The 58,345-nt window shown below is 44.3% G+C and overlaps 4 protein-coding genes across 7 annotated transcripts; 2 read left to right on the plus strand and 2 right to left on the minus strand.

Annotated features, from left to right (window-relative positions):
• Window positions 1–7,846: 7,846 nt before the first annotated feature.
• Window positions 7,847–25,823, minus strand: c4h1orf21 (chromosome 4 C1orf21 homolog). The gene is made up of 6 exons (XM_004067680.4): window positions 25,563–25,823; window positions 16,448–16,577; window positions 11,468–11,553; window positions 10,767–10,834; window positions 10,044–10,104; window positions 7,847–8,998 (listed from the first exon to the last, which is right to left on the minus strand). The coding sequence occupies exons 2-6, from the start codon at window positions 16,536–16,538 to the stop codon at window positions 8,957–8,959; spliced, it is 348 nt and encodes a 115-aa protein (XP_004067728.1). The 5' UTR covers window positions 16,539–16,577; window positions 25,563–25,823; the 3' UTR covers window positions 7,847–8,956.
• Window positions 25,824–26,575: 752 nt separating this feature from the next.
• LOC101162032 (ER degradation-enhancing alpha-mannosidase-like protein 3) lies at window positions 26,576–46,369 on the minus strand. Of its 3 annotated transcripts, none has more exons than XM_020702232.2 (21): window positions 45,455–46,369; window positions 45,332–45,377; window positions 45,154–45,254; window positions 44,271–44,310; window positions 43,925–44,037; window positions 43,700–43,853; window positions 43,420–43,554; window positions 39,433–39,538; window positions 39,243–39,340; window positions 35,805–35,930; window positions 35,652–35,735; window positions 35,416–35,499; window positions 34,962–35,086; window positions 33,130–33,301; window positions 32,903–33,048; window positions 32,677–32,821; window positions 32,344–32,535; window positions 32,088–32,253; window positions 30,658–30,843; window positions 28,367–28,381; window positions 26,576–27,686 (listed from the first exon to the last, which is right to left on the minus strand). In XM_020702232.2, exons 1-21 carry the CDS (start codon window positions 45,544–45,546, stop codon window positions 27,331–27,333), a joined length of 2,682 nt encoding a protein of 893 aa, XP_020557891.1. In that variant the 5' UTR covers window positions 45,547–46,369; the 3' UTR covers window positions 26,576–27,330. The 3 variants fall into 3 exon arrangements, with proteins under 3 accessions (XP_020557891.1, XP_011472134.1, XP_004067870.2); XM_011473832.3 differs by having other exon boundaries at window positions 28,334–28,381; XM_004067822.4 differs by lacking the exon at window positions 28,367–28,381.
• Window positions 46,370–46,395: 26 nt separating this feature from the next.
• npl (N-acetylneuraminate pyruvate lyase) lies at window positions 46,396–52,826 on the plus strand. Its single transcript, XM_004067681.4, has 12 exons — window positions 46,396–47,155; window positions 47,605–47,692; window positions 47,854–47,927; window positions 50,343–50,430; window positions 50,497–50,554; window positions 50,944–51,019; window positions 51,108–51,200; window positions 51,274–51,419; window positions 51,555–51,601; window positions 51,672–51,756; window positions 51,832–51,871; window positions 51,954–52,826. Exons 1-12 carry the CDS (start codon window positions 47,065–47,067, stop codon window positions 52,091–52,093), a joined length of 1,026 nt encoding a protein of 341 aa, XP_004067729.2. The 5' UTR covers window positions 46,396–47,064; the 3' UTR covers window positions 52,094–52,826.
• Window positions 52,827–53,667: 841 nt separating this feature from the next.
• LOC101168279 (vesicle-trafficking protein SEC22b-B) lies at window positions 53,668–58,115 on the plus strand. Of its 2 annotated transcripts, XM_004067683.4 has the most exons (6): window positions 53,668–53,884; window positions 54,662–54,673; window positions 54,944–55,053; window positions 55,216–55,376; window positions 56,416–56,562; window positions 56,664–58,115. In XM_004067683.4, the coding sequence occupies exons 1-6, from the start codon at window positions 53,810–53,812 to the stop codon at window positions 56,816–56,818; spliced, it is 660 nt and encodes a 219-aa protein (XP_004067731.1). In that variant the 5' UTR covers window positions 53,668–53,809; the 3' UTR covers window positions 56,819–58,115. The 2 variants fall into 2 exon arrangements, with proteins under 2 accessions (XP_004067731.1, XP_004067730.1); XM_004067682.4 differs by lacking the exon at window positions 54,662–54,673 and having other exon boundaries at window positions 53,669–53,884.
• Window positions 58,116–58,345: the final 230 nt, after the last annotated feature.

The raw sequence follows: 58,345 nt of genomic DNA on the forward strand, positions 1-58,345 counted from the left end.
GTTTTTTTTTTTTTTTTAACTTCAATGTCCTTAAATACACACAGATTAAGATTTAAGCTTGGTTTATAATTTAAAAAAAATGCATATAAAAGAAGAAAAGGCAAAAATCATAAAAACCACAAGTTTTCAAGTGTTAAAAACAACAAAAACAGAAAAAATCTCTGAATACATAGAAAAATATGTGAATAAAATGACGCAGAAAAACAAAAGCAGTCCCTGTTAGAGCATTTTCTAAAAGGTGCTCAGAGATCATGAACATGAGGTTCACGAGGATCTGATGTTCCAGAACCTTCTGCTATCTGCTGCACACAGACGCTCCAGAGGCCGTGGTCTCCTCAGATGGAACCTTCCAAGAGAGCATCCTCCCTGATCTGATGGTCTCTGTTCCAGGACCCGCTAGCGGCCCCTGCTGCTCCTACAAGGACGCTCAGGTCCATTAGTGGTTTCATGAGGGCAGGTTAAATAATAAAGGATCATCCAGAGAGTTTTACTGTGAGGCAGACTGGAAGCTGATGATAACTGAGATCTGCAGTTGTTGTTTGGACCACGAGTGACTTTCCCAAAAACTTTGGTCAAACTGATCCAGATGTTTTGTTTTTTCCCAAAAATGTAAAAATCATTTAAGTTAAAAAAAAAAAAAGAATCTCCTGCCTTGATCTTAGGAGAAAGTCCAGCAGGAGCAAGAGTTTCCTTCTTCAGAAGGCTGGAAGTCCGTCCTCTGTTGCAGCAGAACATGCACTTTGTAATTTTGGTTGGGCATTAGACATGCAGCCATACTGTGGATGACAGACAAAGCAGGGTTTTTTGGGATGTTTAAAGATCTGCCAGCTTCTGGTTTGTTAAACTGAACTCAGTTTAAACAGCGAAGCTTCTGCAGGCTTATTTTTGTAGAGTGGATCCGTATAATCAGGGTCAAGGGGAGGACAGGAAACCCACGGGGTAGTTGTGTGTGGTAGGTTTTTATGTAAAAAAAAAGGTTAAACGGAAAAAAATATTTTTTTTTTGCAGATTTCTACATCAACCACCATTGAGACGTCTCAGTTTTACAGCCTGGATGGTTTTCAGCGCCTCACAGTTCGTTTGGGCCACAGAGAAGGCCCGCACCAGCAGATGGCGCTCCAGCATCATTCCTGGAGAGCAGGCCATGCAGGTCTGCGTGGAATCCATTTGGGAGGAAAGTGCCTGCTGTGGTCAGACTGGTGTGATGTGGAATCCCATCATCAGAGACAGAAAACTGCAGACTCAGCAGGTGAATTTGTCAGAACCTAGTGAGAGCCCATCAGACGCTCCAACCCTGCATGTCAGTCTCTGGGAACTTGATGCGGCGATTTGCAGGATTTCCTGTGATGTTGACGTGACGTCCACGCATTCAGAGGATTGCGTAATCGTTCCCAACAATTATCTTCCAGTGACTGAAGTAGGTCACTACTGTGGTGCGATTCCAAAGCTCCTTCCACCTCACAAAAGCCTCAGCCTCCCCCTCATGGGAGCTTCATCCTTGAAGGCCAGGTCCAGAAGATTTGGCTTTGAGAGGTTTTACTCACTAATGAGAGGAAATCACATCTTTTCTTTATTCTTTCGGTTCTTCTAGTGAATGGAGGGGAAATGGTCACGTTAGAGAAAAAGAAGAAAAGAGACGGAACAACGACCAGCTGAGAAAACGTCACGAGTAATGACATGACAGCTGACTCACTGTGGATGTAGAAAAAAGCACACAAACGCACACTTATGCACACAAACATTCACAAAAAGACACACGCACACATAAACATGCAAAGACACACACACTTATGCACAAAAAAACACGCTAAAACACACACACTTACGCACACACACAAACATGCAAAGACACACACGATGGCACACATAAACATACAAAGACACACACACTTATGCACAAAAAAACACGCTAAAACACACACACTTACGCACACACACAAACATGCAAAGACACACACGATGGCACACATAAACATACAAAGACACACACACTTACGCACACACAAACCTGCAAAGACACACATTCGTATGATCACAAAACACACATGTATGCACAAACAAACATACGCACAAACACACAAGAACTAATACTTATGCACACAAACATTCACAAAAACACACTCACGCACACACCAACATGCAAAGACACACACACTTATGCAGACACACACACATGCAATAACGCACACACTTATGCACACACAACAAGCAAAGACACAGACTTATGCAGACATTTAAACTAAACATGTTACAAACACTGATGTTTTTTTGTTTTTTTTCAAGGAAATGAACTGAAGCAGGGGGCACACACACACTTATGTGCACACAAACATGCAAAGACACACACCTAAGCACAAACAACAAGGAAAGACAAATACACTTATGCACGCACACACATGCAAAGACACACACTTATGCACACACAAACATGCAAAGACACACACACTAATCACACACAAACAATCAAAGACACACAGACTTATGCACACACAAACATGCAAAGACACAGACACTTATGCACACACATTCACAGACACACACACTCATGCAAAGACACACGCAGTTATGCACACACTTATGCTCACAAACTCACACATGCACGTGCACTCACACCAACACTCACACACATGCACACACACACACACACACACAAATACACGCGTACACAAACATAGTGCAGCGTCACGTCAGGATTATGCTAAGCATTATTTGACGTGGTGGAATTTCTATGGAAGCAGAACCCTAACCTGTCAAAAAGTGAAGCCTTTCTCAGACCTCTGGAAACCAGCTGCAGGCAGAAGCTGCTTTTTAACCGTCCAGGTGATGGAAACCCGTAACCCGTTAACACGCATGTCAAGTCAAAGCAGCAAAGATATATCCTAAAGACTTTTTCTTGTCAGTAGACAAAATCTGGATCAAACAGGAAATATTCCCAAAGTTCACTGCAGGATGGAGGCAGATCTCTCCTCAGGATTAAAATCAGTACCTTTGATAAAATAAAGAATATTAAAACTCCAACTGTCCCAAACATTAGAATAACCTTTTTTTCTTTTTTTAAATCAATGCTTAATAGCTTTACTGAGACTTAATTGTTTTCCTTATACAAAACCTCCTGGCATTTTATGTTGAAGGCCTGCTTTGGCTGCAGAAGAACTCAGAAGCTTTAGTCAGACAGACGACCCACAATTCCTGTTTGAATGATGTCTTAAACCTAAATGTGAAGCTGCTCCTGTTTTCAGAATTAGTCTAAGGAACACGTCGTTCCTCAATAAAAGCTCTCACACCTTTAGATGCCCCCCCCTCCCTCCCTCAGCTGGGTATCAGTGCCAGGATGGAAAGAAGGATTTCTGCCCATACTTCCCCCCTTCCCCCATCTCAATGAATTCATTCCTTTCTCCCCCTCATTTTTATTTCTGTGTGGGGTTGTTGCTACCAGTGCTGCCCTCAGATTCCCGCTCAGCTTTAGGTCCGGACCCCGAGTTTGTGTGCCGTTTGGCCCAAAGTGGCCAGAAGCTTCTAACAGTTCCACAGGAGAACTTCAGACCCGCATTAGGAACTTATTAGACCCAGATCAGGATTAGAAAACCAGGATCAGTAGAACTTCTGACCCGGACCAGGTGAAATTCAGACCTGGATCAGGAACATCTTAGACCCATATCAGGATTAGAAAACCCAAATCAGGAACCCAAACAGACTCCGATTATCCAGTTATTCCATCATCCTGTAGCTGTTGTAATAAACTCAGATTGGATCAATTTACAAATTTGACCTGATTTGTTTCTTTAAAATGAATATTTACCTGATTTGACCACCAAAGAGATACTATCACTGCTCATAGTAACAATCATAAACTTTGTACTATTTTCTATCTTAAAACTGACACAAGGTAGAACACAGGACTGGACTCAGATGCAGAGTTTTAGATCGTTTTAATTTCTTAGACCTTGATAAACTTGGCTTGGCTTTGTCAAGGAGAAAACAAGACAACCAGGCACAGGACACAGGGAAACTGTGGCTATAAATACATGAGGGGAAGCACAGGTGGAAACGATCAGGGATGATGAGGCAGGCTCAGCTGTGGGGAAACAGACAAGGGAAGGGAGAGGAAGGACTGAAACGAGAGGTGAGTTAAACCTACAAAATAAAACAGGAAGTTAAACACGAGACAACACCAGAGACTGACAGGAACTTGACGAGACATGACAAAAATCTGATTATTGCTCAAACATAACAGTTTTTTTAACAAAAAATTCAAATGTGACTCATTGGATTTTGGTGAAACATTTCCATGCGTGTCTCTGTCAATAGGAAATTAAGTTGTATAAAAAAACAAAAAGGGTGTGAACTAGGAGTGCAACGATAAGCCGGTTTCTATTCCAACCAGCCAACCAGATTGTTCCGTCTGAGGCAAGATTTTCATTGGAATCGACCTAAACCATCATAAAATCGTTTCAAAATGAGATAAATCGACGATAAACATTGGAAGATACCATCTGGATTGAGTTACGGTAGGTTTATTTGTATGTAAGGTAAAAACGACCAATCACAGCAGACAGCACACATGTGATGTCAGCAAAAACTGACCAGTCCATCATTCCAGTCCAATGTGTGGAAACACTTTGAATTTATCAAGGACATGTGACCATCCAGTGTTCTAGAATGTTCTAGGATTGTCCATTTGGACTCTTTGGATGTGGAAAAACAACAGTGGGCTGAACATTAGGAAACTAAAATGTGAATGGATTTGACATTCATTCTTGTTTACTTGTTTGTTTGGACACATATTTCTTTTACACTTAATGATCTTGAATAAATCCAAGGAATCTGGAAAACTGTTCTGTAGCAGGAATTTCTCTCTCAGTCACACTGGTGGAAGTTTTGGACAAAGATGTCCTGGATCCATTTTAGGTCAGTCAATACTGACTATGAATTGGATCAGGAACACAAATGATATGAATCATATCGTTGAAATGAATCGTTATACCCCTGGTGTGAACAGATAAAAACAGTGGGGATTCAAACCCGTTTCTTTGTTCCCACATTTACTGGTTGTTTGTGCTCAGCTCCATCTGGGTTTCATCACAGCCTCTCAGATCTCAAAATGATGGGCAACTCATCTGCAGATCAATACTTCTCTCTTCCTGCCCCCTTCCAGGCATTAGCATCATTTTACCCGCCCCAAACTTTAGCTTTTAAAGGAGTCCTCTTCGCTTGTTGGTGATTCCTTAACCTTAAAAAAAAAAGATTTATGGACATCCCCCAGATGCTGCATGCTGAGACCCCTGAAGGTTTTCTCAATTTTGTTGCACGGATGCTCATTTTCTGCAGAAATGATGCATGAAAGCAAGAGAATCCGTCTCAGATTGAAAAACTGATTCTCTTAAGGTGGAATGTTTCATTTTCCAGGCGGACTCGCGGCCTTCAGAACAGCTGCGGAAGAAGAGCAGCATTTTAGGAGCTTTAGATAAAGAAAAGGATCCAAGGATCCAGAAGGGGTTGGTGCTGTTTGGGACATTTCTAGACTCATTTCTGGGGCAGCAGTGCTTCACCATTGTACCATTTGAAACTGTGATAGACACCAGCTTACATGTTGACTAAATGAAAACAAGTCTTCACCTTTAGGCCGCTTTTATTTTGAAAAGACGAGGCCTAATCTCCAAAACATTTTACCTTTGAAACATGGCGGTGGAAGCATTAAGGTATGGGTTTTTTGAGCTGTTTCACAAACAGATGATACCATTTAATCTGAGGGGTGGGAGTGGGGGATGCTTAAATTGGATAACAGATTCGTGTCATGCCTAACCACATAATGTCTCAGTCAGCAGACTTACTGTGTGGGGTTCCTCAGGGCTCTGTTCTGGGCACTGTTCTGTTTCTCCTATACATGATTCCCCTTGGAAAGATCATTCAGGATTTCAGTGATGTTTCCTATCATTTCTTTCCTGATGATATCCTGCTATATTTTTCTTTCAAGCCCTCCGAGACACACACGCTGGATTCTCTGATGAACTGCTCAAGTCAGATAAATCAATGGCTGCGTAAAAACTCTCTGCAGCTAAACTCAGAGAAAACAGAAACCTTAGTTGTTGCCCCTGATGATGCTATACCAGGATTAAGCAGCACTTGGGTTCTCTTGGCCAGGCTGTCAAACCCAACCTTAGAAATTTGGGTGTCATTTTTGACAAAGATATGTCGCTGGAGCAGCACTCCAAACAGCTGATCAGGAACTGTTTCCTCCAGTTGAGGAATATTTCTAAACTACAGAAAATGGTGTCATATGAAGATCTAGAACTTCTTATTCATGCCTTTGTGTCTACACGGCTAGACTACTGTAACAGTCCTGTCTGAATAAGAAGGAGCTGTTTCGCCTGCAGCTGATCCAGACCACCGCTGCGAGGATCTTGAACGGCACCAAGAGAAGAGATCACATCTCCCCGATCCTCAAAGCTCTTCATTGGCTCCCGGTTGCTTACCGTTATCAGTACAAAATCTTAGTTTTGACTTTTAGGGCCCTTCATTCTCAAGCTCCTCCATATGTGTCTGAATTGATCGCCCCCTACAGACCATCTAGCGCACTGATGTCTGCGGATCAGAACCTGTTGATGGTCCCTCGCACGCGGTTCCAAACTAGAGGAGACAGATCCTTCCAGGCTGTCGCTCCCAAACTCTGGAATGAGCTCCCGTTGTCCCTACATTCCCTGGATACTGCAAATTCTTTTAAAAGTCAACTGAAAACTTTTTATTTTTGCAAAACATTTTAACTGAAACTGCTTTTTTTGGGCTTGAGATGATTGTTTTACGTGGTTTATGCTTTTTATCTTTTGAGTTTTTATATGTATATACATATTTTAACCTGTGAAGCACCTTGTGACTCCTGTCTTTGAAAGGTGCTATACAAATAAAAAGTACTTACTTACTTAGAACAGTAGAAGTATCTCACCGTCTCTGGTATTGTCATCATTGGGTCTTCCAAAGCGGAAAAGATAACTTTAGATCGTTTAAAGCTGGTGATTTCCTGTGGAGATTTTCAGTTTTTTTAAAATGGGACAAACTGATCCAATCCGATTCACTGATCTAAAATGGATCCAGGACATCTTTAGTCAAAACTTCAACCAGTGTGACTCAGAAAGAAATATCTGTATACTGAACAGTGAAGTTTTCCAGATTCCTTGGATTTCTTCAAGATAATCAAGTGTAAATGAAAGATGTCCAAACAAACAAGAAAACGGTGCTCCTCTCTTGGAGGAGCAAGGATCTCACCTTTTAGTAATTTTAGTTTAGTTCTTGTTTTTAATCACATTTGCATTGCATTTATTAGTTTTAACCCTTGTGCTATCCTATGGGGTCAAGATGACCATTAACGTGTTCCCCCAACCATGACAAAGGTGGATAAAGGCGGAAAGATTTCATGTAATCCATGGACACCAGTGAAGATCACAAATCATTGAAGAAAAAAGGTTCAGAGCACTGTCTAGTGGGTCTAGATGACCCCACTCCCAATGTTAAAGTGCCTAGGATAGCACAAGGGTTAAATTACTTTTTGAATTCAAATTAAACTTTATATAGCACTTTTCCTGCTAAAAATCTTCTCAACGTGCTTTACATAATAAAATAAATAATGAGGTAAAATAGTTAAGACTCAAGAATCCACTACAATATAAATGGTGGTCAATTATTTTTTATTATGACCCGGTGTGTGGATGTCATTTTTGAAGTGTGGCGCTCCTGATTTGCCAGCAGAGGGCTGCATGGCTTCAGGCAGTCATGATGGATGAGCAGACTCCTCCCACTCTGGCGCTTTTGCCTGGAAGCTCAGCGTTTACAAAAGGCGTTACACATCTCCAGAGGTCTTGTAGTTTCTTTTTAATAGAAAAAAAGGATTTAAAATAATACAACAGGATGTAAAGACGACAAAAAAAAGTGACCAACTGTGTCTCCACGGCAACCGTGCATCCCCCCCCAAACCCTGAGCTCAGCCCAGTTCCTTCACAATGAGAGCAAAAGCCCAAAAACCTGTGGAGCTCTTCAGGTGCAGCCAAAGACGTTCTGCGGGCGACACGCGTGTGCATGTCCCCCCTACAACACGCAGAGAGCGATGGAATTGGGGGGGGTCAAAGACCATGAATGTGTGTGTGGGGGTGGAGGTAATGTAGGAGGAAGCACAGACACACAAACTGACAGGTGAGTTATGAAGTTCCAGCTCGCTGTTAAAGACGACGACGATGATGATGTACGACATCAGAAAAAAAACAGAAAAAGAAGAAAACGTAACAAACGAGTGACTTTGTGCAGATAAAAAATAAACTTTCTTAAATTCAAAGGCAGGAGAAGTTTAGAGTTTTTATATCATCCACGCTCTTCCTACTTTCTCTTTAAAATATCCCAGATATTCGTCTTCCTCGTCCATGTCGTCCTCTCAGCCCGCCGTGGCGAACGTTAGCATGACTGCAGGCGGCCGACACAAAGGTCCGTGTGGATCTTCGCAGAAGTGCATGATTTGTCTGCCTTGAGCATCACTTTCTGGTATGGCTTTCCGTCTTCTTCTCTCCGCTCAGGTAACATTCGTGAGTTCATCAGTCCAGCTGCAGGAGTTTTTTAAGGAAGCTCAGGCCACAGAGGATGGACCACCGCTGAAGAGGAACAGATGAAGGACCACAGAGAAGTTCGCATCATTCTCTCCTCCATCTCTTCCTCCTTCTGGTTGTCTCTCCATCATTTCAGCCCCTGTTTGGGGGGCTGGGGGGGCCTCAGTGAGAGGACCCCCCTTAGAATGTGAAGAAGTTCATCCCACTATCACACAAGCAATCTTTCATGCACACTTAAAATACCATCTTTGCCGTATGTACAAAAAGGTGAAGACGCCCGGCACACATGGCCCCGCCCCTACAGCCCTGCGTCTCTCCTGCTGACACTCACTCATCACTCAATCACACTTGGACTTTTGCGGGCGTCTGTGCTATGTCTCCTCCTCCTCTTCCTCGGAGCAGTAGTCCCGGCCCTGCAGAGACAGGAGACCAGGTTTCTGTCAGGACCTTCAAACTGCATTCCTGTCTGTCACCTGAGCTCCTTCACATCTACACACGATGTTTTTACTTTGTTTGGTTTATCAAGATGAAAAAATAAAGAACACAAACAAAAGAAAGACGTTTTGTTTTTACCATGACTGTGTTTGAGAACTGCACTGAGCGACGTCATCAGTAGAAAATGGTTTATTCCCGCTCCAAACAAATGAAGTCAATGCAGTCGCTGTTTTTGTAAAACAGATGCCGCCAAGTCAGTAAGTAGTGATGGGTCGGAGTCGGTCTAAGTCAATGTTTCTATGGCAACCACCTTTACCAATCAGGAGTGAGCTTGCTGGAAGGCCACGCCCCTGCCACTTGAAAGCCAGCTACACCAAATCTGTCAAAGATTTTGATTGCTGGACGTGGGGCCATGAGGCTCCGCCTACATTAATTGAGACATCTGATTGATCAGTTTTAAGTTATAAACTACAGAAAAATCCTGAAGAAAATGAGGATTATTAAGAAAATGTTTTTGTTTTTTTTAAAAAGGTATCAGATCCAGAATGGTTCTTCTCTTTGTTTCGGTTTCAGTGTTTCTGGTTGTTTCTCTGTAGAAGTCTATGGGATTCTGCAGGTACTTCCTGTTTGGAATGACAGGTGGGAGGGGCCACGCAGTCCAGTTCTCAGTTAGATATATCAAACTTAGAATAAGATGACAAAAGATGGGGGAAAAGCTAATAACAGAATGATAAAAACATTTTATGCTTCTTTTTTTGCTCCACAACATTTGCAAGAAATGGACTCATGATGAAAATTAAAGAAAGAACTTCCTAAAATTCAAACTCAAAGGACTTCCTGAGTAAAGATAATGATAAAGCTGCAGAGAAGAAAAAGTTGGATCTTCAGAGCGGCGGCTGCAGCTAACAGATAACCTTGATGTTGTTGATCGATGCTTTTAGCTTCTTGTCTCTTTAAATTTCAAGACTCGGCTATTTCTAGAGATGGCCAGCCCCCCTCCCCCCTCCTCCTCCTCCTCCTCACCTTCTCAATCTTCTCGTCCAACATCCTGAAAAACTCCTGCTGGCTCTCCGACGTGTGAATGCTGAGGAGGACAAGAGGGGAGAGGAAGTGGGAGGTTGGAGATGAGGAGGAGAAAGGGAGGCAAGAATACACCATAAGAATTTTCCATTGCATCCCCCCCCCCTTGTTCACAGGAGAGGGGGGGGTGTTCAGGAGGCTGCACAACGTTTCAGGGCTCACATTCAGAGGCAGATCATCTTCAGGCAGCTTGGAGCCCACGGAGCCAACAGAAGGCAGCGTTACAAAAACCAGACACTCAGCAGCTCCTGCTTCTCACATCCTAATATTTACTTACAGGCGTAGATCCTAACGGGATGTGAGGGTGTCTGAGAGCGCCGACTTCGTGCGATTACAAAGAACTTTGCTTGGTTTGAGTCTGGAGGTTTTCCAGCATCTTTGTGAAATGTCATCCAGGTGGGACGAGCAGACGCCGGTCTTTGATCGCGCCCGCTGACCTTCCTCCGTTTATGAGCTCTGACACGCTGTCATAAATGATCATGAAGGATTTCCAGAGTTCAGGACGGCTGTGTCCGGCTGCAGTCACTCCTCACAACAAAGCCTTCTAGTGAAGCAGCAGGTGACCGAGCAGCTCTCTGACAAACGTCACACGATTACGCGTTTCAATCATACCAGCAACACAAATGCAGTCTGAGCAGGAAGCGCGTTTCTCTGGTGGACACTTACTTAGACTTGATGTTTGATGCGGCCGCCTCTTTCTGCGGCTTCCCTTTAGGCTGAGCATTACTCTTCTCCTGCAAACAGATGCAAACACCTCGTTAGTTTTCAGAACTGGACCGTTAAGCAGCTGATCCATCAGATTACGCCGTCACCCGCCCGGCGGCGCCGGACGTGGCTCTCAGGTGTTACATGGGTTAAATAAAAGGCTTTATCTGCTCTAACGAGGGTGGGGGCTCAGTGGAAAGTTTCCCGCAGAGTTGAGAGAGGAGCTGCGCTTCCATCCGTCATCTTTAGCATTTTGAGTAGCCGGAACGTGCGCAGAGGAAAAACACCAGCTGGTCACGTGCTGAAGCCGCAGACCGACACCAACAGCAAACGGCAAACTCTGCAGCAACTTCATGTGTTTGTTGGATCCACAACAAAGCAGGAAAACAGAAAAAATTCACCCACGGGTCCTGAACAACAGGCAGCAGACATGTCTCACCAACAATAACTTCTATAACGGGAACTGAGTGTGAGCCTGAATGTGTCAATGTTGGGAAGGTTCTGGGAGCTTCTACGCTGATCCATCAGAACCACAACAAGGGAACAGCCTGCATCTCCACCCAGACGACCGCCGTCTCCACCTGAACATCAGCCACCGTGCTGCAGGCTTCAACACGTGTGTGTGTGTGTGCTCTGTGCATGAAGGAACGTGTGTGTCTCACCAGGTTCTCCTGGTTCCGTGCATTCACTCGGTTCTCCTCTCCTTTCATGTACTTCACCTCCTCCACTCCCTTCATCTTGTATTCATCTGAGGAGACACGTTTGCAGAACGTCATGGTTAGAGACAAACAGAGAGCAATCCTAACCTGAGGACGTCTGCTCCTCCTGGTTCTGAAGGGGTCGGCTCTGAGGTTCCGTCTCTGCATCGGCCCGACCCGTGTTAACTAATCCAAGGCAGCGCAAGAACCAGGATCTGATGCAGAACCTCAGGGAACATGACGGCTTTACGGTGGTCACATACCAAAGAGCAGCGATCAAAAGACGACCAAGATAAGGAGGACATGAACACAGGAGATCAGCCGGAGGGAGTCTGGGGGGGGAGGGTATGGGTCAGTAGCGTCATGGATAGGTTCTGGTGGGGAGACAGATAACACCACAGCCAGTGCCGTCAGAACCCCCTCCTGCTAGAAATGAGGACTATAAAGGGAGGAAAGCGTCTGAGTCAGAACGTATCAGTTAAACCAAAGGTTCTGATCAACCCAAAGTTCAGAACAGTAACCGGCGTGGGAACCTTAACACACGGAAGTGCTGAGAAAGAAGGTGTTACAGGTTAGAGAGGTCACATGACCAGTCAGCCTTAAAATGGAACCAAACTAACAGAAGTTTGAAAAAAGGTAAAGTTCTCTGAAACGCCGTTTATTTCAGAGTTCTACCGAAAGGACCCGAAAATCAAACAGGAAGTGGTTGAATAATTTAAAGCTGCTTCTGTACACTAAAGGTCAAACCTTAAAGGTCGTTCCTGCAGGTAGTCTGGGTGCAAAATGTCGTAGCGGTACAAATCTGGCTCCAGGCTTTGCTTTTCACAGCTCTATTCTGATGTGAAAGACTTTGTCAGAGAATTCTGCCCGGCCAAAACTGCTATCTTTATTTCTCCTTCATGATCAATTTCCAAACTGTTGTCACTTCTGTGAATTAAAAAGGAGCCATCCATACATCACTAACCAATCAGAGTCCCGGATTGATCAAAGTTCAACTGGTTTAACTTTCAACGCACATTTAATGGCCGTGTTTCATACGCAGAACCCGAAAACTGTCTTAAAAATGTTCGCAGCGATGAATAAAGGCCAGTTTTGGATGTGTGTTCACAGACTTTTCATTGGAAGGTGTTGCGTTTCTGAGCCCGGCGTGAACTTCAGGCTCTTCTTGACTTTCAACTTTCTTCCCCTGAATGAAGCAGAGCTGGAACACATTGAGGTTCAAACCCTCATGAGCTTTAGAACATCGTTAACCAGCTACCAGAAAAGAGCAACCACCCATGGAAGACAGGCAGATCATCACAGGTCAGAAGAATGAATATCTGTCTACAGAGAAAGTCTGTAGATGAAAACGTTGTTTTTCAAATTTATTCTTGTTGTATTTTTCTCATGTAGTTTAAATCATGTATTTTTCTCATGAAGTTTAAATCTGTGTGAGGGGGTGTGAGGGGCTGTAAGCTAGCTAGAGAGAGTGTAAACAAATAGATCATGGGAAATCAACTGAGGCTTACTTCCACATCAACAGTCCCGCACACAACCCAGTGGTGAATTTCTAATGAACTCCTGCCACTCTGCAGGAACTATGTCCCAGAAAACGACACAGGTTTTTAGATTTTGCCTAAAAAACAACATCATCATTAAAAGATCACTGGGAACATTTATAAATTGATCAGAAGATGGTCGGAGTGGGACTTTAAAAGCAGCTGGAACTCCTCAGTGCAGCTTCCATTTGTGACAGGAGCAGAAAAGCCCAGCCCCTCCAGCAGACCGGGCTTCTCCCAAAGACAAACATCGGGAACTGAAACTGTTGTTGAAAACCTCAAATGATCTGAGAAATCCAGCTGAGCTGTTCACTTCCTCTTCATGGATTCTAGTTTCTTCCTCGTACACGTCAGACCTGCGCTGCACTGTGGCGCATTCGGAGCTGCAGAACCAGACAAACGGAAAACGACACGACTGGTCTGTGAAGTTGGAGCAAAAATTTTCCACAAACATTTTCCCTTTAATGGTTTTTTCCAAACATCCATCAAACCACACGTGTAGACGGATCAGAAATCGGCAGCTTGGTTGTCCGTTCGACTGCTGGACCGAACCTGACAGAAACGTTCTGACAGAAGACAAAGGTTGTAAATAGAAAGAAAGAAAGATCTCCAGCTGTACACTGAGGCCAGAAGGTGAACGGACTACAGAAATCGTTTTTCTGTAGCGCACTTTGACCTCGTTTGATCCGACTCTGATCTGTCTGCATGAGGGCTCGGGCCGCCACCTGGCCTCACCTGGACCTCCGTGACTGCACACGTGTGCGAGTGTGGAGCGTCATCCTACCGGGAAAACGCCTCCTGTCACTTGTGGAAGACTTGTGGACGACACAGACAGAGAAGTTGCCTGGGATCCAGAAGAAAGAGACAAAACAAACGCAGACGACTTCTGCTGTTTATTCTGGGAATGTAAACGAGTCGCAGCTACGCCACGCAAAGCAGTGCCGTGGCAACACAGAACACACAAACACGCCGAGCCGCAGCAGGAGGAACGGCGGCTCTCGCTGACATGTGCAGCTGAGGGCGGCTCAGGAAGCAGCAGGTGAAACATCCAGAGGCCTCATCACTGCAGAGTCACTGAGCTTCAGCAGAGACCAGACCCCAGAGGGGAGTCACTCAAACAGCCTTTTATGGCTGTGTGTGTGTTTGCATGCATGTGCACGCTCCCACAGCATAGCCTGTGCTCTTGTCGCTGCGGTTCTTCAGCCTGCAGGATTAAGGCCGGCTCCGTTCCACCTGAACTCTAACACGTTCAAAGAGAACCTCAGCATCTTCAGCCCTGTCTCCTGTCCCTGAACATCTGGAGTTCAGATGCTCTGTCTCTCATTCGTCTCCTTTCCAAAGCAAACCTCCACCCAGCTAGATGTCCCTCCACCTGCTCTCTACAGATCACAGTGTCATCTGCAAACATCACGGTCCACATAGATTCCTGTCTGACCTCAGCTGTCCATCACCCCCTCCACCATGACCTCCTCTGTCACACCTACAGAACATCTCAGTGCCGTCTTCCAGCTCGCATACATGTCCTGAACAACTCCAGACTTCCTCCTCCAAACCACAGCTCCTCTCTCTGGATCTAGAGAGACACAGTCTGATATCTGCTTATTTCCTGGTTTGATGAACCTCCCTCCACAGGGTCTTCAGTCCCTCAGCAGCTGAATTCACCTGATCCAGGTGGTTAACCGGGTTAGGCTGCTTGCTCTGCAGCCCTGGTGAGTGTTTGGTAAACATGTCATGGTGGGTCGCAGTAAATAATCCTGAAACGGACACTGTGACAGAGCATTTGGACAGTTTGAGAAGTGAACAAACAAATGTTTTCAGTTCCTTTTTTGTCCGTTATAAATAGCAAAGGAGATGTTTGCTTTTCCTGTATGTTCACCTGAGGTCTGCAGTCGCTCCGAAAACTGGATTCAGACGAGTACATCCTGAGAATTTTTACGCTTTTTTCTCAGTCCAGAACTCAGGAGGGTTCTGTAAACAGCATCAGGTTTCTTACTCTGCTCTACGCTCAGACAGCAACCCACTGAAGAGACAGGGCCCTACCCTGCCAAAGAGCACTCCAGCAGCAATAATTAGGGATATGTGAGTGCTGAGCTCAGCCCCGGCGCCGTATTTATCCCGCCAAAGGAAACGCCCACCTTATCGGGTCACTGGCATCGCTATTTTTGTGTCCTGCTCAGAGGAGAGTCTTCAGAAGTGACACCCGCCAAGGGCTCACAGGATTCAGAAGACTGACAAGGCTCTAAGGACCCAACGGGGTTCTGAAGGTTCTAAGCATGTTCTCAGGATCTAAAGCAGGACCAAGTCCTCCTGCCACCTCCTACACCAACAGACCGACTCCACAGGTGGTCGAGTGTTTCAGCTGAAGTTCCAGCTGTTCTCTGAAGAACCTTTGGAACCGTTCTTTGCTGAGCTCCATCATTTCTGTCCCTTTTCTGCCTAAAACACCAGAAACTCATCCATGGATGCAGATCAAACTCAGAACCTCTGGACCATCTCTGATCCCTGCTGACACCAACAGCATGATGAGCCCCCCCCCCCAGCATTTGGGTAATTGGGTTCCGGTTATTGTGTGAGATCTACTGGGGGGGGGTGTCAGGGTCTGGAGTATATATGTGAAGGTTTGGGTTGGAAAGGAACCTTTTATGGGTTTATAAGAACTGATCCTCAAAGCCCCCCCCCCCCCCCCCCCCCCCATGCAAACACAACAAACAGCATGTTCCTTTCACAGAATGTGAAAGTCTGCCCCCCCATTCTGATCTGATCAACAACAAGTACACAGGCGGGGGAGTCAGCGGGCCCAAAGGATGTGAAAGGACAAGAGGTTCTGACCCGATGCTGCCACAGACGAGAGGAAAGAGAAGCCAGGAAGAGGGGGAGGAGGGGAGGAAAGGGGCGGGGCAAAAAAAAAAGGGCCAGACAAGAAGAAGAATGCGAGGATCGTGTGAAGACGCTCCCTACAGGGGGCTGACCACGACTTTGCTGCTGTCAAGGAAAATGGTCCTTGAACGCAGCGCGGGAAAATCTAGATGAAGGGTCAAATAAACAAGGTCAGACAGAAATTGTGTGTGTGTGTGCGTGGGGGGGGATCTGTGGATCATCATCTGATCTGTCCGCCTGTGTGCCGCTACACCAGCGTGTTGCTCCCAATTCCTAATCGGCGTTAATCCTCAGCCGCCCATCATCTCACAACAGCCGACTAAATGCAATTAAAAGGCAGAGCTGCAGCTGGGACGAGCAGAGGAAGCTGCCATCAGCCCCGACAGAGGCAGACGTTTCCCCTCAAAAGTCATCAACCATCAGAGCCGCACACAGAAGCCTCCCTTCCTCCTCCTGACCTGCCAGCATCAATCTGCAGCTGCTGATGACACCTGCATGGGGGCGGAGCTGTGGCGGCGTGTGAACTGACCGGAGAAGGCGTCTCCGTTGCTGTAGACCTTGCCGTGTCCCTCCTCATCGTTGGGCACGGCCGACACCTGCTTGGCGGAGGTGCAGCCCATGGCCTCACTCCCTGGAGCCGCTCCTCATCGCACTCACACCTGTAGGGACCAAGAACAGGAAGTTCATGTCAGCAGCAGAAGACGCATACGCCAGACTCCCCTCCAGGGGAGGAGCTTACATGCCGAGGGTGTCAGGTGACACGTGGAACCCGGAAGGTTCTATGAAATCTATTTCTTACTTAAAGATATTTTTCAATCTGGACCAAAGAGGACGCCCACACCTGCAGATAACCAGACATTAAGGATCGAAAGTATGATAGTATAGTAAATAAATTAACTTCTAGACATAAATAATTTTAACCCAGGAAAAGAAATGTAACTTCTCTGGTTCTTCAGTTACGCTTCTGTGACAACAGATTAAGTACTCGCATACTCCAGCGGTCAATATTTAACCAAAGCTCCTCGGTAAATCATCATCAGCGTGTGAAAACCCGAGTTCAGAAGCTCAGCAGCATCCAGCTGCTGCTGATCCACCTCACTGATCATCAGCACGGCCAGAAAAGCAGAAGCTCCCCACAGCTCAGCAGCGAGCCAACACGCCGCCGCACACAATCCACAAACACGCAACCATACCTCCTGAGAGTGCGGTTAGCAAAGAGGGACATCATGACGCACCTGTAAGCTTTGTGGAAACGCACCTGAGAGCTGAAGAGACTCGTGACGTGTTCGGCTGCAGCAAAGTCTGATGAAAGTGTCCGAGACTTTCCTGCAGCCATTTTCATCCATGATCTCACCCAAACTAACCTTTTAGCTTGAAAGAAAGGATTTTTGAAAAACATAAAAAACCCTGATTTTTGTCTAGTCTGGGATTCGAACCGCCAACCAGCAGACAGGCTGCTAAACTCTAGAATTCAGAACTGTTGTTCCGATCATCCACGGTCAGAACTTTCACCGTCTACTCAATGGAACTGATGCTTGGTGGAAAACCGACCAGCGCAGCAGACCAACCCCTCCTTTGAACAGTCAAACACGGGGGGGTGAGGGGCATGATCCGGGCTGCTTTTACACCCACAGGTCCTGGAGTTCATCTTCTCTGTAGGCAAAGAACTTTCAGTTCCTCAAAAGTTGGACAAACTTGTTGAAAAGTGAGCGCATGATGGGAATAAAAACAACAGCGTTGAATTATGGGAAACTACACTTCCTCATTTGGTCCTATTATCTATGAAGTGACGGAGAAATAATCAAACGCAGCTTTTGATTGATTTTCTTACAGATGTAAAGATTTTTATGATGATTAAAATACGACTTTTATCGATTTTTTTTAATTAAATGGTAAATTATGTTTACTTGACTATTTTACCTTTTGAGTTTTATGTATTTACTTTTAATTTAATTTTTTTATTTTCTATGTACACCATTTGCTTTTTTATGTAATGATAATGGACCAGGATTTTATAAACCTTTTTGCCGTCTAATTGATTTAAGTTTCAGATTAAAACTTTTCTTTTTCTGCTCCAAAAGCAGTCTATTTTGAAAAAAAAAATCTTTTTTTACATAAATACAGATTTGAATAAAAATTGGATCTTTAATGAATAAATATAAATGTGTTTTTCCACTGATGAAAATTATTGACTTGACAAAAAATTGATTATTTTTTCAAAACTTCATCTTATAGAAGAAAGGATTTGGATTTGTTTCATAGACAATCTCAGTCTTCTTCCTATGAAGGAACAAAAGTCTTTTCTTATCAGGACAGGAAGCCCCCCACCCCACCCCCCACCCCAGCAGATGGATAGAGATGCTGTGAACATCACTGTCTGTCAGTCACAGCCTCCCACACATTCACACTGCATGGATGCTTTCATTCACGCCATTCTGCTGTCTGCTGCCATCTTCACAGAAATGACGGGCTTCTGCACAGACAGAGTGGAAAAAGGGGAGTCACAGACCAGAGGAGGAGGAGGAGGAGGAAGAGGAGGAAGCTTGAACAGGCAACGGAACCAGGAGGACGAGGAGCAAAGAGGAAAATCGATGTGATTTGTAACGTTTCAGTTTGAGGCTGGTGATGGGACCCTCGCAAGAGAGACAACTTTTGAGTCGTGAGCTTCGATTTGGGGTCACGAGCACCTCCATGCATGGTCAGGAGCACGCCTTCGTGTCTCTGTAACAGATGAGGACGCTGCACCAAAGCAGAAACCGCAGGAGGCCGTGGTGTTTTTGGCCCGCAGCCTCATGATGCAAAACCTCCAAAAGTCAAGAAAGAGGTTAAAACCAAACACAGCAAAAGAGGAGCAGCGAGGAGAAGAGGAACTGAGGACAATGTTAACTTCTCCCTGTGTGCAAATAGAGGAGGAGGAGGAGGAGGAGGAGGAGGAGGAGGAGGAGGAGGAGGAGGAGGAGGAGAGCTGTCTGATGGATTTTAGGTTTCAAAGGGTCTCCAGCGTGTGGGCTGGATCTGCTCAAAAGGCTTTGATTTGCGGTATTGAAACTGTGAATAAAAGTGGGACAAAAATAGAAGCTCCTCAGAGAAACCCAGAGCACGAGCTCCTGGATGCGGCCCGGTCAGAGACCTCCAGTCGCAGCAGAACCCGTCCGTGTGACCCGGAGGTCAGAAGGTGTTTCTCAGTGGTCCTGTTATAAAACAAACACATCCGCTGCGTTTCCATCAACAACAACCAGAACCTGAAGAGCAAAGCATGAAACCCAGACTGCAGCTTCAGACCTTCCAGATCCAAAGGGTTCTTCACTAAAATGTCACATCACTTCACCTTTCAGGCGTCTTCAATCTGTACCCCCTGATATTTAAATGAACCCCAAAACACCTTTCAGCCTCAGACAGCGCTCCATGCAGGCGCTGCTCTGCGTTTTCCCTGCAGCCTAACGCCACACCGCTGCTCCCGTCACACAAACCCGCCAACGCTCATCTGGTAAACATGTGCACATCGGCGCTCCTGCCCCTCAGAACCTCACCAGCAGCACTGTGACTTACAGCCTCACAGCTGCAGCTAAATGCATCAAAGCCATGAACATGCGACGCGTGCGAGACCACATACCTGGAGGTCGGACCCGAGGTGCACTCGTCTGCTTCTACAAGTCAGTGTGTGGAAGGAAGACATGCAAAAAAGAGGAGAGTGAGGGAGCTGTGCATGTCGCTGCCTGCATGCGTGGTCCGGGGCGTGTGCGCATCAACGCAGTTGTGCCAGAGGCGACTGCAGAGCAGGAAAAACCGGCTGCAGAGCTTCGTAAAAGCCATGAACATCAAACATCCTCGTCTGAACCTCCACAGGGACCTCCTGTGGGTTTAGGACTTCATCCTGAGGCATCCGTCATCAACGTGTTGAAAGGCCGTTTGACAAAAACACATTTTCTCATTTCAGCATCCAATCAAACATGGATTTCTGCTGAAGGTCCTCGTCAATGTGAAAGAGAAACATTAAAACTTTAACTGTAATTAACTCAACGTACTAGGAAACGTTTCAGAAGTACAACAACCGTCTGAGTCAGTGGGGAGGGGCACAGAGGCATCACAGGGGGGTCGCTTGTCCCCCTGTGACTTGCGGGGGGGGGGGGGGGGGGGGGGGGGGATCTGATTTTTTTTTGGCAGCAGAACAAAAACAAACTGCGCTTCTTGACCGCGTTTCCTACGTCACTCACGTGACCCCAATCCTAACCGTGAGATTTGAAGACGTAATTATTGTTGTTAACGGCGATTTTAGCGTCTTAAAAGTACGGTAATGCTGCACGGACTCATTTCACACATGTGACGGGTACGGATTGATACCAACAACTGCCTTTCTCTGCAACTCTGATCAGATGTGTTGAAGAATGGAGAAATGCATGTATAATGGCTGTACCTGGAGGATCATTCACGTTGTACATGTCTTTCCTGCAGCACCTGTCTGGGTGTGGAGAGGGAGCATCCACTTATGGGGCAGACGACTGTGTGCATTCTGCTTCTTCATTCTTTCTAAGTCCTATCTTTGTGAGATTTTTCTGCTCGGCTGATGCGCACACACGGAGACGGCGTCACAAATCTTAACTTCCACGCATTCTGACCTCATCTGTTTACCTTGAGAAGGTCCAGACAGAGGAAAACAAGGAGTGGGGATGTTTAACGACCCCCCCACCTCCAGCACAGATGGGTTTAAAGCCATTCAGACCCCCCCCCACCAGACCCGTGGATCACCTGTAGTGACTGACGGGTCCCTCAAGGGGACGGAGGATCTGCATCAGGCCACAAGGAGCAAACGTTCGTCTGAAAAGTGACGGACCCAAAGCCGGTTCAGCACCAGCGCGATGATGTCAGAGCAGTTCACCTGGACATTAAAAAGCATCAAAGTCCACAAAAAGAGGAAACTAAGAAACGGATGAGGTGACAAAAATGACAAGTCAATCATGTTTCCACTCTGCGTAGAACCCCCACCTCACGCCAAGCACAGACAAACTGACGACAAGCCTCCAGTCTGAAGAGCACCCATGACCTCCAGATGTTTGTGCTTTCATTTATTGTTTTGGGGGGGTCTTCTCTCCTCACAGGTACATCACAGACAACCACATGTGAGCAGAAGCTGTTTATGCTCAGATGGAACCAACCCATCACCCCAAAAGAATCCTGGACCTAAGTAACTCATCGACTTCATCCAGAACCGCCACAGCACACATCCTGCAGACGATCAGTGAGGTTTCTGCTCTGCAGCGATGGAGATCAGAGCTGAGAGGGGAGTCCTGATGCTCCGTTTGAGGCCAGGAACCGGTCGGATCTGCGACCTCACAGCTGATGTTCAGAAGTGGCCTCAAGCAGATTCCCGCCTGAAGTTCTTCACAGGCTTCAAGGTTCACTCCAAGCTGCTGCTGTTTGGATTCTTCACTTCCTGCACTCCTCCTATTCCTGCATATTCTACTGCTGTTTATCTCAATGAAAACATGAATATTCTTAAAACATCGTCACTCAGGAGCATAGAACTTCTTAAAATGTGCAGAACATCTGTTAGCAACCTGAGGAACGTGTACAAGGACAAAGGAACAACACCAGAAAAACAAAAAAAATGGCAGTTTGTAGACAAAACAGCCGCTTATCCTTCGCATGACGCGCCGTTACGCTCCAGTGGGTCACGGGTCAGAGTAAAGTAACACAACAAACACGACACGGTGTCTGCGCTCAGACAGTCAGGAGAAAATGTCTGTGAATCCTTCATACTGCCAGAAGAACCGCTGCTCGGGATCTCCAACAACGAGCCGTCTGACTGGGAGCAAAGGGAGAAGCGATCCAGATTTATCCAGAATAAGAACCATTCCAGACTAAATATTAAAAAAAACCTGAAGGTTTAAGGCTGCAGAAGAGGAAGCTCCAGTGAAAAACAGTAAAGACAGATTCTGCCGTCCTCTGAAGTCCAGCTGCTCGGGTCTGCAGACGATGTGAACCTCAGGGTGGATGTTCAAACCTTTTCATCAAGTTTGAGTTACTTTCAAAGCAATAATTCCTCATTTTCTCAGGGACTTTTTGTCTTTAGTTTAAATCAATTAAACTCTGGATTTGGATGGAAACCAGATTATAAAAAGCTTCATCATAAACTTTTTTGTGTAGCTTTAAAATAAACTGAACTGAAACCCAAAGAGTTGATCCATAAACCGAGCTGTGAACCCTTCAGCTGACGCTCTCATGGTTTTCTGGCTGGATTACTCCCTTCCTTAATCCTGGATTAAACCCGAGTTTGCCATTTGCTATTCCGCGTGATGTCTTCATAAATGAAGCTGTGAGATACGGTCACTTTCTAGAAACTGCTTCTCACATCGAGTGTGCTTTGTGTCACGTTGGGTTTTAATGGGACGGTTTGATTCCCGAGGTCAGAGGCAGAACGTGACCAGCACATGATCCTCAAGAAATGACGGAAAAGCATCTCAGTGCAGCAAAGATTAAAGGAACCCCAGAGATAAACACGCAAAGTGTTTGGTATTTTCCCAGCAGTTTGAACCCAAGCAGCAGCGTGGCGGGACTGGAGGCGGGGCTTCCTGACCCCGCCTCCAGTCGCAGGACTGACGGACAGCAAAGTTGTTTTTGAAAGTTGAGCTTTCTGAAAGATAACGTTCTTCTTTGCGGGCCGCTTTCCTCACTGTTCAATGAAAATAATGAGCATTCCTGGGGGGGGGGGGTACAGAGGCTGCTCTGTCCTGCAGAGAGAACTGCAACCCAACGTTGTGTCAAAGGAGCAGCACGTTTATTCAGGAGGGAAGTTCTAGACCGTTGGAGGAACCACGGCCGTTCCAGCTTATATACTCAAAGTCAGCGTTTTGGTTTTCACACGAGGACAGATGTGGACGCTTTTTTGCAACGCCGGCTGCAGATGAACTGAAACTGCTGGGGTTGAAATGCGGTCAAAGCTCCGGCTGCTCCGTCTGCTCCGGCTGCTCCGTCTGCTCCGTCTGCTCCGGCTGCTTCAGCTGCTCCGTCTGCTTCATGGTGAAGGACTCGATCAAACAGACATTGGAGATGCTGAAGCAGAGCCACCAAGGCTCAGGAGAGCAGCAGCAGCATGGATCACTGCGGGTTTCTTCCACTAATGTTCTTGATTTAAAATGGTGATTTAAGCTGCCAATGTCGCTGTAGTCGGACGGTTTACGACGTTCAGCTGCGGCTCCAACACTCTGAACCCGCTCATATGTTCCCAGATCATCTGAATTGCAAACAAACCAACCAACAAGCTGCAAACGGAGAGAATGGCTGCATTCATATTCATTAATAATTAGCACAACTGAAGAAAACAGCTTGAAGCGTGCGCTACAGGAGGATTGGCGGTTTCAGATGTGACGCCGTCTGTGAATAAAAAAGACTGTTTTTGTGCTTAGGCCCCCAGTCAGCAAACCAGAGCTCTACTCTGCACAGACGCATCCAACATGTGCGGATGCTTCTGTGCGTGTTGTTCGGTTCAACTGCAACAAACAGACAACATAATCTAAAGTCGCGATTTGTCGAAATGATCAGAAAAAAAGACAATCTGGGAGCAAAAATATAGTTTCCAAAAACCTCTGGTTTTACTACCACCTTCCTCCCGTTGATGGAACTGGTTGATTACGTCTTCAGACATTTACTTAATCTGCATCTTCATGTCCGTCTGCCCAGCCCTTAAAAACGGACCGGTTTCATTGTAATGAAGGCATCGGAAGTAGTTTTTATCTGTAAAAAAAAAGGGAGACAGCTGGAACGAGTCTACGCAGACTCTAAATTGGATGAGGGTGCATCAACGCAGGAATGAATCACACCTGTAATAAAAGGGTGTGAATAGTCAGAGCTGCTCTTGTCTCCATTCTGAGACCAATAAACTACCATAAACACTTCAAGAGACGCAGAAAAAAACGTTACATCATGAGACGCAGCCGCACAGGAAGCATGGCGCAGGCTGCAGTCAGTCCCTGTTTACTGCAGATAAAGATCCACCATAAAATAGTTCTAATACATAGAGCAGTGCAGACGGCAGCAACAATAAGATATAAAGACTTGAGTGGAGTATTATTCACAGATGGTAGTGTGTGCACAAGCACCTGCGCAGACAGTAGTGAGCGCCTATCTACACAGACAGCATGCCCACATGTGCAGACGGCAGTGCACAATCACCTGGGCAGGTGGTAGTGCCGGCCAACCTAAGCCGGCAGCAGCATACACACCGCAAATCAACACAGACTCAGTTTTAGGAAGCAACACTTGCTGTGCCAGCTCTGGGTCTATTCCCCGGGAGACACGCCGGTTCTCCGGCGACAGCAACCGTCAGTCTACCAAACAGAACCTGGACGGGTTCTGATGCTCCCAACACCTCACGCTTTGTCCAAAACACGGGGATCTGTTGCAACCTGGATCTGAGGGACATTCTTGGGAACTCCCTCCCAACCCCACAGATGGAGGAGACATCCTGGTAACCATGGAAATGCTCCACCTCTCCCCAGTGACATCACAGGTGTTGCATGATGACCCTGACAGGGACCAAATGCTCCTCTAAACTTTTCTTCATCAGCAAGGGGGAGGAGGTAACTGCAGGAAATGATGCCTTTGACTGATGGTATAAGGAAGGAGGCGGACTAAGAATAGATTTAATAGATGGACAAATAGACGGAGGAGGAGTGAGACTTGTATTTGAGTCTTTCTCAGCAAGATGTGGGATCAAGAAGCCATATGTGAGCTACAAGTGTGTAAATGTAAATGAGGTGGGGGCAGATAAACCAAGAATAAAGTAATCAGAGAGGCTTGCAGCATCCACTGGCAGGATTTCTGAGAACATAATTAAACTGGCCGTCAGCTGCTGGTGACAGGATGCTCAGTCCAGCCTCAGAGCAGACGGATGCTGCAGACACTCAATGATCTGCTGGATGATGCTGACCATATGGTGCGTTTAAAGACCGCTTCGGCAGATGGAAACCTCCCTTTGGTAATGAGAGGTTTAGAAGAGTGTGAGAGAAGAGAAAACAGACATTTAATCAGGAGCTATAGACGCGCCTGCGCATCAACATCCAACCCTGTCAGCTGAGATGCGGATCGCACGTGCAGCAACACCAACGAGGAATGAAGACGGATCGCAGACGCGTCTGTGCAGGCGGCAGAAGGAAGCCCCACGCACGGTCACGGAGCCCCCACCCCCCTACCCCCTACCCTAGGAGCACCACCGCCCAGCAGCGGCAGCCAGCGGCGCTCCAGCGAGACACTGAGGGCTTTGTTCCCCGAGGGGGGGGACACGGTCCCTCCACGGGGGGGGGGGACGGGGCGCGGACGTGCGTGATTTCCACAAACGTGACTCGCTCAGGTCCGCACAGGTCTTCCCTGTTTCCCGTCTCCTCAAAACGGACGGGGGGTGGGGAGGGGGTCAACCAGGATGTGTGGAAAATTTGGAGAGATAAAGCAGCGAGATCCAACCAATCGGCATCCAAAACGGGCTCTCCCGGCTCGGTTCTGGAGCAGCGAGCCTCCTCGACACATCGACCCGAAAACAGGAAGCAGGGCGCCGGGAGCGCAATAGGAAAGCGGGAAGGAGCCCGCAGCCGAAAAACGCGTGCAGAAATGGCTCCGTTGGTTTACGGAACCCATTCCGCGCTGGTACTTACTCTGAGGAACCGGTTCCGCTCGGTCCACTGAAGGGTACCCGGCCAGCCTTCCGGGCTCCAGCGGCGGGTGGGATCTACTGTGGAGACTGGAGAGCTCGGAGCCGAGAGGGCTGAACGTAAACTGAAGCTTGCGTCATCTCAGGGTTCCGCTGCCGCGCGCTGCACTGCGGCCATCTTGCTCCTGCGACCCTCCAATCACAGCTGGAGCTGGACTCAGGCTAGTGGGCGGGGCCTCGTCTGACGTTTTCCGATACCGAAAATTAAATATGCGAGGATTTGTACGCCACGTTTGTTTTGAAATTTCCAACGCACATTAAATAAATAGAATTCCCCCCAATACAAACTACATATAAGGCTATGACGTCACTGACCGTAACTAAGAAAATTTGATTTACAAAATCTCTGCAGCTGGTCTTGAAAATTCTTTTTCGTTAAACGACAAAGAATTTTAAAAATCAGATTAGGTCTAATGACTTAAAACATTTATGAAGATTCGGTATATTTCTCCGACCTAGATTCATTACTATGCTATACTTAATTACACGCAAAAAACACTGATATGTAAACGAGGAAACGCCCAAGAACTCTTTAAATTTCATAAATACACACTGAAAAACTTTATCAAGTACTTTCCAGTTTCTCTACATAGGGGAAAAAAGGCTTACAAGCTTCATCTTCAGGGAGTAAAAATGCTCCAGCTTCACAAAAATCTAAACAATATAAATATAGTCTGACTGATGCCGAGGTGCACTGTGGGACATTTCAACGTCGGATGATTTGTTGACTTGAGTCATCTGAGGTGTGAGTCCACCTCGTGTATAGAAAGAAATTAAAAAAAAAATCTATTTGAAAAACGTTACTTTCCTGTTTTTCTAGTAACTATCTTGTTTTGTCTTCCCTCCAAAAGATTACATTTTCCCCCCTCTCGTTTCATTATTTTACATTTTTTTTCTTTAAATGTAATATAGCCTTTACGGTTTCTATAACCAAACTGTAACGATTAGAATCCACAGTTTCTCTTTTTTTTAAACTTTATTGATTCTCATTCTGTAAACTTGTTGACTTTGTTACAGGTTAGCATCATAAACAGGTCATACAGCGCCCCCCTGTGGCGGACGCAGGACGTGTCTGATCCAAAACCTGCTTGATGTGGGAACCGGAACCTGAGCAAAAAAGAACTTTATCATCTGTACATATACATAAATACATTTATTTCAATCCATCTTCTAAACAAATTCAATTTGCCCATGAAAAGGATAGTTTGTTAAACGAATCCCCAAATGAACGACCACCTGATTCTCATGTTTACATACCAACAGTCCCCAAACCATTAAAATACTAAATTTATCATCACGACGATTGTTGCATTTTAGCAAAATCAGTTGGTCAATTAATTAATCAGAGAAAGAATGTGATCCGCCAATGGAGTATAAGAATTTAGAAACGCACAGAAATGATCAGAATGTAAGCTATCGTCATAAGTTTGGTATGAGTGAGAAGAAAACAGGAAGTGTACGAGAAGGCCCGTTAACGCAGCGGGTCTTTTATCCATCCTCGCCACTCCAAGAACAGATTTAGGTCCCGGGGATCCAGGTACGCTGGCTTCTTCTGTCCCCCTGACAGAGAACAGAGGGAAGAAACCGTCATGGTGGCTTCATGTCAGCAATGCCACGCTCATCAAATGCAGAATGGAATTTTGGGAAAACACATCTCTCCCAAGCCTGTCCTCCCAGCAGGGTAAAACCAACATCCCAGGGCACAATGGCTGTCAGAGCTCGTCCTTTTCCATCTGCTTGAACGCCTCCAAGTCTTCCTGCCAATCAGCCAGCAGTTCATCCACCGACTGCCTGCTCGAGTCCGGCCCACCTTCGGGCTGGTTGGAATCCCTGTCGTCTTCGGGCTGAGCCGTGTCAGCTGGTGGATCTACAGGACTAACTTCCTCTTGGGGCAAACTTGCTTCCTCTGCGGGACCACTGCCCACTTCCTTCTGTGCAGAAGAAACTTCCTCAGGAGCTTTTTCTTCCAGCTCCACTGAGCCTGACTGGGTCTGACCAACAGGTTCAGAGGAGGCGGGGCTTGTAGCCTCACTTTGACAGTTCTCCTCTGCATCCTGCACATCTGCACCTGAAAAGGTAAACAGGGGTGAAACTGAGCAGTAACACACCTTTCCTCCTCCTCAGTCAGCAGCCTGCACACGCTCTCTGGACCCGTGCGGGTCAGAAATAGAACAGCGTTTGTGGAAATGCTGTCAGCTGTGAGTGACGGTGAGTCATGCTTCCTGCAGCATGCAGGCTTTCACGCATTCCTGCACTAGTGAACCAGGAGTAAAGGAACGCCAGAGAGCTGCGTCACTGTGTCACAACAGCAAACACAACTGAGCACATTTGAGACTACAGGTAAAGAATTTCACCTTTAAATCTTAAACACCCACTCCGATCATTTTTTGATCCATTTCCAAAGCGTTTCCAGAGGTTTTTAATTATCATTGTGTCCTTTTTCCTCTGCTCCCGAATCCAAACAATTTGAATTAAAAACCCAATTTGAGTTTCATTTTCTTCATATATGTCGTCTATCATAGGAAAAATGCAGCAAAAACATGTGAAAAACACAATTTCCATCGGAGTGGGACTTTAAGAAATGTCACATTTAAAGCTGAAAAGCAAAGGTGTAATCACATGAATATTATGATTAGACACCAGGGTCAGGCAGAGGCAGGGAGGGGTTAAAATGGGGGGGGGGGGGGGGGGGGGGGGTAAGAAGAAAATACTTACTGGCCTCCATCAGACTGCCAGGAAGAGGTTTACCTTTGAATATGGCGTCTGCACATCCAAAGGGCGGAGTTAGGGACAGAAGAAAGAGATAGAAGGAGGAACAGTTACAGGAAGACGGGACAAATGAGGAAAACAGGGACAGAATGAGGAGGACTGTGAGGGGGTCTCAGCCCCCCCACAGCAGGAAGAAGCGGTCCCTTAGAGATAAGGTGAGGGGCTCGGCCACTCAGTGAGAGCCGCTGTTCCTCCACAGAGAGCTTCTGATCCGTAACTTCATAGTGACTCCGTTTTATTCCTCTGTAGTTTCCCCTTTTGCTTAAGATGGAGCCAGAATTCTTCTCCTTTATTCATTAGGAATCTTCTCACCATCCAAAATCTTCTCACAGTCCAGTCAGCAACTCTACAGCCGCCTCTCCTGAACCCCCCCATACCTCAGCAGGTATGTTGTCAAGACACACGGTCTTTCCACTCCTGTTCCTCATTCATCCTTAATGATCTTTCTCCTCTGGTCTCCAACATGTTCCACATTCATCAGATCTTCACAGTCCTCCTCCCATCTTTCTATCACACCTAAGGAACCCGTCAACATTTCTGTCCTTGATCATTCCAACCTGCAGCACATCCTTCCATCTCACCTGTAGACGTTCTCCAGACACCACAACGCTGATCTCTCTCAGATTACAACATCTGCAGGGGATCTAATCAGCCTGTGCTCTTCTCCCTCTACTTTTATTTTACGTACACATCGGACATGTGATGCGCGTTCAAAGCAGGTTCTTGAACGTGCTATTAGCATACGTGTTCCCACTGGACTGTTGATACCTGACTGGAGCGTGTGTTCTCCTAGCTGGAAGAGGCTTGGTGTGAAACGTCAGAGCGCTGGGAATCTGGGGAATCTCGCTCCAGGTTTTTCCTTTCACATTTCTATTCCAATGCATCAAAGACTTGGTGCCATAACTCCAGCTGGACCGAAACCTTAAATACTCATTTCTCCTTCATCATCAATTTTCAAACGTTTGGTACGTCTGTGTCGTGGAAGGCATGCCATCCATACGTCACTACCAAATCCGGGTGTCTGATTGGTTAACGTTTGACCTGGCCTAACTTTTAACGGGCATTCAATGTTTTGTAAGTGGAGCCCGAAAACTGACTTAAAAACTTGCGTAGCGACGCATAAACATGAGAGTTTTAGACGCAGGAGCCTGAAACGTGCGTGTGCGCACATTTGCATAGACTTTTCATTGGAAGCGGTTGTCTGAACAGGCGTTTCCGAGCCTGGTGTGAACGCAGCTTTATATATATATGTCTCCCTCTTCTATCTTTTCTGGAAGATTGTCTTCTCCACCGAGACATTTCTATTGTTTTAGCAACGTCCAGCACCATCTGTCCTTCTCCATTCCTGACGTGATCACCAAACTTCTCCATCACCTCTGTTTCCTTCACCCACGTTTGTTCAAATCTCCTCCAATCACCACTGTCTGCCCTCTAAAGATACCATGGATTTCATCATGGATCTCCTCATGGATCTCCTCATCCATCTCCTTCCAGAATTTCTCCTTTTCCTCCTCCAGCTCACATCCTACCTGGGGGGCATAACCCCTGACAGCATTAACCATCACACCTTCCAGCTTCAGACTCATCCTCCTTTCTTCGGCCCCAGAAGATTCCTATCAAACTTTAGGATCTCTCTTCTTTGGTTCAATCAAACATCTTGAAGTTGGTTCCAATCCATCAGCTTTGCTCTCTTTCCATTAACTCTCTTGTTTTCCTGTTCGGCTCTTCACTCCTGACATTTCTTTTGTCTGTCATTTCTACTTCCTCCACCAACAGAAGTCCAGTTTCCATCTGGTAGGTCAGCAGCACCTCTGTTGGTGATTCATAACTGATTTGGTTTGATCTTATGTTTCCTGACACAAATCCTCTGCGTTTTTCTGTTCTTGGGACCAGCATATGACAGCGCTGTATTGCGCCCCCTTGTGGCTGCAAAGTTTGATCGTTTCTCATCTTTGCTCCTGTGCAGGATCATGCGTTGGACCAAAGAAGATTCACTAAAGATAGATTTTTGTGTGAATTATTGTTGTAAAAAAAGTAACTTTTTTAATACATTTTTCATGTTTATTTGATCGCTTAAATGTGTCTAATTTCATGTTTTATCTGTGTTGAGAATTTTGCAGTTATTCCTGTGAAACACACTTAGAAAATTCCTTTTGTTTGATATTTACACTATAAATTAAATCTTTTTTTAATGTAATCAGATTTTGAATTCATCCGTTTTTTTTCTGTTAGTCGTCTGAACTTGGAAGAGGTCAGAAGCTTAACCGTACCTCTGTCCCTGGCTTTATCGCTCAGCAGCACCTCCACCTGCCTGTACTCCTTCAGCGCCTCCAGAAGGATGTTCCCCTCCTTGTGGAACAGAAACAGCAGCGGCATGGTGATGTCATCCGTGCTGCGGCCGTCTCCGGCCATCTGAAAGAGGGGCGCCGTGTCGCTGCTGCTGCCCTCGTTGTCATCTGAGAGGACAGAAACGGACCGAGGAGGATTTCACATCAGACACTAAATCTGGAAGCATCAGCTGTTAGTTAGCGCTACAGTCTTCTGTTTTACTATTTGTTTTTCTGCATTTTTCTGCGAGTTCTCCACCAAGGTTATAATAGTTTCGGATTTTTTATTAGTTTTAGTTTTTATTTCGTTTTGAATTTTTCTTTTTAAATTTATTTAGTTTTAATTAGTTCTTAGAGGCAGCTTTACTAGTTTTTATTAGTTTTTATTTTTTGAAATTGCTTCGTTTTAGTTTAGTTTTTATTAGTTTTAGTGTTAGTTTTAGTTTTTTCTTTTTTTTTTTGGTAAATTAGGATATTTGTCAGGTGCATGATTCAAAATCACCAGAATAAGTATTGTATGATAAAAACTCAATCAAAGATACATTTTGAAACACTTATTATTCAGAGGACACAAGGACAACCATCCTTAAATTAAAATACAACAGCCGATAACAGCATTACGTTACCTGTTCTCGCTTCTTTTTCGGGGGAGGGCGGGTGACAGGCTAGCTTGTCTAGGTCCTGTTGATTTGCATTTTTGCGTGCGCTTTTTCAATGTACTTTTAGATTCGTAGGGTTTTTCCCTTTGAGGAGCGTTCCACAAATTTTGTCTCCTGCTCCGACTACAAGGCACTTAGTTTTGTTTTCGACGCTGTTATATTCAAAAAAGTCCCAAATAGGACTCTCCCGCTTTCTCCCAACTTTTAATGCAGCCATCACGCTCATGTAAATGTCTATGAACCCGCTAACCGGCAGTGTCCGACAGACATCATGTGACGTCACAGACAACGTGATGCCGTAGGGGTCAGATACACAGTAAAACTAGCAGCGTGAAGTAAATAGATTTTATTTCAACCCAAAAGACTTAGGTATTAACAAAGACAAAAACTAAGTATTTTTTGGGGTTAATATTATTTAGGTTCAGTTCGTTTTATTCACACAACAAAGAGTTTTACTTAGTTTTCGTTTTTTAAAAACTCTCGTTTTTATTTTTATTTCAGTTAACGAAAATGTTTTTTCAGTTCTAGTTTTAGTTTTTTCGTTCGTTTTCGTTAACTATAATAACCTTGTTCTCCACCAATCTGTCAGAAATAACACATAACCATTTATAATAACTCCTCCATAGTTAGCCGTTGGATCGGCAGCAGCCCGCGTGTTTGAGGCGATGATCTGGTCACACATCAGTCACCACGCATGGTTTCTATAGCACTGACCGATGACGATGCCTCCGATGGCTCCGGCCTTCTGGATGTGCCGGGCCTTCTCTGCGAACATGCACTGGCCCCTCTGCAGCAGAGCGATGTGGCCCCGGACGTACTCGGCGTTTGTGATCTCAGAGCAGCCGCTGTAAGGTTCAGCCACAGTGATGAAGCCGCGAACCTGCAGGTCGGAGGAGGAGCAGCAGTTAGAGCTCTCTGGACCCACACAGTCTCATTCAAACCCTTTCTGGGGCACCAAAAGCGGACCCACCCCGGTGGAGCTTTTGGACAGGTCTGTGCCAAACTGTGCCGGGCCTGCAGTGAGAACCACCCTGCCGAAGAACGGGTGCGAGATTATCTGAATGGCTCTAGGAGGAAGCTGCTCTTTTTGCTGCTGGCTGGACAGCTCCATCATCTCCTGCATGAAACGTACACCATCCTCTGCTGCCACCGAGCTCACCGCCTGCCAGCAGGAGAAGAGGAGAAAGTGCCTTAAAACTGAGGAGGACCACAACCCAAGAGAACACCTTAGGTACATCGGAAAGCATTTCCAAAGCACAAAACCCTTAAGCATGACAGGAACCGGACAATCAGCAGGTTCTACCTGTGAAGCATGCTGGACCAGCTGCACTCTGCCATCCTTCAGGTGGATCAGGCTGACCCCCATCCTCCTCAGCAGCTCCAGATGTTCGGGGTTGTTTGCCATGAAGTCCTGAGCTCTGAGAGGAGGATGGCCCATCCCCGGCTCCCTGCAAAGATAAATGATACGCAAACTTTACGACCTAGTTTGACCTCAGACTGCACAAGAGGAAGAAGGGCTGCCCACATACCGATGAGGGGCGGGGCGAGGGCAACTCTTGTCGATGACACTACGGATCGGTTCTCTTAGGTTACGAGGGAAGGCGGGGTCAGGAAACAGGAGACGCGTGTTTGGACACGTCCAATCAAAGTTGGAGTCATCGAGCTCCTCCTCCGACTGTAGCAGAAGGACAGGGTTCATCGGAGCCTGAAGTACACTTGCGAACACTTCTCTACAAAAACAGACTTCAGCGGTTACCGTTCTGTTGGAGGGGACGACGGAGGACAGAGGCGCCGTGGACAGAGACAGAGGCAGGAGGTGGGCCTCCGTCGTGAAGATGTAATCTTCCACATCAAAGGGGAGATCCTGGGGCTCAGCAAACAGCAGGAAGAGATATTTGAACATCTCAGCAAGGAAGAAGGAGTCCATCCTGGGAAACGGAGACGGGAAACGGGATGAAATCCGTGTCATCCTAAGAATGAGGAGAACTGTCTAAGGGTCAACATGTGTAAGTTCAGCTCCTCCATCACTAAAGCTCAGTCCCATTATAAGACTGCAATACAGAGTGGCTCTTCTGGGGAAGAGGGTGGGATCGTTCATTCAATAATAAAGGCATATAAAGACAGCAATACCAAATTGATTAGTACACTCCATAAATCTTTAACAGAGTTTGACAAAAACACAACTTTAAAAGTAAAAGGTAACTGGTAAAAAGAATTCAACATAAAGATAGCAGAGCAGGATTGGTTAGACATCTGGAGACACCACCACTGGATCCTGAACATGGAGAGAAGAGAGTTCGCCTGGAAGAACCTTAAAAGATTTTTTACACCTAAACTGAAGAACAAACAGTTAAAAACAAATCAGAGCTGTTGGCGTAAATGTGGAGAAGTAAATGTATGTGGAAATGTATTTTGGAAATGTCTGAATGTAACAGGATTTTGGAAGATGGTGGGTGAAATAACATGCAAAGTGCTGGGATGTACAATTCCTTTGGTACCAGAACTGTTTTATTTCTACATGTTCTCTGGAAACTCAATCCACCAAAGTGACAAATACTTATTTAAAGTTATGCCACTAGCCGCTAAAAAAACACTAACAAGGAACTGGGGCACTACGTCAATCCCATCAAAGGAGTAATTGGCCATAAACAATTATAGACATCTATTCAACAGAAACAATAACATACAGGCTGAGACTACGAGAGGCACAATTAAAGTGGAAAAAATTGACACAGCTATCAACAAATAGACTCAAGATGCATCTAGAATTGACCTCTGTTTTGATTGTGGTTTGTTTTCATGTAACAAAAACTAATAAAAATAAAGTTATTAAAAAAAAAAAAAACTCAGTCCCACACTGTTGACGGAAAAAAAAATGTTTTTTTAAAGAATTTTACAACATTGATGCAAAACTATCAGCCCAGAAATCCCCAACAGTTTCCTCTGGACCAGTTCTGTCCAAAGTCATGTGAGGAATTCCTTCTAAGGTTTTACATCAACTGTATGTGAAAACTAGACTGAGTGACCCCACCCCCCCTGGCATTCCAAACAGGAAGTAGCTCCAAGAAGCCAAAATCCCATTGACTTCTATAGAGACATAAACAGCTGCTCCTCATTCTATTGGTCAGAATAAACATTCTGGTTCTGATACGTTTTTTTAACATCTTCTTGATGATCCTCATTATTTTCATGGTATTTTCAACGTAGTTCAAGTTATTCAAGTTATAAACCGAGCAATCAGACGCCTCGATAAAAGTAGGCCGAGCCTGCTGGCCCCACGTCCAACGTTCAAAATGTTTGAGAAATTTTGTGTAGCCCACTTTCAAATGGTGGGGGTGCGGCTTTTTCAACAAGCTCACTCCTCATTGGCGAGTGGTTGCCATAGAAACGTTGACTCAGACTGCCAACTGACAACGTCTGGTTCCAACATGGCAGTGTCCATATCATACAAAATGGCAACGGAATTGGGCTGGAGTCGTAAACCCCTTTCTATGGATGACATCACACTCCCTCGGTCCAGTTCTCAGATACAGTTAACGGGTTTTAAACATCTGTTGTCATGACAGAAAGCAATCCTCATAGACTGACCGGTCCTCGTGGCTCCCAGTGCGAACATCCTTCATGGCAGCAAAGCCACAGGGGACGCGGGCGAAGCGGTTCAGGTTGTCCAGGATGGTGCGGCCCGCCTCCAGGTAGTACGGGTCTCCGGTGGCCTGAAGAATGAAACGGTAGAGGTCACGTGAACTAAGGAAGGCACTGCAGTGCAGCTTGGACTGACCAAAAGAGAAAAAACTTAAGGAGGAAATTCTGTATAAAGTTTTGAATATTCTAATGATTGAATTTGAACCGGTTTTAACATCAAGCAGCTGAAAGGGCTTTAACCACCGAAAAAGCTGCATCACTATAAAGAAGTGATATAAAAGCAGAACATAGTTACTGTTTTTTAGACCGCTGCAACAACCACCCAGCCCCGGATAAGCAGGGGAAAATGGATGGATGGATGGATGGATGGATGCATACTAACCAAGTGACGATAAATTACCTTAAAAAGGAAGTATGTGCTCTCTGCAAACTCAGGCCTTAGGGGGTGCTGGGCCCAGTGAACCCTGAAGTCAGTGGTGAAGGCCTGAGGACAAATGGAGGGAGGAAACGGCTCAGTGCCGTCTGGTAAAGCCAAATGAAACACGACCCTGGGTCAGATGAAAGCTGCGTGTGGCGCTGTGACATCCAAACAAAGGAGCCCTACCGCACTGAAGAGGCTGGAGTTAAACAGATTACCTCTGGGAGGAAGTTGTGTTTTTTGGTAACTTGGTATAACATCTCATGAGTCTCAATAGCAGGTCGGATGTCTCCCTTCAACACCTGGAACAGAACGACATTTACTGAAGAGAGGACTCTGGCGAGCAGAGAGAGGAGATGGTCGGTTCTGACCTGCAGTCCGGGGAAGAAGGCCAGCAGAGAATCCATCCAGGTCCGAGCAGGAAGCAGCGGTTTGTGGATGTGGACGTCCAGCAGCAGAGGAGGCTGGCTGATGTACTTCATGATGGACGCATAGTGCTGAAAGCACAAAGGAAAACGTGGGGCTAAAAAGGATCATTTCAGAATAGATCCTCATCCCACAGGCGTCTGAGCTCACCGGTGTGTCAGCCAATCACATTGGTGGTTTACAATAATGTGGGAATTACATGGGCCCCCATCATTTCATTCAAAATTCAAAGTGAAGGCTTCAAAAAGGTTTTAACTTTGACATTTTCCCTTTGAATCAAACAACAATGACACACAATTGTGATCCTTGCAGTTTTGTATATTACGTGGAGCTCCGCCTGTTTTTTTTTAGACATTTTTCACACAGTTTTGATCTTTATCTTTGCTTTGTTTTGGTTTTATACATTTTTATTTTGTCTTTAGGCGTTTGTTATAAAACATACAAACTGTTTAATCTCAATTTTTGTGAATTTTGCATTAAAGAAAAAACTAAATTTACTCCTCCTAGTACACCTGTGGTTGTACTAAATGATGGATATCAAAAAAGAGGTTTCAGAATAAATTCTTAGAACAAATTAAAATGAAAAGCTCAAAAGGCCCTGGACTGCTAAGGGTTAATCAGTTTATACCCAGAATTCCTTAAAACGCCAAGTCTAAACAGGAAGGCCTCAACAGATACTTTTTCTTTTATAACACTACAAATTAGTTACATCGTAAAATAAATAGATAAGAAGCAAAACAAAGACACAGTAAAACACATCAATATTAAGAGTTTTTTTTTAATAAAACCAAGTCTTTCAGAGAAAAACTTCCTTGCTATTTAATTTCTAATGAATTAAAATATAAATAAATTTCCTTATGAAATACTCTGAACAGTGGTTTGGTTTTTGAAGATGTACTTTTGTGAATCTAAAACTTGTCCAGGAATACTACTACATTAAAAACTAAACCAAACAGACAGACGGCACCAAAAGAAACGTTTTTTTCTGATTTCACCAGGACAGAGAATACCAGAACACCAGAAATGAAAACCATCACAATACTGTCAAAAAACAAAGTGTCAATCGTTAACTAAAGCGATTTCTCTGTAGTTCTCTGTTTCCCAGAGTGATCACGACACACAAACCTGTTTCATGTTATCAAGGATCTAAATAAAATCATCCCATGATCCAGGTGAATACTGGATTCTGATTGGCTGCAGGGGGTCCATTAAAAGTGATAATGGAGACCTAAAAAAAAGGTAGTTCTGGTCAAATAGCCTGATTGTTCTGTATTATTGCGCTAGTAACCATAACAACAGAAACGTGGGACATAGGTGGACAGACGTTTTTCCACAACTGATCCCAATGGAAGACAGTAGAAAGGATCTCTGTCCTTCTAATGTCTCTATGATGGACATGACCGGATCTCTGTCACATTTCATCATCAACACCAATGTTGACTTAATTTGAAATAGTTTTTCTGTCTTGTTTACCTTATTGTTTGGTACAGAGTAGAGAAGTGTTTATAAACAATTATTTCTTAATTAATGAAAGAAATATTTGCTGATCTACATTTAATGATCACAGTTAATGGCGGATATTTCTACACTGATAAGTCACAGTTTTTTGGTATAGTTTGGTCAGGGGTGCGACTTATATGTGATTTTTTTTAATGAAAAGGCTCATGTCTGAAGATTCCCTGAAAAATAGGCTCATATGTTTATTATTTTCCACTTACAACCGCTAGAGGGCACTGTAGGTGTGTGTATCAGTATTAGCAGCTACAGCAAAGCAGAAGAAGTACAGCTCAGTCTGATCAGCAGTTGGAATCATTGGCTGTGTCTGAATTCCCACCCTAACCTCTAACTACTAAAAAAATGATATAGCCCGTTGTAGGTACCGTGAACGTTCGGCCTGGAACTTCTGTTCGGGGTCCTGGGACTGATGCTGACGTCACATTATGTGATTGGCTGTCCGTTGGTCCGATGACGTGTCAGATAGTGATTGGTCTGGACAAATTACGATACTACCACAGAAGAAGATATTATAAAGTGTGTTGTTAACACACGGAGCACCAACATGGAGCGAGATTGTCTTGTAAACGTACCTTTATTATGATTATTATTGAATGCATGTTCGCTTGTAGTTTTTTAAATCTGTGCGCCCAGTGCTTTATTATTGGCCAAACGGATCTAGAATTTATCCACATTTAGCCGTGCTGACAACATTTTCAGCCACGGCTGAACTTGAACTGGAATAACAAGCAGATTCTGGCCACATCTCTTTATAAAAATTACAAAGAATATTGTCAGACACAATTTAAGAGGGAAAATAACTTTAGGTTAAAAAGGGAACGTGAAGTGAAAATTCATAGATCCAGAGCAGATCTCGACGCTACGTAGTTTGTCCAAGTGGGGTTACCGTAGTGTGACGTTACCTTCAGTTGAAATGACCCCCAACAGAAGTTCCAGGGCGAACGGTTCTGGTACCTACAGGGGCACTACTTAGTGCCCTGAAAGCAAGTCGGGCACCATGCTCACTGCTTTTTTTTGTTATTTATTTGTTTATTTTTTAACAGCAAACAGGACGTCATCAATGTTCCCTAGGTGAAAATCTAATTGATGAGTGTTTTGCATCGAATATTTATCCACTATCTTCTGAAGATAAAAACGTTGATGGTTTATTTAAAAAAAGAAATACATTTAAATAATTTTTTTGGCAAAAAGTGCTCTGACAATGCATTGTGGTCTATATTCGCCGATCTAGTGAGCATCAATGCGCACTGGAAATTTCCAGGGCACTGGATTTTGGAATAGTTGATTCGAAAAGGCCTACAAAATGGAGAACGCTCTATATGGTGCACTACAAATGTAGTGAATAGTGAAGGAATTTGGACACCAAAGTATTATATTTTTCTAACTTTTTGGGGACAATAACAAAAAGATTCTCTGTTGTTCCTGTTTATATTTCTTACCACTGACTAATGCGGGACAGCATCTCGTCAAACCTTCCCTCTGACACGATGCTTTGGATGACTGAACATGATATCTAGCATAGAAACCACTTTCCTCCGCTGGTGAGGCCTCATGCACCAGCTGCAGCAGAGCGACTGGGAGGATCTGTAGCTGTTACCATGACAACACTTCACACCATGACTCAAATAGTCCGTTTCTGGTTGAAAATTAAATAAACGTAAAATAATAAGATTAAAGTACTAATAACTGATTTCATATCTGTAAATGACCATAGTATAAGTAGGATAATGCCCGACGAGGTGTCCTTTATCAGAAATGAACACTTGATCGGGCATCATACCTTACATGTTCCATTTCCCACTGGAAGCTGAAGTTTTTCTATTTCCCAGCATTCATCTGTGTGTGTGTGTGTGTGTGTGTGTCCTCACAATGTTGAAGCGCTGCAGAAACAGGTCATCTCCCAGGAGGACGTAGGCCTTCAGCAGGTATTCGTAGTACGAGTCGATTCCCGCTCCCACTCCGCTGTCTGAAACCAAAGCAGACACTGGTGTCATGGAGCGGCAGCGTAAAGCACCATGATGTCCCTATGCGCGACTCGGCCTTCACAGATCCCCTCACCTCTTCTGACCCACTCTCCTGAGTGGATGTTTATGGTGGTTCCCACCAGGTTGCTGTTTCTCTGCCTCTTCTCCCAAAGGAAGTCCATGGCTCTCCTGGCGTGATTCTACGCAGATTTGAGCAAAGATCAGCCGATCAGACGCGTTTGCTGAAAACATACCTTCCAATATCCTGCTGTCATTTCCTAGTTACTATAGGACATTAATGCAAAACTACCTGCTGGTAGTTTTAAATAATATTTTTTAAAAAAGAGTAAAAGTTTACAAACATTTCCACATTTTTTGAAGCAACATTTTGCATATAAATGTAAAAAAACAGAAGTTGTTCCATCAATACATCTTTTTCCTGATGGATGACCGTTCAGCACAGATCATCCTTCGGCCTCGTCTATGCCTTCAGAGTGGCAGGAAATGGGAGCACCCGAGTTAAACTGTGCTGGGAGGCTGCCATGTTGGCCTCCTAGCACACTGAAAGCCACGATAGTGAAACACTATCGTGGCTTTCAGGTTACAAATGTGAGGCAGTCGACCTCTGTGTGTTGCTTTCAGAGGAAGGTAGAGTCGAGTCTCCACCCACCGGGAAGAAGCTTGTGAGCAAAAGAAGCGCTCCTCTCTTCAACTCACCTGACTAATAAGAAGTGCATACACCTGAGGAGCACTGCTGATAAACCAGCGGTATGAGCTCTGACGTTTGTGTTAAGTAGCATTTAAGTTGATTTATCTTGATGACATTTGGTCCCAATGATGAACCTCTTAATGTTCTTTTCTCTTCTAAAGTTGATCATCTTAACCCACAAATGGAGGATCATTTGGCATAAATGAGATGTGATTGGGTCGATCCAAGTGCATCTGACTAAAACCTTTCTAGTCAAGCACCAGCTTAAGAAGAAGAAGACCCATCGACAGATCAAGGCTTCGGTCTGTCTGAAGATGAATGTATGTTTAGCCAAGGTTTCATTAAAATATGATGGGAAAAAGGCTGCATGATATGAGCAAAACTCGCGATTTGCAACATTAGTGATCAATTTTGCGATGACGATATAACTTTCAATAAATTATCAAAAAGCAAAACAACCAAAAAACATTTACATTTCACTGCAACAGTTTAATTTAAATAAGAGTCACCATAAATTAGATTACACTCCAAATGACCCTAGTCTAAATAGAAGGCTAGCATCTAACATAAAATGGCTCCATGCGACTGGTCAAATGCATAAATGGATTTATTTGAGTCATTAAACACTTAAAGCTGCCATAAGATTGTTTTAGCACATTTAAGGTTGCCATTTATTGCATTTTTCACCAACTTTTGAGATCTGTGTATTGCACAGCTTGATATCGTGATAACAATAAATTTGCGATTTATTGTGCGGGCCTAATAGGAAAGCTAACACCGCTCCAACAGTCCCGCCCACAACTTAGAAGTGAACAAATGAACTCCTGCTGCTCTGCAGAAACACTGTTCTAGAAAACAACAAAGATTTTTGATTTTGGCTAAAAACGGCATCATCATAACTAAAAGATCCCTGGAAACACACACATGATCGCAGTGGGACTTTGATTTATGCAGACGACATGGTTTTCTTTGTTCATGGTCGCACAAAAGACATACTGATGGCTAAACTCACTAAAATAATGTTTTGTGTTACAACTTGGTTGCAGGAGTGCTGTCTGCAGTTAAACGTCTCCAAAAGTGCAGGCATGCATTTCACTAAAATAAATAAAACATCACCTGATCCTGACGTGCATGTTAAAGGAGAGCAACTATAAACTGTCGGCCAAAATAAATACCCTGGGCTAATAACAGATTCAAAGTTTTTTTAAGCCCATTTGACTAATAGTGCTAAAAAAATAAAACAAGTTTTGTGCAATTCAAAAAGAAATGTCACCTGAAGCTGCCAAAATGTGTTTGCATTCCATGATTTTCAGTCATTTCAATTGATATGTATCCAGTCAGTCCCAGGCGGCTCAGTTCAAAAAACTGAAAATCTTTTACAAACATGCAGTTATAATTATGGGTTATAGTGACTTATAACATCACTGAGTCATTTAAAAAAGATATCGTATTTTAAACAGGGACAATTTTCAGTTCTTTGAAAGCTTAAAATGAATTTACAAAGTACTGCATGCTCCGGCTCCAGGTCCTTTCACCGCCGGAGGACCTGAGCCTTGATTGTGTTCCTCCAGGCTCCGTCAGGGTGACGGTCACTTCCTCTGCACGGATGAGCCTTTTTAATGCTGCGATGTCATATTTTATCTATTTACAGTTTGGACACGCCTTCTCATTCCAATGAATGAAAAGGTGTGTCCAAACTTTTGGTCTGTACTGTATAAAGCAAGTGTTTCTATATGTATTTTGTATTATAACTGATACAAAAATACATATAGTGAGTGGGCCGGGTCTCAGGAGGTTAACTGTGCTTTTTTTTTACATCATAGCCAGGGGAGAACGGTGCAGATGAAAAGTAACCTTCTGCTAACTTAGGCATAATCAATCATTTTAAAATTACTGTCCCTTCTTAAATAAACTAGAGGAAATAGTCAATAAAATCCCTGCATACGGGTGTCCATGTTTACTGTATTCTTATTTAGTAACATAAAAAAAACCCTGATAATTCTAAGGGAATGATCTCTGTGTAAAACTGGACCACAGCTTATCAATTCTGAAATGACGTTTGCTCTTATAATCAGATGACAGAATGAGGAAAACAGAGAAGCATCAGCGTGAAACACTTTCTGAATGCCTTTTTCCTGCTTTAGTTATGATCAAAGCAGAAACAATGATGAAAAAAAATACTGAGCTCCATCATCCTCAAGGGTGCATGGAGACGGTTTTTACGTCTCACTGAAATGAGGTCGGTTTCATAAACCTACATGAAACCTGATCCAGAAGAAACCAGAGTCGTCGGTTTGTGGGGTGCGGTCATCAGTGCCGGCTCTACAAATATTTGCAATAACATCCTAAAGCGGTGAGATCCATCCTGTCCTGCAGCACGTCAGCAAAAAAGACACTAAACTGTTCCAGTAAAGCTCCGAATACTCGTGAAAAAGCTTCAGAATCACTTTAAATGTGAGAGAAATGCAGCGTTCTAGTAACGGAGCGGTCCGACATGTCAGGAATGAACGTTGAGACACTGCCATGCTGCAGCGCTCAGGTCTGCTCCCTGCTTTAGGAAGGTCAGGAAACAACCAGTGACTGTATAACAAATAACTGGACGAATCACGTGTGACGTCCTCCACAGAGAAGGCCTCCCTTCCTGTTCCAACCAAATGAAGTCAATTCAGTCCCCATTTTTCCGTGATACCTCCTTTGCCATGTTGGAACCAGACGTCCTCAGTAAGCCGTGATTGGCCCGTCTACCTTTCTAGGGCAACCACTCTCTCCAATTAGGACTGAGCACGTTAGGATGCCACACCCCTTCCACTGAAAGCACCCTCAGGATAATCTGTCAAACGCTTCGAACGTTCGACGCCAGGCCGTCTACTTTTATTGAAGCACCTGATTGGTCACTTTACAACTTGAATAACTTGAGCTACAGCACAAATATCGTGAAAAAAATGTGGATTATCAAGATGTTAACAAAAGGTATCAGATCCAGTATGTTTATTCTGGCGACCAAAAATGACAGAGAAACAACGGTTTATTTCTTTATAGAAGTCTATGAGATTTTGGCTTCTCTGGACCAGCAGGTACTTCCTGTTTAGAACGCCGGGGGGTTCTTATTTTACCACCTATGGAAACGACCATGGTAACCATAGTAACAGATGTTGGAGGATAAAAACAATGTTACAGAAATAGCAGGAAATGCTCCTTTACTTATTTACAAAAACGTAAAGTGCAATCATAAATCGTAAAGCACAATCAAAACAGATAACAGTTTCATTTCCTGTTTGTACATTTTACATTAACTTCCACGAGTGGATATTAAAAGGGTCAAAGTTTCTTCAGTGAAGGTCTGGATGGTTAAACACATCGATTGGTGGTTACCTCAAATATGGAGTCCCCGGTGAAGCGACTTAAAGCAGCGAACTCCAGGATGATGGTCCCGGCACACGCCGTGCAGGTGTCCGTCTCTGTGCCCGTCCGCGTCTCAGGACCCCTCACGCCGTGTCTTAGGTTAACCTTTCCAATCCAGAGGGAGGACACTTGGTCTCATTAAACTTATCACCATGTTCACACAAAATACTCACTAAAGCTTCTGTGGGAGTGGCCAGGAAAAGAGCGTTTTAACCCGTTCTTATGACAATAACATGATGGATGGTCTCACCCTGGGATAAGGCAGGCCACTGCTGGTGTTAAACGCCGGCAGGAGTCTGAGGCCCAGGTCTTTGGCCATATGCAGGAGCTCATCCTGGTACCACTGCATGTGCTGGCCTCCTTCCTTCAGCATCACAGCCATGGAGTGACCTCCCAGCAATCCTCTGAACAACAAACCAGCATTTTTTTACGGAGATCAGAAGATCCCTGCCTCCTCAGCTGAGATCCCACTCACCCAAGGACGCGAATGTTGGTTTCAAAGACAGAAACGACGATGTCATTGTCCAGCCGCACGTCTGACAGGACTCTTCTGACCGCCGCCTCAAACTCGGTCGTCTTATTCAGGAGCTGAAGGAGAAAAAAGGAGGACGCTCCATCAAGCTGACTTGTACTGATATCAAGGAAAGCGTGTTTTCAAACGTTCCAACTCCACAAAGTCAAAGTCAACTTTATTGTCGATTCTTTACATGTGCATCACATGAAGCCAAATAACACTTTTTCCTTAAAACGTCTTTTTTTGCATCATTGAAACACATGTAGGCTTCATGCTCCGATTTTAGTAAACAATGTAAACTACTTACAACCAAAGTATCCAAGGTGTCTATGAGGGTCAGAGAAAACCTGGCAGGAAGAGACAAAAATGAGGAAAAAGCTTTTGGATCAAACCAATCCTGATCAACGTAAACAAACAGTTTCAATGCCATGCAGAAATGAAAGTTCCAGAACAGTCTGTGGGGTCATTCATGTGTTTGGCTCATTCTTCATCATTATAGTAAAATAGTCTCTCCGACTTTCTAAGAATAAAAGCAAATTATTTTAAAGGATAAATGTTGCATTATTTAAAAAAAAAAAAAGTCTCCAACAGGATTGGTTTGTGATTTGAAGGAATTGCATGGTCGATTTGGAACAATTGTTCACAGAAGCTGACAAGTTATTTGTCTTCATAGACTTTTATTTTGAAAATGTTTTCACTCACTCTCCAAGTCTTTATCCCTTCACTACCCCGTTTGGATGCATAATGATGCCTCTTTTATAGCTGATCTTGCACCAAATACCTTGAATTTGTCATATCTGTCAAGTCGGCATTGAAACGCCGAGAGCCAACGACACACCGACAAACTCTGAATTGGTCATGTGACCAATGATGCCGTTTGGCTGCTGTTCTTAACAGTTTGGAAACAGTTATGTCACTCGGTTTGTTTTTACATTTTAGGAGTTGCATTTTTAATTACAGTTAAAGAGTATTTCATTCCATTTTTTTCTCAAACCTTTTTTTCTGTGTGTGTATGTGTGTGGGTGGGTTTTAGGATATTGAAGTAAATTACTTCTGAATAATTGTTTAAAAAAGGGAAGAAGATTACTTCTACATGAAAATTGTATCTGTGAGAAATGAGGAGGTCTTGCAAGACAACATTATCAATTCTTCCTACAAAAACATGAAGGAGGAATGAAGGACTAACTTACTTGCCAAGAGCATCATCGACGTCTCCTCGGCTGGGTTCACGTCCACGAACTCGACCTCTGCAGGTGAGGGGCATCAACTCGTCAGCCGGGTACGCGTGGTCCTGACACACAGGTGACACTTAACCTGTCAAAGGACGTTTTCTCAACCGTATGAAGCCTTCAACCAGACCAAACTTACCATGTAGTTCTGATAGGCGTGGTCGAACATCTCCACCACTTGGTTCCTTGGATGACAGCAAAGATACGGATCAGCAGCTGAAACCTCCTCTAGTGAGGAAAAGCCTTTGCTCTTTCAACTCACCTCAACCTCTGCTTCTCCTCTGGAGTCATGGCCTGTCCGAGGCCACATGAAGCCCCCATGACCGCCAGGAGTAGCAACAAATCTGGTGCCATGGTGTTGTGGACGACCGCAAACTCAACAACTGCAGTTCGATTCCCGGCTGGTCACTGGTTAAATGTGGACACAACAGCTGCCATGCGGTGGCGGGAGACACGTTCCCGCCGTTCAGCTCCACCTCAGGCAGAAACCGTCAAACGGAATGTTGTTGATTCAAGTATCCAAACATGTCCGAGTTTATGAGCAACGTGAAAACAGCGCGAACGGGTCCGCGTCCCGCATGCGGATCCAATGTCGCTCCAGTTTCCGAGCCGTGGAGCTGCTGACGTCCGTCTTCATGAAGTTCATGTCACGATCCCGGGCCGCCCCATCAAACAAACAAACAAACCGCGACGTCTCCTTCCAGCTGCGGTCTGGACCTTAGTCAGCGCCGAACCACCTTTCTGAGTTTAATTTATTCTGAGTCTTTATTATTTCGACGCACGCGAACGGAACCTCTCATTTTGACAGCGAGAACCAGAAACAACTCAAAAAGCAAGTCAAAGCAGAACCCAAAGAAGACCGAAGCCAGCCTGGAGGCTGTTGTTCGCCCGAGCGCCTGCTTTCATTTTCAGCTTTTCTAAAAATTGGTTAATAATTTCCTTCTTGGCTGATATCTTCCGTCATCGATATGCGGTCCCACCAAATGGAGCAGTCACACTGTGGTAGGGATTTAATTAGCCGTTAGTGCTAATAACCCAAGCGACCTAAAAAAAACAGACGTGTATCAAAAATACAAACTTTAAAAAACGTTTTCATTTCTGAAGAACGAACTTAAGCGGACTATCTTTTATGTCCAGGCTGCTTTTAATTGAAAAACACTACTCTATAATCACCGCTTCGCCCGGAAGCTAGCTTGCTTACCGACCGGATGTGTTACGACGAAAACGGCAACAACATCCGCTTCCTGGTATTTGGCTACTTTGTACCCGAAATTCGCTTACTAGCTGGTACTTCTTCTTAAAGCAATGAAATATACTATATACGGCGGCTTCTTTGCTATTTTTAGATAAAAAATAAAGTCACAGTTTAATTTAAAAAAGAAGAAGAAAAAGAGAGACCTGAAACTGTTACAGTTGTTCCCTCAAGTCAATGCCGTGAGGCCTTTGAGGGTGGCTCAGAAATGTGAGACTCCAGCGCCACGCTTCAGTGCATTGATTTGTTATTATGAAACTATAATTAACTAACAACCGCAACAGGTGCTTGTTGTTTTTCTTAAAGTAAATAAACAAACCAAACTGATGTTTTACTGTTGTTTGCTCTTTCATGCAATCGCTATTGTTACCTTTATTTAACTGATTTGCCCATCGGTTTTGTAGGTTGTATGTTAGAGTAAACCGGAAACTGCATCACCTAGTAAGAACAAAAATGACAAAATAACCGTAAAACCTATGATTTTGCATTTTAAAAATGAAATATTTGCACAAAGGGGGCCTTGTGTTTTTTTAATCGTTCATCTCATGACTACGACTCCCATGAGTCTTTGCGTTGTCGCCTGACTCCTTGGTCGTTTCACATGACTGGCATGTCAACAAATGAAGAAAAGTGTTGAACTGGCAAAATTTCAGGGTATAAATAAAGATTTTGGGGGAGCTTTCAGGACGCAGAGGACTTCTGGTCTTGAAGGTATGCTGGAGCTTTAATTCACGTCCGTATTTCCTTCTACATTCAGATTTGCAGAATCTGTAGCTAAGGAGTCTTTTTTATGGGCAGTTAACAAAAAACCATTGTTAGCAGGCAAGGATTTTTGCAGCTGTGTCACTGAGGAACGATGCACAAATCACAGGAATGTACAAAAGCAATAAATAGATTTGCATTATGACTATTCAATTGGGATTACTGAGTAATTTTAACATATGTGTTATTTATTTACCTTTGATTAGAAGTGTTAAATATAACATTTAATTTAATTTTATAGTTTTTATGTTGAATTATTGTGTCATAGATCTTTTCTTGTACTGTTACTTAAATATTTAAGAGAACATGTTTTTGTTTTTTTTTGTTTTTACTGCTCTGTCATATTTAGTTGATTATTTTAATGAAGTTGATTAATTTATTCATGCATGTTTGCATAGAGGTCATTAAGTCAACCATGGCCCCTACAAACGACAGAAAGCTGACCGGACTTGTCGCTGCCACATTTACTCCGCTTACCACAAAAGGGTAAGGAATCGAACCATTCACCGTTTTTTTTTTGACCTGTAAGCAGAATCCGTTCCCTCGTGTGGAACCAGACATTTGGATTCATGCCACAGTCCAGTACATTTCCTGTTGCTGTTTTACTGCAACTATTCTCCTGTTTTTGTCACACTTTTCCTCAACAGTGAAATCAACTTATCAGTGATTGGTCCATATGTCGAATACCTCATAGAAAAACAAGGTGTAAAGTCCATATTTGGTGAGTAAATAAAAACATGTGAAACTTCATACATCTGTCATTTTTCACGTTTCTTCTTTTCTAAACTTAGTTTTTTTTTTTTTTGGATTCTGCTAAACTGTAAAAAAACCCGTTATTCCATAAAGGAAAGCTCAAATCTGCCCCCTGATTTCACAAAAATAAGTTAGTAGCTTAAAAATCTGGTGTGTTATTCAAAAGAAAAGGTTTCAATATATATTTACATAATTTAGATTTTTTTTGGCAAAAGGATTCATTTTCTGAGTGAGGTCAGTGTTTGGACAAATGTGATATTTAAAACAATCATCGTCAGCAGCTGGAGTGTTCTTACTGTAGTACTAAATTACATTTATCAAACGCCATATTTACAGTTAAGCTCTGATTTCTGTTTTCTTTGTGACAGATTTTTTTTTAGAATTTTTGTCAGAGTCTGAGTCAGCGTTTTCCCACAGGAAGGACACTCACATCAACGCACACCTCTTGGCTTTTTTTCCTGTTTACCCCCCAACTAAAGAAAACATTTTTGAAAATGCAAGACAAAAGAGGTGTTTAAAAACTGACCAGCTGTGCTGACACTTTATAAGGTTTTTTAGCAAAACCCATGAAACGTGTGGAAGAAGAATCTCTAGTCATCAGAAAACAGAAACCTACAGCAAAGCATGGCGGTGTTGTCATTATGCTGTGCAAGCATTTTTTATATGATGACAAAGAAATAACCTAAAAAAGGACTAAAAAATAAATGAAACGTTTGTTTAAGGGGGGAATAAACAAAAAACAAAAGAAAAAATTAGCTGCTGATGCTTCACACACTAATAAACTCATAGATACATTTTCTCCTTAGTTTTAATACAATTTCCATCAAAATAATTTTATGTCCTATGACTCTGCAGGACAAAAAATCAGAAATGCTTTTCTATACGTCAGAAATGACAGAGAAACACTTAGAGGAGAATTTGTATTTCTGGGAAGTCAACCTGTTAAAACAGAAATTATTACCGTCCTTGTAAAAAATAAAATTTAAATGATAAAACTCACAGAATACAGAAATACACAGAAAATAATATCCTTGCATTTTTATCATCTCATTCCAACCGTGTATTTTTTACTTTAAACACATCAAAGGAGACAAAAAAGAGAAAGATGAAAAAATATTTCTATTAATAAACATTGTGACAATCCCAGGGTTCAACAGGCTTAAACAGTGAAGGGATGGTTCAGGAAGCATCGTTTTCCAACACGGATTGGCCACCACAGAGTCCAGACCTGAAGCCCTTTGAGAACTCTGTGGGTCAGAATCTACCATCATTAGTACAAGGTGAAAGCAACACCTTTGACATCGCAGAGGCTGATCGACACAAGGCCACAGCAAATTAATGCTTTCGAATTAATGTTAATCAAAGCTAAACAAAACAAAATATTAGTGTGTGAACCATTGACTGTATCAGAGAACTGGATTGAGCGAGTATGACGGCACCCTTCGAAAATGTTTTTTTTCCAGCCCCACCCAAACGGAGTCAATTCAGTCGCCATGTTTTTCACCACGCAGATGCTAGCGTGTTGGAGCCAGAGGTTGTCAGTAAGCAGTGATCGGTTCGAGTTGGCCTGAGTTTCTAAGGTAACCACTATCACCAATCAGGAGGGAGAGGGAGCTTGTTGGAAGGCCACACCCCCACCACTTGAAAGCGGGCCACATGAAATCTGTCAAACGTTTTGAACGTTGGACACTGGGGCCAGTAGGCTCCACCTACTTTTATTAAGGCCAGTTATTGTTTGTCAGTTTATAACTTGAACTACAGGAAAAATATGAGGATTATTAAGATGATGTTAAATAAAGGTATCAGATCATAAATAGTTCTTCTGACCAATAGAATGACGGTTCAACAGCTGTTTATTTCTATATATAGGTCTATAGGATTTTGGCTTCTTGGAGATACTTCCTGTTTGGACTGCCATGGAGAAGGGCCACTCAGTCCAGTTCTCAGATACAGGCGATGGCGTTAGCCTTTATTTGGCCAGGCAGTGTAGTTTCAACATCAGCCCTGTTGTGTCATTTCCTGTAGAAATGGAGCAAAGGGTAAGTAGAAGGGATACGATACTATCAGGAACAAAACTCACCCTGCAGATGCTGCGTCTTCATCAGTCCGACTTGAGAAAACCTCTTGAAGAAGAGGTCAAAGTGGCCTGATGACCTTTTTTAAAATTCTTTCCGCTGTCCTCTTAAATTCTTCTTTGCACTCTGATATAAAAAAATCCCAGTACTGCAAAGCTTCTCCAACATATTTGTTATTTTTTGAAAACCTCTTTATCCGACTCTAAACTAGAATCTAGCCTGAACTGAACTGAACCTCCATCAGCAGCTTTTTAAAGCAAACTCGAAGATCCAGTCTGTGAATGTGACCAAGTTCTGCTTGCTAACAGTGAACGGCACCACCGGAGAGAGCCCGTCTCTCTCTGTGGCAGAGAGGAAGGCTCTGGCGGAGGAATGGTGCGGGAAAGCCAGGGGCAGGTGAGTCTCCACCCCAGCGCTGCGGCGTGCTGACCTTCTGACAGTAAAGCTTCTTCGTTTCCACAGAATGGATCAGGTTGTCGTGCATGTTGGTGCCATGAGTCTGAGAGACTCACAGGATCTGGTAAGTTGCTGCTCTGCTGATAAGAAAAGTAACCAAGTCCTTACAGAAAAAAACGCCTTTGCATTAGGATTGAAAGTTTCAAATTCAGGCTAATCTCAGTAAATCCGTCTTCAGGCTGAACCACAAAGCTGCAAACAAATGCTTTTCAAACGGCAGAGATTGGTGTTTAGGAGCATCTTGTTTCAATAGTGATCTAAATCACTTCCTGTCTTTAATTAATCCAATTATAAATTAAGGCCATTTTATTTTAACCACAATCTTTTTCCCAGGACTAAACACACTTTCTCCAGCATCACTGAACACTCCAGAAGTAACCGTTGAAATGGATTTTGCTTGGTTTAACATGAGTTTGGACTCGCTGCTGCTTCATTGTTCCTCTGTTCCTCCAGGCGCGTCACGCTGCTCAGATTGGAGCTGACGGAATTGCCGTCATTGCCCCCTTTTTTTTCAAGCCCAAAACTGCAGGTGTGTCACGGTTTTGGGAGTAAAAACATGTGAGCTTGGCATCAGCTGTGCATCATCTACACACTTCCTTCCTGTCCTCCTGACCCAGATGCCTTGAGGAAATTCCTGCAGGAAGTGGCTTCAGCCGCTTCAGCTCTGCCATTCTACTATTACCAGATCCCAGCGATCACCGGCATCAACAGTCAGTGTCGCTCATGATGAGTTTGCCTTCACAGAGGACTTAGAGGAGCTGATGACTGTTCTGTCTTCTCCAGTGCCTGTGATGGAAGTGGTGGAAGGAATCGAGCAGCTCATTCCCTCCTTCAGGGGAGTAAAGTTCAGTGGGATGGACCTGATGGACCTGGGTCAGTGCGTCATGCACAGCCAGCCTCAGTGGTCGATCCTGTATGGCGTGGATGAGGTCAGTCTCACTTGTACCATCGCGGGAGCTCCGTGTTTGCTGACGAACCGCAGACAGCTGCTGGTTGGTGATGAGGAGCTCGACCACGCGGTCTGAGCCAAACATGACGCTGCTGTTTTTGGTCCGTTTCTGTAGCAACTGTTGGCCGCTTTGGCCATGGGAGCCAATGGAGCGGTCGGCAGGTCGGTGACTCTCTATGATGTCTTTATCACGCCTTTCTGCTAATTTTCTCACAAGGGTCTCTTCTTGCAGCACATTCAACTATTTAGGGAGTCACGTGAACAAGCTACTGTCAGCATTTGAGAGGGGGGACCTTATCCAAGCCAGGGCCATACAGGTACTGCCGATGCGTTTGCTGCTTGTTGCCAGCATGTCTTTCCCCTTTGAGGTTTTTTATTCTTTGAATGTTCAGTTCCAGATGCAGGAGCTGCTGAGCTTTGCTATGAAACTTGGTGAGTTTTGTCCGTAACTCTGGAAACGATGGTGGGACTCTGACTTTGCTGCGGATTACAGCTGGTTATTTGTGACTTCCAGGCTTTGACGTTGGCGTGAACAAACAGCTGATGATGGAGGTGTCCGGCTTGCATCTTGGTCCCCCTCGCCTCCCGTTGATGCCGTGTCCTCTGGAGCGCTCGGAGAAGATTCTCCAGAAATATCGCAGTATTTTTCCTTAAATCCACCTTTTAATGATATAATTGTTTTACACTGAACTTAGCAGAAAACGTTATCGTGGATCCACAGTTGCTCTGACTTTGGAGGCAAAATGTCAGGAGTTTCAGACAGAAACGTTGAATTAATGTCATATTTTAAAAGTCTGAACTGCTCCTTGAATTAAGGGAAGAATGGGTTTTCTTTTGGGGACATTTTTTAACTTTTATGTGTCAAGATGCTTTTTACAGCGTTGGATTTTAAAAATGTTTCTATTTCACTGGGAAAGAAAGTGTTTGTGTCTGTAAACGTGCTGCCTCAGACGGTGGTACGCTGGTGCTCAGCAGTTTGATCCTTTTTTAAGGAGTTTATGAGAACATCCGTGTCAATAGATTCACCATATATCTTGGACAAGATAGATCATCGGCATTAATGAGACTTTACCCTTAATCCACACGCCTGGGAGTGTCACTCTCTCTGGATTTTCGTGTTACACTTTTTGAACCACTTTAAAAAACTCTGCTTGACTTTGCCTCTCTAAAAATCTGTCATGAATGTCGACTTTAACACCACACACACTCAGACTTGAACTGCAAAATGACAAAGGCATTACAATAGAAACCGAAAGGTTTTTTCTTTTTTTAGTATTCTCTTGTTTTTCTGAAAGGCAGCAAAGGGAAATTCAATGTGTAACAAAGAGTCTTTGTATTGTTGTTGATCTTTCATTAATTGTTTCAATTAAAATGAATCATAAAATCACTTGCCTGTCTCATCTCTTATTAATGATCTTTGGCTTCTGTGTAATCACACAGGAAGCAAACATTCTTATTTCTATTTACCTATATTTCATTTTTGCTATAAAAAAAAAACAGAACAAAAAAGCAAAACAACACAGAAATTTAGGGTTTTTATTTTTCCTTTTTGTGACTAGAGTAATAGCAAACCTTTTCTTTTTTGCCTCCTTTACTTACTTAAAGCCATTGGCAGGCCTACACTTTTTTCCCTCTAAAGCATAAACAACAAGAAAAAGAATGAACAAATAGCAATTTATTTCACAGAGAAGCGCATTTCTCGAGAATCTCGCTTAATCCTTTTTTTTGTGAAAGTGTACAACTTTATTTTCCAAAAAACATGACTTTTTCCCTCTAAAGCTAAAGTTTTTTAAATAACAAATTTATGGTTTTTACTCTAAGATGTTGAATTTTTCCTATAATTTCGTGACCTTTTTCCTCATAGTTTTACGATTATATTTTTGTAAAATTTTTACCTTCAAAGAAAAATTGTATGCCTTTTCCCTCATAATTTTACATCTGTTTTTCTGTGATTTTTCCCCCCACTTTTGTCTTGATAATTTTACAACTTTATTCTAGCAAATGTTTGACTTTTTGCCCTATATCCTAATCTTTTTCTATTTATGGTGGCCCTCTGTCGTAATTTGGCCTCTTTTATTTGTGGTTGAAAATCCTCTATAAGCTGATATATTCTGCTAAAACACAAGAAAAGGAGCAGAAAATGAACCGATGGTGTTTTGATCGGAAGCGGAACCTTTCTCTGAGCGCTTTGGTTCCCCCCACCTTCAGGTCGACTGGATTTGACTACTGCACAGAAAGCTGCGGCGTTTCCGGCCAGCTCAGCGCGTCTCCTGCGGTGTTGTCACTCTTCACGAGCTGTCACGCACGCACTCCTGCCAGCTCACCGGAGCGCTTTGTGGGCCGCGGAGGGTCATCGGAACACCGGCAGAGATGGTGCTGCTCACGATGATCGCCAGGCTGGCGGACGGACTGCCGCTGGCCGCCTCCATGCAGGAGGACGAGCAGGTTGAAGTCTTAGCTTCTCTGTGTCGCCGTTTTCTGTGTTCAGGCTGCTATTAATTCGTTCAGTGATTTGCAGTGAAATAGGATAAAAACAGATAGTTTATTGATCCCAAAGGGTAAACATTGGACCGGTCCTACTCGAAAGTGACACCGGAGCTAACAGTTTCCAGCTGCGCCGCCACTCTCTCTCTCTGGGCTCGGTTCTACCGAACACCTTCCATTATCAGGCCGCTGAACGTCTTCCGGTTTTTATTTGGCTTGATGCTTTTTCAGCATCTTAGCTGTCGATTCTCAGCCTTTCTCCTCAATGATTCAGACAAATTTAGGTCTGTAGAAACCGACTTTCTCCATTACTTACAACATTCTCGACACTTTCGCGATTCTTGAATGAAGTGTTTAGTAAGTATCTGAATAAACGCCAAAAGGAATCGGTGAAAAAATCTGACAGTTTGAGCTTAAACATCCAGTAAACAGGAATGGGTAAAGAAACGTCAAACTTGCGTAGTTTCGGGTAACTGCCATTACGCGGTTTGTCCAGCAGATGGCGCTGCAGTAAAAGTTCATGTTATTTATTTATTTTATTTTTTTTATTTTATTTATTTTTTTTTTTCTTTTAAAAAAAGTTCATGTTAGAGTTCAGGAGACAATTTTATAAATGGTGAAAATGACATGAGCTTTGACAGAACTTTATTAGATCACATGCAGTCTGGAGGTGTTTTATTTTGAAATGACGGAAGTCTAACATCTTTTCCCTTTGCTGTCTTGTTTGCTTTCATAAAGGGAAGTGAGAAGGTTTGTGTCCTCTGCTTTGTGCTTCACCCTCTGTGTGTCTGTGCTGCTGCAGTGATGGAGCTGCTCCTCAGTGGAGAAGATGTGGTGTTTCACGTCGGCGTTGTCAGAAACGGCATCAGTCTGTTTGTCGTGTTCGATGCTTTAGCGTTAGACTGTGAGCAGAACTAGTCCGGCGGTTTCTGTTTTTGACTAGAACGTACATGTCGTACATCCACCTGGACCCACCTGAGTGCGTTCGCCGTGACGGTTGGTGTTCTTGTGTCGCTCCAGCTGGGTCGAGATCTTCAACAGTACCAGAGCCAAGCGAAGCAGCTCTTCAGGAAGCTCAACGAGCAGAGTCCGTCACGCTGCACTCTGGAGGCCGGTTCCATGGCCTTTCAGTGAGTAGAGCCCAGAATGACAAGATGTACTGTTGACTTTCAGGGAAAAGAGACTGCCGTTCTTCACAATGTTGCCAAATTTTTGAAAGTTATATGAACAAAAAGTACTTTAAAATCAAGTAAAGCATGAAGGACAGATGAATACTGGTGCTTTCCTTCCAGCTACTGCATAGAGAAAGGAGTGTGTTACCTCGTCCTGTGTGAGGCTAGCTTCCCCAAGAAGCTGGCCTTTGCGTACCTGGAGGACCTGCAGGCGGAGTTTCATGAGCAGCATGGGAAGAAGGTCCCCACGGTGTCCCGTCCGTACTCCTTCATCGAGTTTGGTAAGAGAAATGGACTCAATGCTGCAGCCTTGCCACGGATTTTCAGAAAAGTGCACGTGAGGATGCATGAACGTGGACGACCACACACTCAGAATAGGTCCGTCTTTGACCAGCTTTTCTGTAAACGATTAGTGAGCTAAACTCGAAGTGAAACCACGGTAGGAGCAGGTGGTAAAGTCTAAAATGACGCATAGCGCTTTACAGTCACACTCTGTTGCCAAACAAGAACCACCCGGAGCAATGTGGGGTTTCAGTGTCTTGCCCGAAGGCACTTCAACACATGGGCAGGCAAAGTGGGAACCAATCAGAGAACTGGCCTACCTCTGCACCACAGCCGCCCTCCCTAATCCCAGCTGGGTGTATACGGGCTGTCTGCAGGTGAAAAATGGTCAAACTTGTACGGGACAAAGGTGACCCGCAGTAAATATCATGACCACTCAGTGAACCCGTACACAGAAAATGTTCGTGCACGTTTTTCTACGTTCATGCTGCAGGCGACGGGTCGTAGAGAACACTTCTACAACACGTAAGGGGGAAGTGGGTGAGATGCAGGCGTGTCACATTTTCACCCCTCCCCCAAATCCTGCAGACTGTTAAAGGAGCCCGTTAGTGCTGTTCATGTGAGACGTGCACGCTCTTTGCTGCAGCCTGACTGTCAGAAATGAGCAAATCAGCCAATCAGAGTGGAGTTTGTGTGAACGTCTTACGGCGTCCTACAGGCACTTATGGATCACTTGCACACCCCGTGCGTGCAGCATTTGGTCAGTAAGGAGCCACGACTCACTAACGACTAGAGCGTGGCGTGAGGACGCCGTACGCCAGCATCACACGTGCGTCACAAGTGCGTGTGACTTCTATTATCCTTAGGATTACTTACACGCACGACAATGGTACGTTCCATTTTCATGCCGTCTCTTGAGGTGGCCGTCTGAGCCGCTCCTCTCTACGCCCCCCCACAGAGCGCACGTGGGTCAACACCTGTACAGGTGCATGTGACTCAGGCGGAACCTTTTTTTCACGGTGACCTTCTCTCTCTCAGACACCTACATTCAGAAAACGAAGAAGTCGTATATCGACAGCCGAGCACGAAGGAATCTGGGCAACATCAACACAGAGCTGCAGGACGTGCAGAGGATCATGGTGGCCAACATCGAGGAGGTCCTGCAGAGAGGAGAAGCTCTCTCTGGTGAGTACCCCCCCCCCCTCCCTCACTAAACCCACGAAGGCTCATGGACTGGATTCTGTGCCTGACTTCGGGTTCCTTCTCTTTGGATGTTCTCCTTGTAGCTTTAGACTCCAAGGCCAGCAACCTGTCCAGCCTGTCCAAGAAGTACAGGAGTGACGCCAAGTACCTGAACACCCGCTCCACCTATGCCAAGCTGGCTGCCGGGGGGGTCTTCTTCATCATGCTGATTGTTTATGTGCGCTTCTGGTGGCTCTGAGCAATGAAGGAGATGAGGATGGAGGTGAAGAATGAACCCGCCACGGTCCGTGGACGCTAAGAAACGCCATCCCATGATAGGACTTTACACATTTAAGACCCGCCCATTTCCATCTCACCTGTCCATGGAGCACAAACATTTCTTTTAATCATTAATCTGTTGTAATAGATTAGAGAAGCGTACGTGTGCACGTGTCTGTGTGCACGTGGAGGGGGCTGATCAAAAACCGTAAGGGTCTAATGTAGCGGCTAAAGGGGCATGAACCTAATTAGTTTTGATGACATCACAGGTGGGCGGGGCTGAGGAAGAGTTTTGCTTTGTCTTCAGTGGTTGCAGCGAACAGATAAAGTAACTGCAGAAGTGATTGAAATAGTCCCTTTTCCTCCCCTCGGTTATATTATGGGATGGTGAAACTGTAATGTTTTTCTTTTTTTTTTGCTAAAACGTTTTTATTTCTGAACAGAAAATCCAGCAGGTGACCTCGTTTGGGGCCTGATTATCTGGTGTGAACCAGAACCCGATCCGTGTCGGTTCTCCTCGCTGCAGATGGAGTTTTTTTAAAGTTGAAGTTGGGTTCCACCTCATTAGTCTCCTCCTACTCTGCTTCCATTTCTGCTAAATATCCAGATTGGGCTGACAGTGGAAGCTGAGAAGTCCTCGTGGAGATCTCTGGTTCCACACCTTTAAGGTTCTCTGTTCTGTATTTCTGAAGCGGCAGTCTCAGCTCTTTGGGCCGCGTTCCTGCAGTTAAGGTAGATCTATGGTGTTTAGGTTGCTATGAGTTTCTTTTCTTTGTGTTTGATCTCGTTTTGTCAAGAAAGACCTGAGACGTCCGTCTCGGACCGAAGAATCTCTGTGACGGTTCAACACTTCTGTTTGTGTGATCTTTACGGTGTCGTCGCTCACGAGACCATAGAAAGAAAAGGAACCGTTCTGTGGTTCTTCTAGACGGTGTCTCTCTCTTACCTCAGCTTTCCTTTAGCTGCAGCCAGCTGGAGTCCACGCGTGGAAACCGCAGGACGCCGAAAGCCGCTGATCGGCTTCGACCGTTTGGGAGGAGTTTTAAAGCTCTTAAGGAATGTTCCACTGAGTGAAAAGTGAGAAGGCCTTTGAGTGTTCTGATGGTTCCCTCAGAAATAACATTTCTGCAGCTCCAGCACCACTTTTCAGTGAGAAGTTTCCTTTTGGAGGATGTGCTCCACTACGGTTATGCTCTGCAGAAAAGCTGCAGACCGGATTTTACGTTTGTAAATTTTACTTTGAAGTGGACTCCAGAATAAAAGAATTTGCACAAACGGTTGTTTCTGTCAGGAGTTTTTAATGACTATCATGATGGAAGAAGATCAGAAAAAAAAATCATGTTTTAAGGTCACTAAAAACACAAGCTACAGACAAGACTTCATGTGGTGGCGGTGGTAACATATTCTGTGTCTTCTGAAAGATGATTCCGCCTTAAATCAGCTTTTTAACCGTGGAGAAAGACTGAAAATATTTTACAAATAAATGTTGTAAAAACTTTGGGTCGTT

The sequence above is a fragment of the Oryzias latipes genome, chromosome 4 (genome assembly GCF_002234675.1).
Source record: "Oryzias latipes chromosome 4, ASM223467v1".
Taxonomy (NCBI): Eukaryota; Metazoa; Chordata; class Actinopteri; order Beloniformes; family Adrianichthyidae; genus Oryzias; species Oryzias latipes.

Bases quoted from the DNA above. Each gene is read 5' to 3' on its own strand.
- LOC101162032 (XM_011473832.3), bottom strand. From the start codon at position 45,546: ATGGCACCAGATTTGTTGCTACTCCTGGCGGTCATGGGGGCTTCATGT. The intron at 33,302-34,961 runs GTCAGTCTATGA...TCCGTTTCCCAG, and splicing joins ACTGGGAGCCACGAGGACCG to GATGGACTCCTTCTTCCTTG. The intron at 33,049-33,129 runs GTAACCGCTGAA...CTTCTGCTACAG, and splicing joins TCGTCCCCTCCAACAGAACG to TCGGAGGAGGAGCTCGATGA.
- c4h1orf21 (XM_004067680.4), bottom strand. From the start codon at position 16,538: ATGGGCTGCACCTCCGCCAAGCAGGTGTCGGCCGTGCCCAACGATGAG. The intron at 10,835-11,467 runs GTGAGACACACA...ATCTGTTTGCAG, and splicing joins CACGGAACCAGGAGAACCTG to GAGAAGAGTAATGCTCAGCC. The intron at 8,999-10,043 runs GTGAGGAGGAGG...CTGTCTCTGCAG, and splicing joins TGGACGAGAAGATTGAGAAG to GGCCGGGACTACTGCTCCGA.
- LOC101168279 (XM_004067683.4), top strand. From the start codon at position 53,810: ATGGTGCTGCTCACGATGATCGCCAGGCTGGCGGACGGACTGCCGCTG. The intron at 55,054-55,215 runs GTGAGTAGAGCC...CTTTCCTTCCAG, and splicing joins GCCGGTTCCATGGCCTTTCA to CTACTGCATAGAGAAAGGAG. The intron at 55,377-56,415 runs GTAAGAGAAATG...TCTCTCTCTCAG, and splicing joins GTACTCCTTCATCGAGTTTG to ACACCTACATTCAGAAAACG.
- npl (XM_004067681.4), top strand. From the start codon at position 47,065: ATGAAGAAAAGTGTTGAACTGGCAAAATTTCAGGGTATAAATAAAGAT. The intron at 51,201-51,273 runs GTCAGTGTCGCT...TGTCTTCTCCAG, and splicing joins AGCGATCACCGGCATCAACA to TGCCTGTGATGGAAGTGGTG. The intron at 51,602-51,671 runs GTCGGTGACTCT...CTCTTCTTGCAG, and splicing joins GCCAATGGAGCGGTCGGCAG to CACATTCAACTATTTAGGGA.